The sequence below is a fragment of the Papaver somniferum genome, chromosome 2 (assembly GCF_003573695.1).
Source record: "Papaver somniferum cultivar HN1 chromosome 2, ASM357369v1, whole genome shotgun sequence".
NCBI classification, from domain to species: Eukaryota; Viridiplantae; Streptophyta; class Magnoliopsida; order Ranunculales; family Papaveraceae; genus Papaver; species Papaver somniferum.
In genome coordinates, this window is record NC_039359.1 from 129795567 (window position 1) to 129867655 (window position 72089).

The window sequence follows — 72089 nt, forward strand, 5'->3', positions numbered from 1 at the left end:
GCACTTTGTAACAAACTTGTAACAAACTTTTACCAAAAACTATATTTGGTAAAAAAAATTCAAAGTGCTTTTGGACAGAAGCACTTTCATTTTAGGCCTGCTTTTAAAAGCTACTCAGCACTAGCTTTTAAAAGCTGGAAAAGCAGAAGTTGTGGACCCACATAATTCGATTTAATTGATTCTCTATTTTAACCTTATTAATTTATTATAAAAACAAGTTTTACCCTCAAATATTGTACATTTAACATTATATTTCTAACTTTTATTTTATTTCTCTATTTTTTTTATTTTTTATTTAAAATAATAAATACAATAATAATTAAAAATTATTATTTAAAATAATAAAAAATCTAATAAATATTAAAATAATGATATTTTCTAAGCAAACCATAATCATAATTTTTTATTAAATAATAAAAAATAAAATAAATATTACTTATATTTTATTAAATATGTTAAAATTAGAAATATAATTTATTATAATAAAATTGTATTTAAAACTAATTTTTGAAATATGTCTATTTTCGTCATTAACTACATCACCAGCACTTTTAAATACCAGTTTATCAAACATAATTTACAGTTTGTTAATTGCACAGTGCTTTTTAAATTATAGTTTACCAAACATCATGCCGATTTATTTCCACAGCACAGCAACGCACAGCACAACACAACAAAAAAGCGCTTTTCTAAAATTCACAACAATACCAAACTAGCCTTACGTTTCACCCGTCTTTGAGTTATGCTACCGGCAACATGAAAGTCAATGTAATAATAGGCTTCACAACTATCAAGTTGAAACCAATGTTGCATCAATATATAAAGTCTCAAGCTTACTGAAAAATACTTTTAAATGAGATGATACAAGAAATGTAACGCCCCACTTCGAATTCTAAGTCGGACGCCTAAAATCCCAAGTGTGTCATACTCATGGACTGCTTTATTCACTCAAACTGTCAAGCCAACAAATGGAGATCGGGCCATCGTATGGAACACCTTGACAACAACCCATAAATAAATGAATTTTATTTAGTAAAAATGATAGAAGTTATAAGGTTTCATAAAAATATTGAAAACAAAATTAATCCTCGACACACAGGTCGGTCTCCCAACTAAATGCTAATAATTTATTTAAAGGAAACAAAAGTCTGATCTTTAAAGAAATCAATAAAAAAAGTTAGCTAATTAAACACCTTAAGATAATGATGAAGTAGTTTTTCGAATTAGAAGTGAAATCTATAAGCTACGTTGTTGCACGATCGCGGTTTCTTGAAAAAATAGTAAGTTGGAATCCAAAAAAAGTAGGCTTTCTTAGCCTTACATCCTTTACGAGTAATCCAACAAATCTAAAATTTCTTATAAAAAAAATCGAAAAATAAAAGTAATATATGCACTAATTTTTGAACAGACATAGAACGTCATCAACTTAAAGGTCTAGGGCTCTACCGAAATAATAAGTACAAAATGAAAATAAAACCATCCGTTTAAAGACAAGACAAATCAAAGCTTTCTGCCGACTAATTTTTCGATTCCCTTTCTCTTTACTTCTTATTCGAACCGTACTACAAACTGTGTTAGCCGTATTGTAGTCTACTTAATTTTCCTACCTGCGCTGAAAAACTTAATGACGTCGATCTCATCCAAGATAGTAGATCCATATCTTTTATTAGGCGACCCCTCAGTCATCGCGATAATAATTTATGAGAATCGCGCCAACTACGAACTATTACAAAAATATTGAAATCACCCAAAAATGTGGAAGTAACAAACACCACCGCCTGCGATAACCATTGATTTACGAAAAGATAGCCTCACTATCCTCTTAGACACTTGAATGATTGTAGATAAACTAACTAATAGCATGCAACACTCAGTTTTCCAAATAGTGGATGAATTTCAAATTTATCACGCATTATGATAAGCACATAAGTGTCATTCTATACCCACATTTATTTCATAGGCCTCCACATTTTGGCTAATAATATTATTTTAGAGCCCTTACAAGAATTACAAGGAAATATATTCATCCGAAATAATAATTGGCTAAATAGAAGCAAAATAGTGTTTGTGGCCAAAATTACTAATGTCGCTGCTCACGACGTACAATATGAAAACAAAGAATTGTCTTTCTTTAAGTCAAGCACGTCAATTCCACTGAAACCAAGAGATAAGTGGAGAAAATTGAATAAGTTTCAACGTGGTGAAAGTGGCAAGAGGTAAGGTGTTGGATAAAGAAACTGAAGAGCAGTGACACGTGGCCTTAGACACCACTTTTTGGTAGTGGACCGTGATATTACTGAAAAGACGAGGGTACCCAAATACACCACAATATTTTGAATATCAACATATAAATCCGATATCAAGTGTGATCGTCTATGGACAAAGTCGAGACAATGCAACAACTAGAGTACACACTTTGTGTGATTGTCTGGATACGAGATCGATACAATACAACAACAAAGTGTTCACTTGATAATATGTACGATATAAAACCGAAACACTATAGGATCAGTATCAAGTGACTTAGATGTATGTGTGGAATTCATACAATTGTCTCGATCATGGGATATCATTGAGAAATGAGAATCGGTGTTATCAAAGTCTTTCCTGCGATTATTTCTAGTATGAAATGAGTCAATCATCCACTTTGGTATCTCATTGAATAAAAACTATGATACTGTTCTTCTATTAAACATATTTTGGTATGAACTTAACAATGTCGAGAAATATGCATATCTAAATTATATCGTAATAGATGAGTGGATGGTAAAAACTCTTAGGGAAATTATGGTTCAAATGGGGTTTCTTGTCATCGGATGTTAACACATTATATACAGAATCCGAAGGCATTGCGTATAAAGCTCAAGCACGATGGGGTCAATATTTTTCATCCTTACGTGATACAAAGTGGGACGACTTCGACTTTGGACCATAGCACTATTAGCTCATCATACAATGACTATTGTTCTTACATCGCTAGAACATTTCTTATTAAACCATCTGCTTCACATAGGACGACATACACGGTTCTCTTGGCATCTCAAAAGAAAAGTTATTGAAACTCTCAAGTTAGGAAGATAGTTAAGTGATGCTTACAAAGCAGGACATGATGTAGTTAACACTCGTAAATCTTACCTACTACAAGGTTGTTCCTGTAGCATGACCTTAACTTGGATGCCAAAAATGACAGACTTGTGGAATCTGGGATGGCTTTCAAGGTTATATTTGGGTTTCAACATAAGAATTAGGAACTCCTATAAAAGAAAACCTGACCTGATTTAAAATGCTTGTATCCTAAAGTGATTTTTAAAGAAACACAAATGATTAGTTACATATACTACGCATATTTTGATTCAAATAGGTTTGGAATATTTAAAATTAAAGAGAACAAAACAGTAAGATCTTTGAACCTAGATGAAAATTTGTTTTTGAAATAATAACTTTAACCAAACAAAATTTGTCTTATTGAGTTTTGATGAAGGTACTTTTAGGCTTATAGAAACTACTCAAATCTTGCACAGTTGGGAGATGATGTTACATATGTAATGCTATGTACTCTATCTTTTAATGAGTTTTTCTCTTTTATATTCTATTAATTAAGAAACCTGTTTTGAGGCATACTCAATTTTTTTGAGGCATACTCATTCATTACACCATCTAGGGTGGGTTTATAAGGGGTGTCTAAAGGTAGTTCAATTACCTATATATCCTTAAACAATTTAAATTACTAGAACGCCCTTATCTTCAAAAACCTAAAATCAAAAATCAAAATAAACTTTAAACTTAAACATCTTGGACTCCAATTCAATCAAGAAATTGATTCAAGTAAAGCAAACACGAATCAAAGTGAGCGATATTGAAGTGTGAAATCCAAACCTCAATTGCTCTTAGATGTATTTTAGAATGTATGTGTAACAAACCCATCTTGTTTTTGATTGATTTTATTTTATTTGATCGATAGAATATGATTTCAAAGATGAAATTAGGGTTTTCAGAAGATCAGTTCGGCTGATCTTGGAGTATCAACTTTGAGCCGAACCTAGTGTATGATTTAGAGAAACACTATGTTCGGCTCACGCGACTTTGCTAAATTTTGTTCGAATCAGCCGAACCTAAATTTGTCAGTTTCAGAGTGAAGTTCGGCTGACAACTTTTCAGCCGAACTGTTCATCTGGTCAGTAGATCTGGGTTTTAAAAATTCATTTTTTTTGAAAGATTCAACTTATGAAAAGAAATTAAACCTCGTATAGAAGTCTACCTCTGATTTGAATCACCCATTTTGGTCACTTCTAATCACTAAAATATCAAAATTCAAAACCCAAGTTTTTTTCACTTCTTCTTCCTCTCAAAAATCCCAACTCTCTCACATAAATTTGATTTATCTACTAATTCACCACTAATAATTTTATTTTTAATCAATCCTTAAAATTCCTAGTTAATCAAATCTAATCATAATCATTAACACTAATTATGTAAGGGTAGTTATGCCATTATCAAAAAAAGTGGATAAGGGGTGATGTTGTTTTTTATTTAGTGACCCTATTTTGGAATTATATAGTATGCCTCAAAAAAATTCAATATGCGTCAAAACAGGTTTCTTAATTAAATACATTTTGGTTTAAATAGTGGAGCCCAATTTCTATATGTGGGTAGTATATATACCCAATCAACATGGGAGAGTTCCCCTTTTATATTTTGTTCTATATAACTAAACACATTTTGGTGTAAATAGTAGTATTCGATTTCTATGCATATACATAGTATATATACTCAATCAGTAGGTGGAGAGATTTGATCCTCTGACCTCATCTTCAAAGCCTTAAATCTTTTATCACTGGACAAATCTCTCGTTGATATAAATGTACAAAAGTATTTTTTTAAAACATATTTCCCAATAAGAGTCAAATTTCCGAAAGGCTTCTCGCAGTAGTTCAAGTAAACGTGCTTTCTGTTCACTACCCAAAATGTAAATTTGCATTTTCGTGAACACGAGCGTAGCGTCAGGAAACTCCAACCCAAACAACCAAGCACTGAAGGGCACTGAAGATAGATGACTTTAATGACCCGATGTCTTTATAAAGTGGGGGCGTTTGGAGACGATAAATGTCTGAATCTCTCCAGTAGGTTCTAAAATTAGATTCTCAGTGCTCATAAAGTGTATCCACACAATTGGGAAAATCTGGAACTTCATCGGATTTCATATGTCCACTTACTAACTAGTGTCATCCGTCTTCAGCCTCTTGAGCCATATAGCCACAGAAAATTGCTGAAAATAGCAAAACTTTATGAGTTGACAAGACAGTAAGAAGAAAAAATAATAAGATTGACATTGTATTTTCTTTTATTATTATCATATCTAGTAACCATTCTAGCATAAAAAACCGTCTAATTAATAACTCAACTTACTGAGACCAGTTTTATACTCAACTAAATGAACAAATGAAGTTATTAGATTTGACAGAATACAATCACTACAAGTAATCAAAATAAAAATAAAAATAATTAGAACACTTCAGTGAAACTACTCATTCATACTGTAAAGAAAAAAAAAACAAAAAAAAAACAACAAGAGAAATACATCATTTTACTCAACACCAATCAACCCAAAATATGATTTTCAAAACAAAAACTTGGCAAAATAAAAGGAGGGGGGTTCAACCGTTCTCTGAGTTATATTCTCGACAATAGAACTGTCAGTGTAATAATAGGCTTCATAGTTATCAAGTTAAAACCAACGTTGCACCGATATCTAAAGTATCAAGCTTACCGAAAACTATTTGAAAATGACATGATGAAATAAAAATACGTTGAAAGCCAGATCAATTTATCTTTTATCTTAAAATTGAATGAATACAACATGTACGTACAACTTCACACTTTAAGTTTTTTTAAGTTTTCGAGTGAGACTTACACTCTTTAACAACTATAACACTCTTCGTGATTTAGGACATGAAAAATTATTGAATTAAATCGATCAATATCTAGTTAGACATGATTGATTTTTATCTGCTTCATGACTTGTTGTCAAATAAAAACATATAAACACCCATTCTTTGTCAAATTATGAAAACTTTTGAACAAAAACATGAGCAAACTCAAAATGCTTGTCAATGTCCAAATTGGGAAGCACAATCCAAAAGTGATTTCTAAAGAAACACAAATGCTTAATACAATACTCACATTTTGGTTTGAATAGGTTTGGACTATATGGAATTAAAGAGAATGAAACAGTTAGGGCCTTTGGAGCTGGATCAAGTTCTTCTTCTGAAAGCATAATTTTAACCAAACAAACTGTTGTCTTGCGGAATTGTGTTGAAGGTATTGTTATACTTATAGATACTACTCAAATCTTGCATGATTGGAAATGACCTAACCCATTTAGTGATCCGTCTTTGATAAGATAGAAATGCACAAGAGTTCATAGCAATATCAAGTCGTCAACACCAAAAAGATTACCCTTAAAAAAGAACGATTTTTTGGAGACCATGGTTTTTTTGGGGGGACCATGGTCCTATTAGGACACCTACCCTACAATGTTAATGGATGTCCTAAAATCAGATGAGATTACTAATTTGGCCCTTACCCTAATTAAATTAACCCTAACCTAATAACTACATCTAACTTAATCTAAACAAAAACCTAAACATAATCCTAATCTAACCTAGTCGCACAACAACAAAAAAAAAACAGTTTTGAAGAACTGTTCTCCTCTTCTTCTTATTTCCTCTTCCCCCATTTCAACATCGTCTTCATCGATTAATCATCGATTCATAAAATTTTCATCGTCCATTAATCAATCGACTATAAGAATGGTTCTTCGAAATAAAACCAATAGACTCCCAGGAACAGGTCACCCATCAGGACATCTAGCAAATCAGCCAAGTGATTTTGAGATTCATAAAGAAGTGGAAGAGCCAAGTGAATCCATAATCCAGTATAATAGACGCAGTAAGAAGACTGATTCTGCCATGGGACCGATTCACAGGTATTTTCCAACAAACTCATACTTTTAATTTGATTTTGATTCGTTTAATTGAATAGAAATCATCAAAATAGGGTTTGAATGGAAGTTACAGTGCGATGTTCGGTTAGGACGAATTTCTAGAAAACCCTAGTTTGTTAACCGAACTTCCTGAAAGGAAGAACACGAAGAACAGTTTGGTTTTATAGGATTCAAAACCGGGTCACCGAACTGCCAGTTCGCTTAGTTCGCAAAAAAGCCTAAAAAGTTTTTCAAACCGAACTTCACCAGTTTTGCAACAATTTTTTTTCCACTTGTAACCGAACTGTGCAATTTTGCCCGCTATTTTGAGTTTTTATGTAACCGACTGAGCTATCTTGTTCGGTTGGTTCGCATAATATTCTAAAACTATTTAGTAACCGAACTATGCTATTTTTCCCTATATGTTGAGTTTCAATTTAACCGAACTTGTCCAACTATGTTGTGTTGCATACATGTGGAGTTCGGTTTATTCGCAAAAACCCTTGACAAACCGAACTCTTCACTATTAGTTACCAATGTTGACTTCGGTTTATTTGCAAAAAAACCTTGACAAACCGAACTCTTCAGTATTTGCACACATGTGGAGTTCGGTGTGTTCGCAAAAAACCTATTCAAACCGAACCTTACGCTGAGAACCCTTATGTTGCATCTGATTTAGTCAATCATTTATCGGTTAAGCAAATATATTTTGTTTTCTTGATTAGAGGAAAACAACCTTTACTGGAAGATCTGATAACTCCCACGCCTCGAGGCAAAGTACATTGTGGTGCCGGTAAGCGTGGAACCAAAAATGCTAAGTATGGAGGTGGGTCATTACCGGATGGTGTCATCCAAGATGGTGTCAATAGAGATAATGTTGACAACGTAAGCCAACAAGTTAATGAAGAGATTGTGGAAGAGACGGGCAGTCAAGAACATAATCAAGGTGGAGAAGATGAACCAGCTGAAGGAGGAGGAAATGAGGGTGCCGATGATGAGGGTGAAAAAGATGAGGAAGATGGAGACAAGGATGGAGATAAGGATGATGATGGATCAGAGGAGGACTCGGACGAAGAGGAAGAAGAATAGGAACAAGCAGACATAGTGGTAAAGAGACCTAGAAAGACGCCTAAAAAGCCTTGTGCTAGATATTCATACATTCCTCATAAGGATTTGTGTTTGCCGCCAAAGAATCCAACATATGGTACTCCAAGAGATGGCGAGGAGGTATTGATGGGCTACAAAAACTCATGGGCTGCCAAGATCTTTGCGACAAAGGTATGGTTCAATCTTGACCATCAAGATTTAAATTTCTCAGTCATTTTATTATATTTTGACATATATTGTTCTTTTCAATATATATTAGTATATAAGATATGATGTTGTTTTTTTATGATCATAAAAATTTGTTCGTGTTTTGAAACGTCAAAAGAACAAGGTATGGAATGTAGAAAATGAGTGTGATGAGGTCCGCTTGGCGGTATTTGATTGTGTACTATGGAACGGGATACAACACTAATTTAACTCTTATTTGTACGTAAGTTCGGTTATTTATGGTTAATTGGTTGAGAACCAACCGAACTTTGTACACCAAGTTAGATCTAATTTTTACGTAGAGTTCAGTTTGTTAATTTGTTACGAACCAACCAAACATAACGCTGGTAATCCTAGAAACTTCCATTAACGGTGAGTTCGGTAACCTGCGTGTTTGGACCAAGTAACCGAACTGCACTTTCAGCCGAGTTCGGTTGCTTGTTCATCATGTGATTGAACCGAACTACACATTCAGGAGAGTTCGGTTACATCTTGTTTACAGAAGGTAACCGAACCGTCCCAAATCCAGTTGAAAAATTTAGATTTTTAGGAAAGTTTTGACCAATTCAACATACATTATCCAAGTTTGGAGCATACCTGGATACCCAAATACTCTTCCTCCAGTTGTGGTTGATAAAGTCCATCATATTCATCTTGAGATTGAGTTTGGGGAAGAATAGAATCACCATCTAAGAAATAACCCATATCCGGATCATTCTGAAGATTAACAAATATTCTAGGAGAGGATGGAGATGAAGAATCAGACGAGTCTTCATCACTTGAATACCCAAAATTAGTGAATTGGAATTTTTTTTTTTATTTACCATGTTTTTCTCTTTCATCTTCTCTAACTTTACTCTCTCAATAATTCTACTCATCTAATAAAAAACCCATCTTTTAATTTAATCTCACTAATTAATTTTAACTAAATCATAACCTAAAATTAATTATGAGGATAATTTAGGTATTAATATAAATATCTAGATATGGGGTGACCTAGGTTTACTTCTAATGTCTTTATCCAAAATAAAACCATGGTGCCCAAAAAATCGTTCTTAAAAATGGTTCGCGGTTCACACCCGGTACATGAGATAAAAGTTACTTTGGGTGACTGGAGAACTAAAATCGGTCAAGCAAGTCAGGCGCTCTCTATACAGATGTTAACCTCTGGGCTTCTTTTGGCTATAAGCCCAGTGCCACAAACTGCCCATTAAAGGCTTGGTTGTCGTCTTCTTCTTCATAAACCCCTCGCACTTAACTTGTTGATTTCAGTTTCTGAAACAACTTTTACCCGCAAGTTTTCATCATCTTTTTTTGATTTTTTTGATACTCAAGAAAAAAATATAGACACAAGAAAAACCTAAATCTCAGTTGAAACTTGTGATTACATCTTTTCTTGATTTGGATTTCTATTTCAATGAGGTTGATTCTCACATTATTAGGTTAAAAATTTCTGTGCGAATATCATACCTATTTCTCGATTTTTCGCCTCCGAAATTGGTCTGGTGATTGCGGGAATTCTCTTCTTCACAGGTAAATTTTCAGCTTCTTCATTACTTCTTTTTGGAGTTATTTTTTGTTTTGTTTCAAGTTTAGCTGTAATCTAATTTGGTTTTCTATTAGACAAAGAGACGAATCTATGCTACCCATTTCATCAAAAAGTTAACGTGCATGCAAATGAAAAAAACCAGGGAAGTCTAAGTGCTTAGAGTAGAAACAGTATTTCGTAATTTCAGTAACTACTAAGCCAATTAATGTGAGGAGAATTCAAAATGGAATAAATAATAACGCCATTCAGAAAATGTAAAGAAATTTTGGCTGAATTTGTAGTTTGGAACTGAAACTAACCTGAAGTTGATCTCCAGTTACTTCTTCCCTTGGTTTGAACCTAAAGTAAACTTTACTTTTCTTTTCAACAATTAACAATTGTAAATGCAAATTGTAGGGATAGAGATGGTGAAATTTATCTGAGAAATTTAACGGTGCAAAACTTAGCAGAGGGACCAATTAGTCTCTAGTTTGATTTCATGTATTATGATTTGTTGTTTTGTGGTACTCATCTGATTGGAGATTTGGGTTTTAGTGTTTATCTTGGAAGTCAGAAGCAAGCACACTTAGTGATCTAGATCACTAAAATCTGACTTGTTTCTTGTTATTCGGTAGTTTTTATTTTGCTTACAGGTTGTTGGAAATTTGAATAGAAATTAAGCTAGTTACAACCAATTTGTGAAGGGTTGTGTCTATTCATATAAACCCTTTCAAAGGATATGTCTCTCCACTAAGGGATGTGACTTTTCATGAAAGGATTTCTCCAAAAGTCAGATATAAACCTATATAAACCCCACATATTGTCCATTTCATGTGTGTTTTTTTTAGAGTCATGAAACTAGTACTAGAAATTTAAGAGTTTGCATGTGTCTTCAAGAGTTAAAGAAGAGTTTGTGCTACATCCATTCGCGTTCAATGTTCGGTGTTATCGAAGTGCTGCGAAAAACATTGAGGTATTGTTGAATGTTGGAGACATATGCCTTTAAATATGTAACAGCATTATATATAGGGTATCAAATGTCTTAAGCAAAGAGATTACTCGCCTCAATACACCCAAGTAAGTTTGTTTAAGTTTTGTGATTGATCATCTTCTTCTATCCCTCTTTTCTTGTTTTGTTGTTGGTATTACGAAATGTAATACATAGATGAAAACCGTGTTACAAAGAGTTGTAACGGATCGGTGGATAATACACGAGTTGTATTATTGGAGAATTGGTAACGAAGGTACCATACCCAACAGTCTTAAGACATTTGAATTATCTTTGTTACTGATTATGTATGTGTTTAATCTCTTAAACATTGAACCACGATCTGAATTTCGGTTTTGGTCGAAAGACATAAGAGATATTGTGCCTGATTTTTGAAGTAGTTAAATTTCAATTTATGCATTCAAAAATGGACGCCATCTGTTGGTTCAAAAATGTCTCAAGTGTGAGACATACGTTGCTTAGATGGATTGGGCATTGGCCTAGCTTGTCAGAAGGCAAATCTACCATGTACTCAAGATACAGTATGCAGCATGGGTGGCTGCTGTTTGGAACAACAGAAACTTGCCTAATGTGTTTTCAAGTTCTCCTGTTTATTCCCTCCGCACATGCATCTCTTCGGGTGATGGTTAAGTACATAGGGTTTTTGATCGACGGTTCTAGTCTTTTGAAAAACTGGAAAAGGCATCATTTAGGTATTGGTGTGTACTGTGACTTCGATTGGCCAAGGCTACACAGTTGCACACAAACGATGTATCTTTTCATGTGGCTGATCACGATAACTGCCCATGTGAATTTACGCGTTTAAGCCTTATTGCAATGCTTTTTCATGTCGTCGAGTATACGTGAATATTCAACATTCAGTATAGAAATGGATTTTGGTTTGCCATCCATTAGTAAGCGACTCGACTACAGTGAAACACATTCAGATCACTGTTTAACCACATGAAGTGTTGACAGGGAGGATTTAGGATCATTAAAAGAAGTGTATTCTTAATTCTTATGTATTTTAAGCCGTGGAGGGGATGCTATAAGAATGTGACAGTTGTCCCAACTATAGATCCCTTTTACTCTTGTCTATCAAGAGTTAATTAGTGAATTATCCCAAAATAGTATATTTTGGGTTGGTGTTTAATTCTCTGATCGAGGAAAGCATGATCAATGACGGTTGATTAGACGGACTGATGAAAGCAGTTTATATTTTTGAATTTGAAATGTAAACTTTTTGAATTCAAAAGATGCATGTTTTTGAAAGAGAATTCCACTAGGAAAAGATCTAGTGGCGAAGTGATGGAACCTCTTGGTTGGGATAACCGTCTCAGATAAATTTGAATTGACTTGAAAAGGCGTTATCAGATAGGACGTACGTCTGCTATATGTATGTGACTTTTCAAAACTCAATTAATTTAGAAATTGAATTTTCCTTTTGGCGCCCAAGGTAGGGCGATACTGAGAATGCAAAGAAAGAGAAAATGACGAATCTCTTCATTCCGGTATATCTAAGAATTATGGGGGAGGATGCTGGGTTAACATCCATCCTAGTTGTCTGATACACATGATGACAGCCACTTTGGATGATTAAAATTTTAGTTTAAATTTGAATCAACCTAGGGACAGTCCGTTGCCAAAAAAAAATTGATCAAATGGTTAACGGGTAATGATTGATTGATCATTTTGAGGTGGTTTGTGGAAAGAACGAAAATCTTCCATAAATTCGACACTCATTGGACAGATAACTAAAGGCAACTACGTCTTTGATTTGTAATTGTTTCTGTCTCTTATTACTGATCCATGGGAGAAGATATATTGGTCTTCATGGAATGCAATCAAGTAAATCGTTTTAGAGAAGGACAATGGGTTTGACGTTTCAAACTTAAGTGTGGAGTCTGGAAAACCATAATGCAGCGTGACACTAGTCCTTCGGTTTTGGAAGACAAGTCTTCTTGAAAAGACCTATACAGAATAGTTGGTGTATGGAATTCGATTTACAAATCTGCATGTTTTGTTAATGATTTGACTAAACCGAGCCTTGTTTACAACCACTGGTACTAGACTCATGGGAAAATAATTAATGGACGGAAAGGTTGGGTACTAAACAAGACCGACTGTATGATTTGACTGTACCTAGAGGTTTGGCATCCTCTTTGGTCGTGCATTAACTGTTGGTATTTTAGAATCAGATACCTTGCTGAATATTTGTATCGTTTCCTGTTTTCTCTCATATTTGGGATTTCCGTTCCCTAAAATTCTTGGGAACAAGGGATGTGTCTCTTTGTTTGAACCTAGGCAGTTAGTGGTTATTGTTCATTAATATAAATGAGGAGGATAAACAGAAACCTATATGGCAGAGTTTTGATCAGCGATCAGGTTTCGCAATGCCTGCATCTTACGTTTTAGAAGAATTCAACGAAATGTAGGTGTGCGAAATTAAAGTTTCCATTTCATGATGGGGACATCAATTCCAAAGTATCTGATGATATACTTGGATGTCGTCTCTGTGGTATGCTTTGTTTGGAGAATGGTTTCTCATTACTGGAGAATGGGAAACTTTGCCAATGTTGTATGTTGATCAAACTTAGTTAATTTGGATCAATATGACATGTAGGCTAACCAAGCCTAAATCAGATAGCCTGTCACATTAAGTGGTGCATCCAATAGAATATTTCAAGCCTCCATCCGCATCCATTGGTTGGGAAGTCCATTTAACGAAATATTGATGAGATATTTTTTGGTGCCCTGAATTGTGGGGGCAAGTACGTGAGATAAACAAATAGATCCAAGTTTGTTATTCACGGCGAAGGAAAATCTGCTTTCGGAAGTACAATAAATTTGGTATTTTTGGGACAATCGCCATAGAGGAATCTCCTAAGGGCGGCGTACCTTAGGACTGTGGGGGCCTTTGTACAAAAGAGCTAGTGTACCTAATAGATTGTACTCGTGTCTAGATTAGACATGGTAATATGCAGTAGTTAGTGGTGATTTAAAATCACCTTAAGAACTGTGTGTTTTATTGTAAAATGGATGTGGTAGCAAGGAAGCAATCCGAACAAAGGTTGATGATGAGATCAACTATTGATTCCGGATCTTTGAACGCAAAGTCGGATTAGAAGTAGGACCAACTTTGGAATTTCCTTGAGTATATACTAATGGCCAAAGTCTATGTATGCTAGAAATAGATTGTACTGATCAAACAATTATTTTGGAAGAAACACATAGTTTGAGATTATGGTATGTCTCGATAAATAGATCGACGATATAGTACCATAAAGCAATTGCTCTCAAATGCGCGCATCTAAAAGAAATAGTGTATGTGAATTGTATCAAGCCGGCAAATGATACGAATACTAGAGAGCGCATAATTGCGTCATCGAGGGAAATGAGATAGCCTATACAGAGTAGTATTTATAGCGGACACCCAACCTAGCGATTGGAGATCCCCATGATTATCTAGGTTCAAAAGGGACAACCAAGTTATAAATTTATACTTACCGGAACACTGTGAGAGATTGCTCTCTTTCCCATTTCTATGATGAAACAGTGTTGCTTGTCAAGAGAGAGGTTGAGAATTTTTCTTAGTGATTCCTATAGCTTAGTCTAATTAAGAAAAATATGGCAGGATACTTTCAAATAGGAGATCACCTATATGAGTGTGAAGTGGTGTCGCTTCTATGATAACTACAAGGCGAAGTTAATCTAGAGCACTCATGAAAAACCAACATCGTTCAGGGCTGAAATGAACACAACCGAGAACCGGATATGTAAGGAAATAAACTGTGTGATATCTATTGCATCGGTTTACATCATAAAGTTGGGCGGTTCAAGACATCGCGTTCACCGAACAACTAGTAAACCCAGTAGGTATTCACTACGGAAGATTCAAAGCCAAGCAGTGATGTTCCGCGCACAAACTCTTTTAGATTTGCATGAATTTCAATTCAATGTGGGGGATTGTTGGAAATTTGAATAGAAATTAAGTTAGTTACAACCAATTTGTGAAGGGTTGTGTCTATTCATATAAACCCTTTCAAAGGATATGTCTCTCCACTAAGGGATGTGACTTTTCATGAAAGAACTTCTCCAAAAGTCAGATATAAACCTATACAAACCCCACATATTGTCCATTTCATGTGTGTTTTTTTTAGAGTCATGAAACTAGTACTAGAAATTTAAGAGTTTGCATGTGTCTTCAAGAGTTAAAGAAGAGTTTGTGCTACATCCATTCGCGTTCGCTGTTCGGTGTTATCGAAGTGCTGCGAAAAACATCGAGGTATTGTTGAATGTTGGAGACATATGCTGCTAAATCTGTAACAACATTATATACAGGGCATCAAATGTCTTAAGCAAAGAGATTACTCGCCTCAATACACCCAAGTAAGTTTGTTTAAGTTTTGTGATTGATCATCTTCTTCTATCCCTCTTTTCTTATTTTGTTGTTGGTATTACGAAATGTAATACATAGATGAAAACCGTGTTACAAAGAGTTGTAACGGATCGGTGGATAATACACGAGTTGTATTATTGGAGAATCGGTAACGAAGGTACCATACCCAACACAGGTCAAACTTTTCTCATTCATCTATTTCCTGTACAAACTTCCTTGCTTCTTCCGATTTGTTATTGAGGTGGCTTAAGAGTTATCGTTCTTCTTTAATTGTTCTGTGGGTCTTTCTTATCCGGTTATATTGAGATTGTTAAGAATAAGTTTTGTGCTGTGAGATTTAGGTTTTTGTTATTTTATAGAGTGGAAATATCTTGCTACTGTGCAGAAAAAACTGGTGTTTGTGGTTAAATGCCCTTACGATTTCTTTACTTTCTCATCGGCATTTTTACGGTTAGATATCAAAAGTTTTGCGCTGTTCATACTTGATGATTTTTATAGAAATTTATAGCATTAAATTGACAATATCTCTATTGAATTTATAGCAGCAAGAAACACAACATCCAAGAATAAGCGGTTTCTCATTTACAGTCCACGCAGTTCAGGATTACCTGGTACTGTTACAGCATAGTCTTATCATAAATTACCAACAGAAGTAAAGCCTGAACAAAACAAAAGAAAAGCTTTTATTGCTCTAAAGTAATGTTTAGAGTGGTGGTGATAATGAGGCACAGCTTCAACTTATAATAGTTTAAAATATTAAATCTTAACTCAGACACTCATACATGCATAATGGGTCTGGGAACTGAATATACAACAAAATGCCGAGATATGTAGAAGAAGGCAGCAGACAACAAAATCCGCTTTCAGCTTAGCTAAATTCTTATAGGAATTAGTACAGAATAGTAGTGATGCAACAGACACTGGAAGCTTGTGTTTATGGGAGGAACTTCTAGTTGAGTTCTCCATCTCTAGAGAGTGCAGTCAACCTGGCAATTTACGTCAAGAATGAATGGAATTAGAAGCAGACTGCTCGTATGTATCTGTACGACAATTCTTCTTTTTCTCAGATGTTACTCATTGTACCAAACCAACCTAATTTGTAGCATTGAATTCATGCTTGATTGGGTAAGTATGTACGACTAGTTTAGTTGTTAGTGTTGGTTTAATCCTAATTTATCTACTTGGATTTTCAATTTGATACATAATGTGTGAAAAGTAATGAAACTGATGAAGTTGAATAGACATGGTGAAATTTGTATGAAAATGCATGGGAGATGCCATTTCTCAAAAGACTTATGAGTAGGTCTCAAGAAACACATAAAACCCGAAAGTTATAGTGAAGATGCGACATTTGCATTTTTACTTAAGACTGTTTTAGAGCTTATTACCGTTAAACCAATTCAAAATCAATATTGTGAGCATGAGGATCCAATGAAACATGATATAATTTAAAGTTTCTTATCTATTCTGAATGTGTAATTTTTTCACAAATCACAGGTAAACCAAGCAGTTGCTGATAACTTTTCATGCTGCGATTTTTTCCTGCATGCCAAGCAGGGGCAAAGAAAATGGCAATTTTTCGTGGAAGGACATTGTTTTTGAGAAAATTTTCATCTCTCTCGTCTCATCCTTTACGTGTTTGTATAGTTGGTAGTGGCCCTGCTGGTTTCTATACTGCTGAGAGGGTAAGATTTCATTTCATTGTCTCTCTTATCTGATTGATTTGAACTTGTAGATGGGTGCTTATCAAATCTGAGTTTAGGGTTCAAGTTTTTTGGGCAATTGTTTTGACTATTATTAACGAAGGAGTTGAATAATTTATTAAGGGTACTGATGTGATCTTGGTTATGGCGTTGTTAGTTACTGAAAGCACATCAAAAGGCAGAAGTTGATATTATTGATCGATTACCAACGCCTTTTGGATTAGTTCGCTCTGGAGTAGCACCTGATCATCAAGAAACCAAGGTTAATAAAACCCTAGAATTTCTCCATATTGTGTTTTATTCTTTTTGGTTTAGGGTAGTCAATTTTGCAGATTCTTGAATGCTAGTTAAATTTGCGTATGAAATGTTTTCTATGAATGATTAGTATATATCATTTGTGTAGTCTTTATATTTGAAGATCATGAAAGAAATTCGATATTTTTTGACCGTCTTTAACTCGAGCATGTTTGATAAATGGTCCTTTATCTCTTCAAGCAGTATATTTCTTTAATGATACTAACTATATGTAGCTTTTATATGGAGGAGCATATTGGTGACAATTAATTTTCTTAATAAAGCTTATTTTTACCAGAAATTTGCAACAGGTTGTGATCAATCAGTTTTCACGTGTTGGATTGAATGAAAGGTGCTCATTTTTTGGAAACGTAAATCTCGGGTCTTCGGTTTCTCTCTCTGAACTTCGCGAGATGTATAATGTGGTAAGATAATAGCTACAGGAGAAAAATGCCATAGATAAATTTTATTATCTTTTATTCTTCAATATCCTTTCCAACGGTAGTCCTCTTTCTTAACATCTTGAGGTAAATTGAACAGGTGGTGCTTGCATATGGTGCCGAAAGTGATAGAGATCTGGGTGTTCCTGGAGAAGTATGTCTCACACGCTATAAAGAGTAGTGCTCCGTCTGTAAATTGTATTATAGTCTGAGGATAGTTTGGGTTGTATAATTCTCTCTAAGAACTACGAAGTGTTAGCTTCAGACTGCCGTTGGTATTGATATTGACTGGTCAGTTTTCTTTTTTCCACATATATTTAGGGTTTGGCTGGGATACACTCAGCTAGAGAGTTTGTATGGTGGTATAATGGGCATCCGGACTTCAGCCAGTTAAAGCCTAACTTGAAGAGTGCTGAGACAGCAGTAGTTCTTGGTCAGGTATATTCAATTTTACGTCCTGAAGGTGCTAATCTGCAAATGTAAAGCTTGTATTCTAGTAAAAGTTGTTGTAGACTAACTGCATGGTATAAACATTTATGTATTTCTTTGAGTCTACCTGATCATGTCATATCTCTGCCCTGCTTCTAGAGGAGCATGTTGAATTAACATCACTGTACACTAGCCAAATGACTGTTTGAACAGAGGCACCAATTACAAAATGGTAAAGGTTATTAACATATAAGAGAATATAGGATAGTATAAATCTATATGTATTTTCTCTAAGGAAGAAAAAGATGCTCAAAGTAAGAATTTTTAGGGTAATTAGTTAAAGAGTTTGCGGTTAAAGTTTGATAGGTCGTTTACAAAAAGTTTCATATGTTACATGGCCAAATATATATACTGATTCACATATGGGTTTGTTGAGTTTCAGGGTAATGTTGCTCTTGATGTTGCGCGTATACTTCTAAGGCCAACAGCCGAATTAGCAACAACTGATATTGCAAACCATGCACTAGCCTCTCTGCAGGAAAGCTCTATAAGGTTCGGCTTGCTTGCTTTCGTATTCAATGCAATCATACATATTTTACATAATCCTTGTGACTTGTTTAAAAAGACATGCCTGTTAAATGGTTTACAGAAAAGTGTATTTGGTTGGGAGACGTAGACCAGCACAAGCAGCTTGTACTGCAAAAGAATTGCGTGAACTTCTTGGTAATTGCTGCTCATTTATGAGTAACCTTGTACGTAAACAAATACTTTGTGGATTGTTATTATAGTAGAATGAAAACATTTGATATTTGATGCAATTCTAAGTGTTTGAATATCCTATATTCTTATTATAGATGCTAACTTACAGTTACATAAAGACTTATGTACCTTTTTAAGCACCATAGCATATGTTTATGGTGTACCTTTCCTAGAAAAAGAATTAGGGAAGTACCATATTTGATATTTCACATCACGTTCCAGTTTTATATTAGTATCTTGAGAAAGGGATCCGTATTGTATTAGGGCTTCCTTCTGATTATGCTTATGGTTTTTGCGAGTCTATCTTGTCGCAGGCATTAAAGATCTGTATGTTAACATTCAAGAAGGCGATCTTATTAAATCACCAACTGACGAGGTGTGTATCGTTTTACAAGAAGCATATGCTGTTATACTTAAATTTTGTGTTCAACTTAATGACACATGAACATTCCCACTATGGAACTCTTATACTTCGTTTCTGATAATTTGGTATTGTCACTCTTCAAGGAAGAACTGAAGAACAGCCATATTCAAAGACGAGTTCACGAGTTGCTCTCCAAAGCTGCAATTTCTCAACCTCATCCTGTTCCAGGGCAGAGAGAACTCCATTTTCTGTTTTTCCGAAGACCAGATGAGTTCTTGAGTTCTCATGCTGGAAATGATCAAGTCGCCGGTGTAAATTTTGAGAAAACAGTTCTTAAAGGTTTGTTATATCGAAACAAGGGTCACAACTGTACTCTCCTGTGGTTTATAATGATTCCATAACTTAGATTTATTTGATTTCATTTCTTTTGTAGAAAATGGTGAATCTGGTAAACAGTCTGCTGTGGGTACTGGCCAATTTGAAGAAGTAGAATGCGGGTATTATTATCTAAACAAATTCAGTTTTATGTATCTGCAAGTTGTGATCATCCAATACAGAATTTGTTCACATAAAAACCAACTAGATGTAGTTGTAATACAATAGTTATGTAGGTCATGGAGATTTCATTACGTGTGCTTCGTTTTCATTGTGCAGGATGGTGCTGAAAAGTATTGGCTATAAGTCCGTGCCTGTTGATGGTTTGCCATTTGATCAACGTAAAGGTAAACAGCCATTTTTGAAATTTATGTATGTTTGAAAATAATAGGCAAACAATCTGGGTTAAGAAAATTGAGTTCTGATGGTTTTGTAAATCGAACTGGAATTTGATATAAAACCTTCTTTTCTTCTTTGCTGCCTCTCTTTAGCGACTCTTGTCTCTGACGTAATTCCCTATCTATTCAGTCTATTGAATGCGCAGTTAACACTGCTTATAAGTTTGTGTTAGTACTCTTTCTTACCATCCCCATCAAATGTTTTGTCAGGTATCTTTCCTAACTTTAGAGGCCGAGTTCTAAGCAATGCATCAGTTCTTGATAAAGGGTTGTACGTTGTGGGTTGGTTGAAAAGAGGACCCACTGGGATAATTGGAACAAACCTCTACTGTGCCATAGAAACAGTAAGCAAATCTTTCCTTCTTAGTTTGAAGTTTTCTTGTCAACAGAGTTTATTTTTAGTAGTATATTCATTCATAACATTGAAATGTTAACTTAAACGAGATTTTATCAGGTTGACAGCATATACGAAGACTTGGAACAAGGAGTTTTGACAACACCAACCACGCCAAAGCCTGGCAGAGAAGGGCTTCTTCAGTTACTTGACAGCAAAAATGTTAAGTTTGTGCCACTTAGTGGCTGGGAGAAGATCGATATGAAAGAGAAGCATGAAGGCAGTCAGAAAGGAAAACCAAGAGAAAAGATCACCACATGGAACGAACTATTAGAAGTTGCCCATGCCTAAACCTTGGCCAGGAATGACAATGCTATATCTGACTTCTGAACTACAACTGTGAATCCACTTATTTTTTTGCTGAACCATAACTGGTTACAGAAACAAGTTTTGGACTAAATTTTATACAAATTACAATTTATATCTAGTCATTTGCTGGGTTTTACCTGGTGATTTTAAAGATAACAAGTGAAGAACCAAACTTTGAAATCATCGAATAAAAATCATTTACATTAAACACTACTCAATTTCTCCAATACCCCATCAATAGAAACCCCAAACTGTGCATCAACTTCATCAGCAACATCATTTTCACCCAATCTTCTGAGCCCTTTACTCAAAATCCTAACAACATATTCATCAACACTTACACCAGATCCCCACTCCCCCTCTTTCATCAACCTATAAACCCTAACAACAGATTCCTTCCTACCAGCAGAAATCAAACCCTTAATCAATCTAGAAAGTCCTCTATCATCACCCATCAAAACTTCAAACTCCAACTCAGAAATAACACTATCAATCTCTTGCATCATTCCATACTTACTCAAAGCTGATACAATATCAGCATAAAGAGAAACATTAGTCTTCACATACAAATCTGATTTCACTTCAACAAACACTTTCATAGCTAGCTCACAGTGACCTTGTCTAAGCAATTCACTTAGCGAAGCTAATAAATCATTTTTGATTAAACGAGAGAGATTTTTTGAAATGATTTCATTGATTTTGAGTTCATCTCCTTTTGCCCTTTTAAGTGCTTGAACTGCTTGCATCGCTTCTGTACTTAAACTTCTTCCTTTAACTAATGGACCTCTATTGTTTCTGGGTCCACATCTTACTGTTGTAGAGTTTCTTCTAATGGTGGGTGTGTTTAATTTTGTTTTCAGAGATAATAAGGAAAGATTTGATTGCAGAGATGAAGAAAACATTTCTAGTGAAACTGAGAGAGGAGGCAGAGAAGAGAGATGAGTAATGGATATATTATAAACAGATAAAATTCTTTTCAAGGACTTTACTGCCCTTTATTTCACAGAGATCTCAGGTTCGAGTCATGGAAACATCATCTTGCTTGCAATATTTTTTGTGTACTCTGAACGTTGCCAGGGTGGAGGGAGTTGCTGCTGCATTTACAAGTGACCAAAAGGTGGTTGGTTTGTGATGCTGCTGGATCAAAAATACTCGTGAAATGCTCATATTTGTACATAGTTTTCTGATTGTATGGACATCTAACGTTCGTGGTTATATGTAAAAAAAGGTGTTACATCCAACAATGTGTTTCCAATGCTCATGCATCTGCAAAAATGTATGATGTTCTTTACACGAGCTTATGCTTATAGAGTTGGAAATTGGAACGAGGCTACTAGAGCCTATTAACATGACTAACTGCTGAACTGACCCAACCTTTAATCCTTGAAATCGCGTGTATAACTGAAGGGTCGAGTCTAGATGCAATATTGAGACATGAGCGTATCATGTAGACGAGAATCAACACAAAACCCAATTGGAGATTGGCTTTGAAGGTTTCGAACAAGGTTAGAAGTAAAGAGAATAGCTCATAAACATCGACCAATACGAACAACAAGAGAGTAAGAAAAATGGCAAATACGAGACATAATAGAATTAGGAACATGCATAAAAGAAGGATGCAAGAGATGAAAGAACCATGGATAAAAGCAAGGAGAAGGAGATCCAAATTTGGTATCATGTTTGACAGGAAAAAAAATGAACAGAATATATCATGTGCTATGAATTTTGTGGGAAGTGCCTTTTATAAAATATGAGGTTTGTGGAGTTGAATTCATTTGTAAGATATGCAAGTTCTCTCCTTTTGGATGGTTATATTCTTTGTGTGTTTGCAAATACAAGGACAGCATTTGTTCTGTCCTTTCCTTTGGTAATACTTGTACCAAGTTACTTTTACAGGGACTCAAAAGCTGATACAATATCAGCATAAAGTGAAAGTGTGAAACACTAGTTTTTACATATAAATCTGATTTGACTGCAAAAAAAAATGCTTCCATAGCTAACTCACGATATGCCTGGGACTGACGATGATGGCCTGAAAAATTGCTACATTGTTTACATAAGAAGTCGTGATGGTTATCTCATAATCATCTGATTGCCTGAGACATGTGCAGATACTACTATGATAACAACTTTGTGTGCATAGTCCCAGAAAGACAATCCAGAATTGAATTGATGATTCAATATAATATGCGCAAAAATAAAAGGAGGATTCAAATTGAAATTTCATCTTCTGCTAGTGGTATAGTGATATTCTAATGGTACAAGAGTGAAGTAATGGCTAGATGGTATTAGAAAGCAACACGGGGTGCTTAAAAAATAAGAACGGCCTTCAATAACACCCAGATAAAGCGACTATCAACAAAATCAGTGCTAGACCACTATGTAAAAGCACTCTACCTACATAGGTAAGAAAAACAAACATTGCTGTAAGAAAAATTAAAAAAATTGGGCCCCGACAATTCGAGGCTCTGGGCAATGGCCTAGCTGCCTAGTCTATAAGATGGTTCTGTTCAGGTAAGTGGTGAAATAACATCCAGATTGTTCTTAATCAACCATTGACTGGGGTACATGGACAAAGAAGCTTCTAGAGGGAGATGCCAAACCAGAATTCTCGAGCAATCATCCGGAAAACCTTCCATTTGGGATTCATCTTCAACTAATTGCTCAATAAATGTGCTCACCTGCATAATCAACAAACATAGAATAAATCTAACTTCCATGTCTGGAATGTATTCTGCTATGTGCGTGTGTGTAAGAGAAAGAGCTCACCTGTATGACTTCTTTGACTTTGTGAAGCTGCCTAATAGGTTCCAGCATTGGGCGACGCCATCTCTTGGGGTCCCACAATATTGTACTATTAAAGGCAAGCCCCGAGATAGGAGAATGGAATCTCCGAAGTCTTCGGTTCCTATCAGTTGTGTGCCATCCGGTTATTTGGCTTGCATTGCAAACAGGAGCTACCACCGTGGCTTTACTCTTGCTATTTGTTAACATGGCAACCGGCCATGTGCCGAAACGACTGCAACCACAGGAGATAGGTGAGAACTTTAGAAAGACAAAGTTTAAGAGCATTGCTAGCTGGATGTTGTATCTATAGCCAATGAGTGTAGTAGGCCTCAATAATTTAGTCCAACAGGAGTAATAGGCGCAACAAGCCCCAATTTCCTCTTTAAAAGTACCTATTTCTGTTGTTTTAGAAAACAACCTCAACAGAGAAGAATTTAAAAAAAAAAAAAACTACTTCAACAGCTGGATTTCACACTTTTACTTCCATTTTTTAGGAGTTAGATACCACCAACACTTCCAGAAAAAAGTGTGTTGTTAGAACTCCGTCAGGTAGTCTTCTGAACCCAAAGGGACGCGCATAAATTATAATAACATGATTACTTTTTCCACCATTCTAATCAATAAATCCATAATAAATAAGCAAAAATTTGAATAGACACCAAGCAAATATTAAAATAGACACCAAAAATTGAGCATATCATAAAGTACTATTTATCATATCACTTTCGTCATTCATTTCCAAGTTTTTAGCTAGCTAATATTCACTTAGAAGCTTAGCAATTTAGGAAACTATTAGAGAGCATTATTGAGAAATATTTTGAGGCATGTAGGACAGATCAGCCGCACACTGTTTTGAAAGTTTTACACATTAAATGTGGCAGAAATCCTGATTCATCAGCCCAAACATAACCATATGGAGTATCGAAAAACTTTATAGAGTTCGCATTAATTGCATTTTCAATGTTGAAAGAGAAATTAAAGACAAAACAAACATCGGAGGGGAGGTAAAATAGAGCAACAACATACAGTAAAAGAAGATATACTTCCTGTTCCTCTCTTGTTTCAGTAGATTCGGATATTAGACACGATTAATGTTTGAAATAAATCTTAAGGAATTTGACAAAATTTGCTGTCTTCGAGTTTTAGACGAGTGAAAGGATGCAGTCCATAAACTAGTGGAATAAAGATTCACATTAAAAGAAAGAAAGAAAGAAAAAATCTCCCTGTACCTATGTCTCCTCCCCTATGAACTCCAAAAACTGAAGGAAGTCAATAAAAGCAATAAAAAAGGATATGAGCAGTGGTCATTCCCGGAGATGAAAAAGAAGGTGTTCTGTAACAATCTAAACTTTGAGGACACCTGATCATGACACATGGTTTTCAGGTCTCCAAATCGATTGTGCCATCATGAATCAAGAAGGTATTTTCTATCATATCCATCGTAAACCAAATGAAAGCATGAAAAGTAAATAAACAATAGAAGTTACAAGGAAGACGCATAAAGAGAAAAGTTTAGTACCTGATCTTCCTCATTTGCTCAAAAAGCTCGAGAGTATACACATTATTGTCGTCTGCGAAGTACACGATTCCATCAAGATGATGCGTTTCAATGTGCGACAAAGCCACATTTTTTTGGTGAAGACCTCTGTTCCTTGTAGTGGTTTCATTCTCATTGCACACAAGATGTCTATACATAACCCTAGTTTTCCTTAAGATATCAGCTGTTTCTGGCGACTGTGACGGCATCTCCACCACTATCCACAACAGTGGTGCTTGCACCAGCTTAAGTGTCTGACCCAAACGATTCAGATAGTAGGCTTGAAATGGTCGAGCATATGTAGAAGTAACAATTATCAAAAGCTTCCGGTACACAGAATCTGAATCCTCAATAGTCAGTTTAGTAGAGGAGTTAACACCAGAAATTTCATCTATCATATCCCGCTTATCTGCTAATATCTCTAGGCTAGAGTTTTCCTTCGGTAAAAAATTCCCTAATCCTTGTTTCCTGCTTTTGAAGGTACCATCGTGCTGATTAACATTTCCAGCCACTGGGATGGCATCGAATAAGAACGTTTGATTCTTCGACATAATATTTTCGGAAAAGTTGGAGAAAAGGGGCATGAAACCAAAGAAAATACCAATTGAAAAGAAAATGAAAAATTTGAAAAATGCTCTTCTCCAGAACGACACCTTGGATTTTGACCTCTCCAAAGACCTGGATGATCTCTGTGTGAAAATACCAAGAAGAACAGCTTGAAGTCTATACAAAATTGGATTAGACTCCATCAAACCCAAAATTTTAGTCAATAATCCTACTGATGGAATGTGGTTCTGAGTAGTATTAGAAGACTTGGACAAGGGAGAAGGCACTGAATGAGCCTCCCCATTAGTTGCCCTAGCTTGTGGCACCGGCGACAACGTTCTTCTAATAGTAGACGCCATTTCAATAAACCGCAATCAATTCACTGTTATTTAGTATTCAATCCCACTTTAAGAAACACAAATACATATATCCAAACAAGAATCACTTCATCCAATCCAAACCCCCAAGTTAATCCTTCATTTCCATGTCTTAAATTTAAGATGCCAGTTATCATCCAATCACTGAAATTCTCATAAAGGGTTTCCTTACATTACAACAGAATAACTAATTAAGATTGAGTAACGAGAATTTCTCTATCTATTCCCAAAAATCTATTTATCTGGTGAAAACCCATGTCAGAAATTATCATCCAAATGGACATAAAGGCTGAAACCCAACTAAACCCATCATTTAAACAACCAAATCAGACCCAACTGCTCACTAAAAAACAAGATCTCTAACTGAAAGAGTACAGAAACCTAGTGTTTTCAGAGATATGAGAAAGAAATAAAAAGAAGAACTTTACCAGTAAATGAGTGATGGGTTTTTGTATTAGTTTGGAGTAGTAAGTAATACTGAATCCCCACTAATCACTTGATTCGTGTTCTCTATTGCAGAATCTTCCACTGTTCTGGATCTTGTTGTTTGTAAAGTTCTGAAATTTCTTTTCTGCTTTACCCAATTTATTGGTCTCCAAAGAAGAGAGATGGGGAAGAAAGAGATTTCTGAATCTAGTTTGAGTGTTTTTTTACAGAGTAGGAGACCAATGGAGGAGGAAGAAGAGGAGAGAGTGTTTTTGTCTTCCACTGTTGTTTTTTCTCTTCCTCCCAATCAAAAAACACCGTCGTGTTGGTTTTCCTTTTGTTTGGTTATCTTCAAGGTAGTCCATTTCGGATTTCGGATTGTCTCGGTCGACACCGAGACACTGGTACAACTTTGTTTCGAGGAAATTCCGTTTTAAAATCTCGGTAAAATCTCGGTTTCATATTTTATATCCTCGTATCGATAATCACTTAAAAGAAACATAGTATTAGTAAATCTGGTTATTCACCTTCCTCATCATCAACACCAAATAATAATTTTAGCTCAAAAAATTCAAACACAACAACAAGCAATAATACTAGTGAGTGAATTAATCTTTTTAATTTTTGTACGTGAGATTAGTCCACTCAATTTAAAAAGAAAAAAAAAATCCTGCCAAGACAAATCAATTCCGACCGAAAAACGCGTTTCCGGCCGAAATTTTCGCAAAGATTTCGTCCGACCGAAATTAACAAAATCGTGTATTCTTGAACGAAATCCGGAATTTCGCCGAAATTTCGGCCGAAATGACCGAAATCGACTACATAGGTTATCTTGTGTTCTGGAACTTAAGGAACCATACTTGATTTCATATCCCAGTTCCAGTCAAACAAATTCTTATTAGTTAACTACTCGCGGGCCGCGGCTAACTCCTATAGTTTTCTAATCTAGCATCTTGATTGAGACTAAGTCCTATAGACTAGATTTGGTCTCTAGATTAACACTAGTTCTCTCTCCTAGCAATTGCTCGCATGTGAACCAATAACAAGATAGTTGCGTTGAATGGTTCAGCGCAATCAAAATTACATTTTCGCGGAATGGTTCAGCAGGGAAGAATATTCTAGGGTATCTGCGCTGAACCATTCAGGGCTGAAGGTCTACGCTGAATGGAAGCGCACAACCCCTCTGCGCTGAACCATACAACGCAACCCGAGTTTGACATTTTTTTTCCTACACCTATTTTACACCACCAACGGCTATTTTTTTCAAATTTTGAATTTTGAAATGTTCCATTTTTTCCTACACCTGGTTTACATCACCAACAACTATGCTTTCGATTTTTGAATTGTGAAATGTTTGACAATTTGTTCCAATGGTTGTTTGTTTCAAAATTTGAAAATTTACCAAACTAAGGAATTCTTTCACTACATTGCAAAACAAGGTTATAATGTTTTTTGAAGAAATTAAAAAAGTACATTGAAATTAAAATTCTACTTTTAAATTAACTTCTAATTAAAACTTAAAAATGAACTTCTAAATAACTTAATCTAGGGGATAGGTTCTAAGCGATTACGGACCAAAATCTCGTTCTTCCATATTTTGTAAGGGGATTTCTCCCAATCCTCCACTTTATTCATATTTTGGCGTAGGATCTTCAAGTCAGCTTTTTATTTATTGTGTTTGTGCCAAGATTGTAGAATTTTCCATTGCTTCTTAAGGTATTCTTCCTTTGTTTCATACTTGGCAACCCTTTGTGCTTGCGCTTTTTCAAGAAGTTCGATGAGCTTATCCACTTTGTCATCTGCTCTCTACGATGTTTTAGCCTCACGAGCCCTTCGTTTGGAAGAATCTCTCTCTGCACCTCTAACATCATCTGTTTGTTCGAAATAACGTCCCCTACGTGATAGTCTGAGGTTTCAGAACCAGGAGTAGATGGTGAGCTACCAAACATTGACATATCCGCCAAATTTTCATTCATAGTTACTGGAGCGGAAGTACCAGCTTCAGTGTCTTGAGTAGGTTGAGTGTTTTGAGTAGGTCCATCATCATTATTCACCTCTGGATTGTAGTCTGGTTGATAGGTCTTCAGGAGCTGAAAAACCGATTCATGCCCCAAGGTTTCTTAACTTTTGTTTCATAATTCTGTTTTCCTTCGCGGTACTAGGGAAAAAATGTATTGTCTCGCTCTTTAGAAAAAGGAAAAAAATACATCAAAAATATTTCAGGTCCTTACATAATCGGGTACCGTCTATCCCGTAGGTCTGTTCCGGAAGTAGTGTCTGATGTGCGAAATATGTTTCCTCGCTTATGATCTCAACGTGTTACTGAAAAAGCGGGGGTCTAACAACCTCACCTAATATTTCGCTTAGGAAATATGTATGGACAAACTCCAATATAATTCCAAGAGAATCAACTAGACAGTCAGACTCAATCAATGGAAATATATTCAAGAGAATTATATCTCAATTTCTTAATTCAATCTGCAATCAAACAAATAGGAATTCGCGTGGCTGATTGAATATAAGAAATAACTTGGACGGTATCAAAAACCAATATACAAGTGTCAATCAATATAATCAACAACCAAAGGATGGATTCACAATTGATTGAACTGACGTACAACCTGTGATATTTCAATTATATAAACAAATATAATGTGGAAAAGAAATACACAGACACCAGAAATTTTGTTAACGAGGAAACCGAAAATGCAGAAAAACCCCAGGACCTAGTCCAGATTTGAACACCACATTGTATTAAGCCGCTACAGACACTAGCCTACTCCAAGTTAACTTCGGACTGGAATGTAGTTGAGCCCTAACCAATCTCACACTAATCAAGGTACAGTCGCGTTCCTTACGCCTCTAGAACCACGTCGGATTTTGCGCGCTTGATTCCCTTAGCTGATCTCACCCACAACTAAGAGTTGCTACGACCCAAAGTCGGAGACTTGATAAACCAATTTGTCTCACACAGAAAAGTATATTGAATAGATAAATCTGTCTCCCACAGATATACCTATGAGTTTTGTTCCGTCTTTTGATAAATCAAGGTGAACAGGAACCAATTGATATACCAGACTCATATTCCCGAAGAACAACCTAGAAATATCAACCACCTCACAATAATCTTAATCGTATGGTAGCGAAACAAGAAATTGTGGAATCACAAACGATGAGACGAAGATTTTTGTGACTACTTTTTATCTTGCTTATCGGAGATTAAATCTCGAGCAAATCTTAGAGAAGATAGTACTCAACACGATAGAAAACAGCAAGATCGGAACACACAACTACAGAGAAAATAGTTGGGTCTGGATTCACAATCCCAATGAAGTATTTAAGTCGTTAACCTATAGGGTTTTGGAAAAACCTAAGGTTAAAGGAGAATCGACTTTAGTCGCAACTAGTATCACACAGGAGGTGTGGGGATTAGGTTTCCCAGTTGCTAGAGTTCTCCCTTATATAGTCTTCAAATCAGAGTTTGTAATCAATGTTACCTTGGTAACAAAGCATTCGATATTCACCGTTAGATCAAAACCTAATTAGACTCAAGCTAATATCTTTCAACTGTTAGATCGAACTTAACTTGTTACACACAAATGAAAAGTGACTTCATTTAGATATGAGTAACCGTACCTAAACGTGTACACCTTGTTGGCTCAACAATAGTTAACCGAAGTTAGCCATATGAGCAATTTCATATCAACCATATTCATCTTAACCATAACTAGTTCAAATGACTCAAATGAAACTAGTTCTAAAGTTGTTCAATTGTTTGTATTCTCATAGAAGTATACAAGACACAATCGAAGCAAAATCAATTTTGATTCCCTCGAATCAATTCATGAACATTATAGCCACGGTTTTCAAAAGATTGCATTCCTTAATATATAAATATATTAGTTTATGAATAAACCGATTTTAGAACATAACCTACTCAAGTATGCAAACAGGTACGCATACATAAGTGGTCGGACTAAGTTTGGGTTCGCCAGTATGCGAACGGGTAAGCATACCTTCCAAACTCAGTTGAATTTCCTGAACTTGAAACTCACGCCAGTACGCATGTCGGCATGCAAATACTAATTTCCTAGACTTTCATTAACCAACCAGTACGCATACGGATATGCATACTATGGTTCCCGGACTTGGAATAACTTGCAATAGTTAGCATACAAGTACGCATACTGTGTTATATCCAATCATGGTTATTTGTTCAAAACTCCCATTTCAATCATTGAAACATTCTTAGAAGACGGCAATAGCTGTCTCACACAAACTATTAGCTTCAAAGCAATTTTCAAGTGATCGAATGATCAATACGAAACATTCCGAATCTACATCAAATGAATGTCTCACACAAATCATGTAAGATGTTACAAGGCGATTTTCACATGATCATTTTTTGACTTTCGTCAAGAATATAAGATGAACTTGGTCAAAGCGAAAGCTTACCAACACATATTTCGAGAAATGTGTAAGCGAGTTAAACTCAGCTCGAAATATCAAATATGTATAATCGAACTCTATATAGCTATACGACTTTTGTCTCAAATAGGTGATAGAGTAGATAGACTTTTGAATGATAGATGAGTTCACGTCTCCACATACATTTTGTTGATGAAGTTCCACAAACTCCCCTTAGTAGTTCTTCGTCTTCAATCGATGAATGTCGTGAAGTCTAATGCTCAACTACATTTTCTATCTTAATCCGAGACTTATCTATAAGTAGACTAGAATCAAGACTTGTAGTTTTGGAAACTAAACTTGACAAACAAGCTTGAGATAGCAATGCTTGCGAGTTCGACCGAAAAGTGCTCTAACAATCTCCCCATTTGTCAATTTTAATGACAAGACTATCAATACATATGGATTACAAAATAAATAAACTTTGTAGCTTCTCATCCAAATGCTTGATTTCCTTGGTTCTTCAACATTACTCGAAATATTCGTCACTTCCAAGTACTCCAGTGATTCTGAAGGTGTTCAACTCAGCATCATAGTAGTTGAATATTCGTAGCTATAACAATGAGAAAACAATAGCTCTCAATCATTGTTATACAGTGTCATAGTATTATCACACAACATCAAAGTCCAATTGTATCACAACTTTGACAACAATACTATGGTGATATGTATCACTCCCCCTTAGTCAATACTTCATCTCATATGAAACCCCCCCCCCCCCCCTTACATAATGATTCGTAAATCATATGTATTTGTAGTGTGAACTACACATTAATTGTCCCCCTTTTTGTCAATATAAATTGGAAAATGTACGAAAACTAGTGGGATCATAATGAAATTCTCATAGAGATTCTTCATGACTAAAAGAATACATATCAACTTTGTTTAGATGCAATCATGTAGTCGAAACTAAATGCATTCATCAAGGAGTTCATAAAGATACAAGAAAACTCCTACAATATTCCACAGCCGCACTCCCCACAAAGATTTGACAATTAAACACAAGTGCAATTAAGAACTCCCCCCCATAAAATGTCATTCCCGAAAGAACAACAAGAGCGACCTTACTTTTACAAGAAAAAAAGGATATCTTTGGACATTAACAAATTACATGAAACATGAATTTGTATCCAGAAGACTCAATTAAATTAACCACAAGAGAACTCATGATTAATTTAATCGGAAATGCTCAACATAAGAGAACTTACGGATCCGCACAGTGCTTTCACATAGAAGTGGATCAGGGAAAGATCAATACTGCGGAATATACAAAGATTCATTCTATTTTTCATCAATATTTGCATAAAGACATATAATAGACTTTATCTTTGCGATCAAAAGATCATCCTATCATCCATCAATATTTGCATAATGACATGATAGGCTTAACTTTTGACATATATGGGACAATCATAGTTCACGGACGCAAACACACATATCCCATAACAATTTTTGCAGTATATAAAACCAATAAAGATTAATACTGCAAAATCATCTTCCAAATAAACTTTAGAATTTAAAATAAATAATTCTAAAAACATTGCAAGATGAAAATCGTTGGCAATAGCTATGTGTACTCACAATAATTGATATTTCAAACCCTAGTTATCCTTCTTAAAACACAAGAATAAATTTTCATAAGAAGTTTCCTAGACAAAATAAATTTAAGCAAGAACCAAAAATCATTTCACTTACTTTGAAGACTCTTCTCATATTCCCTATAATCATCAAGTTCATCTTCGATTAAATCAATCCTGAATTCAAGATTATCTATCTTGTCTTCAAGTCTTTTGATGTAGGATTCTAGTTCACTCTTCAACGCACGTACTTGCTCCAAGACAAGATTCATGGTTAATGAGAGTTTATCAAAATGAGAAACAGTAGGGTTTCCATCAGAGGATGAATCACGTTTATCTTGACACATCTCATTATCACAGTCCATACATCATCTTCTTTACTGGAAAGACTTAAAGAGGACATGATAGAGAAGGTAAATGAAATGCTTGCTTGAGGGAAAGGAATCTCTTATTAAAAAGAAGAAGGGATGAGATAAATTTCCAAAAATACCTTTGACAAAAACCCTAACAGAAACTTAAAAAAGATAGGAAAAACATCCAAGTTCAGAAACGGTTCTTAGCTTAATAACCAAAGCTAGAGCAATTTAGGGAGACACATGAACAAGTCAGCAGAAATCTTTTCACATCCCTCTTGGAGATTATTGTTCTTATCCACGGGAAAATAGACAAGAACAATCTTCAAACTTACAATGATTAATTTCTCCCACCTAAAGAAGGATCTTGAGGTTTCACAAGAGAGGAGGATGATTTTGTTAAACCTTGTTTCAGATTCCTCTTCGTGGAATGAGAATCCGAAGAGGATATTTTTCTTCCCTTAATTTTTATGAACAGACTGTTCATCGATTTTTGCATACTATGAATGGTTCTCAAAATCTCTATAGAAAATGACATAGATTCCTTATGAGATTTATTTTTCTTCTTCTGAAAACGTGATTTAGAAGAAGTTTTTTAGGAACCTTTGTGCAATCCGTTTCTGGGTAATCCTGATTTTTATTCAAGGTATACTCACGATATGTTGTGAAGTTAACGATGTCTTTCCCATCTTGAGAGAGATTAGAACATGACACGATTACATGAGTAATATGCTGATTTGATTTGCTAGAACTTATCGAGGAGTATCTATCTTTCTCTTTATCATAACAATTGCGAGAAGTCGCATTTTCTTGTCTTAATGTTTTCAGTTGACATCCAGATTTTCAATCCTTTTAATCCAGACTTCGTTTTCCAGTTGAAATTTTCTCTTAATCAAGTTGAGATGTTTGGTCAAGAGATCGAATTTTTCTTCTAGAGAAGTTTGATTGTTTATCATGGAATAATCAGAGTTGTCGGAAGAACAAGGGTGATTATCAGCAAAATAAGTGAGAAACCTTTCACAGACTTCTTCCTCTGGACAGTATCAAGAGTTTCCATCCATTCTTTGGTTATCTCACTCTTTTCCTTATCAGGAACACCAAAAATGTGATGATCACATTTGTAGCACATGGAATAAGTTCCATTATCATAGTTATTGTGAACTTTCTTATCCATTACATTGATTGAGGAATATTTTTTACGAGACCTTCTTTTTCTTCTCCTAAGAGTTTTCTTTAACTGTTGTACATACAGTGAAAGAGTAGAATTAAAGCAATTCTCATCCCTCAGATCAATCAATTTTGGACACAAAGAACTTACATCAGAAGTAACAACGGAATTGAAACTCATTCGAAGTTTTTCTGTTTTACTAAGTTCAAGATAAAAAAATCTTTAGTTTTCCTACCAGAGAATTTCTGGATAGAGTATCAAGGTTATTTCCTTCAACGATGGCATGTTTCTTAGAATCGTATTTGGCTGGCAACGATCTGAGAATTTTCATAACAATGTCTGTTTTAGAAATAATCTTACACAATGCAAAATATGCATTAACAGTTTCAGACACTTTGTGATTAAACTCATCAGATGAATCTTCATCAGCCATACGATGGTTTTCCCAATCGGAATTTAGGTTTTGAAGCCTAGCTTCCTTTTCAGAGATATTCCCATCGAATACAGTTTCTAAGGTATCCCACACATCTTTAGACCGAGTGCACGTAGTCACATGGTGCTGAATATTTGGGTAATGGTATGTAAGGTAGCATTTAAACCGTCAGAATTTTGCTTTGCAGTGAGAATCTCGTTAGGTTCATATCTACTAATATCCTTTGCAATAGAGATACCGTCTAATATAACCATTGGAGGATTGTAGCCATTAACAACATAAACCCATGATTGAAAATCACGCGCTTGAAGAAATGCATGCATAACAATTTTCCACAATAAGTAATTCGAGCCATCGAAGACTGGCGGTACGTTTATAGAGATAGCACTTATGTCCATAGAGTCAGATCGATACAAACACAGACTTATAAGGTCTTAAACATGTTTGCATGCTCTAATACCAATTGAAAAAGCGGGGATCTAACAACCTCACCCAATATTTCGCTTAGGAACCCCGTATGGACAAACTCCAATATAATTCCAAGAGAATTAACTAGACAATCAGACTCAATCAATGGAAATATATTCAAGAGTTATATATCAATTTCTTAATTCAATCTGCAATCAAACAAATAGGAATTTGCGAGCCCGATTGAATATAAGAAATAACTTGGACGGTATCAAAAATTAATATCCAAGTGTCAATCAATATAATCAACAACCAAAGGTTGGATTCACAATTGATTGAACTTACGCACAACCTGTGAGATTTCAATTATATAAACAAATATAACGCGGAAAAGAAATAACACAAACATAAGATATTTTGTTAACGAGGAAACCGCAAATGCAGAAAAACCCTGAGACCTAGTCCAGATTTGAACACCACACTGTATTAAGCCGCTACAGACACTAACCTACTCCAATTTAACTTCGGACAGTAGTGTAGTTGAGCCCTAACCAATATCACATTGATCAAGGTATAGTCGCGTTCCTTACGCCTTTAGAACCACACTGGATTCTGCGCACTTGATTCCCTTATAGCTGATCTCACCCACAACTAAGAGTTGCTACGACCCAAAGTCGAAGACTTGATAAACCAATTTGTCCCACACAGAAAAGTCTATTGAATAGATAAATTTGTCTCCCACGGGTATACAGTACCTATGAGTTTTGTTCCGTCTTTTGATAACTCAAAGTGAACAGGAACCAATTGATATACCAGACTTATATTCCCGAAAAACAACCTAGAAATATCAATCACCTCACAATAATCTTAATCATATGGTAGGGAAACAAGATATTGTGGAATCACAAACGATGAAACGAAGATGTTTGTGACTACTTTTTATCTTGCCCATCGGTGATTAAATCTCGAGAAAATCTTGGAGAAGATAGTATCAACACGATAGAAAACAGCAAGATCAGAACTCGCAACTACAGAGAAAATAGTTGGGTATGGCTTCACAATCCCGATGAAGTCTTTAAGTCATTAACCTACATGGTTTTGGAAAAACCTAAGGTTAAAGGAGAATCGACTCTAGTCGCAACTAGTATTACACATGAGGTGTGGGGATTAGGTTTCCCAGTTGCTAGAGTTCTCCCTTATATAGTCTTCAAATCAGGGTTTGCAATCAATGTTACCTTGGTAACAAAGTATTCAATATTCACCTTTAGATGAAAACCTGATTAGACTCAAGCTAATATCTTTCAACCGTTAGATCGAACTTAGCTTGTTACATATAAATGAAAAGTGACTTCATTTAGATATGAGTAACCGTACCTAATTAAACGTGTATACCTTGTTGGATCAACAATAGTTAACCAAAGTTAGCCATATAAACACTTTCATATCAACGATATTAATCTTAACCATAACTTGTTCAAATGACTCAAATGAAACTAGTTCTAGAGTTGTTAAATTGTTTATATTCTCATAGAATTATACAAGACACAATCGAAGCAAAATCGATTTTGATTCACTCGAATCAATTCACGAACATGATAGCCACGGTTTACAAAAGAATGCATTTCTTAATATATAATTATATTAGTTCGTGAACAAACCGATTTTAGAACATAACCTACTCAAGTATGCAAATGGGTACGCATACCTAAGTGGCCGGACTAAGTCTGGGTTCGTCAGTATGTGAAAAGGTACGCATACCTTCCAAACTCAGTTGAATTTCCGGAACTTGAAGCTCACGCCAGTACGCATACTGGTATGCAACTAAGTTCCCGGACTTGGAATAACTTGCAACAATGACCATACATTTACGCATACTGAGCTATATCCAATCATGGTTATTTGTTCTAAACTCCCACTTCAATCATTGTGAAAAAGCGGGGGTCTAACAACCTCACCCAATATTTCGCTTAACAATCTGTATGGACTAACTCCAATATACTTTCAAGAGAATCAACTAGACAGTCAGACTCAATCTTAAGAAAAGTATATCAAAGAGTTATATCTCAATCTCTCAATTAAATCCGCAATCAAACAAATAATAATTTGCGATCCCGACTGAATATAAGAGAGATAACTTTAACGGTACCAAAGACCAATGTTCAAGGATCAATCAATTTCAATCAACAACCAAAGGTTGGATTTACCAATTGATCGATTCAACGCGCAACCTGTGATATTTCAATTATATAACAAAATATAATGCGGAAAAGAAATAACACAAACACCAGAAGTTTTGTTAACGAGGAAACCGCAAATGTAGAAAAACCCAGGGACCTAGTCTAGATTGAAAACCACATTGTATTAAGCCGTTACAGACACTAGCCTACTACAAACTAACTTTGGTCTGGACTGTAGTTAAACCTAATCAATCTCACACTGATTCAAGGTACAGTTGCTCTACGACCCAAAATCGAAGACTTGATAAACAAATCTGTCTCACACAGAAAAGTCTATATGAATAGATAAATCTGTCTCCCACAGAAATACCTACGAGTTTTTTGTTCCGTCTTATGATAAATTAAGGTGAACAGGAACCAATTGATATACCGGACTTATATTCCCGAAGAACATCCTAGAAATATCAATCACCTCACAATAACCTTAATCGACTAGCGAAACAAGATATTGTGGAATCACAAACGATGAGACGAAGGTGTTTGTTACTACTTTTCTATCTTGCCTATCGGAGATATAAATCTCAAGCCAATCTTACGATTGTACTCAATCGCGATAGAAACAACAAGATCAGATCACGCAACTACAGAGAAAATAGTTGGGTCTGGCTTCACAATCCCAATGAAGTCTTTAAGTCGTTAACCTACAGGGTTTCGTGAAAAACCTAAGGTTAAAGGAGAATCAACTCTAGCTTATACATCTAGTATCACACAGGAGGTGTGGGGATTAGGTTTCCCAGTTGCTAGAGTTCTCCTTTATATAGATTTCAAATCAGGGTTTGCAATCTAAGTTACCTTGGTAACAAAGCATTCAATATTCACCGTTAGATGAAAACCTGATTAGATTCAAGCTAATATCTTTCAACCGTTAGATCGAACTTAGCTTGTTATACACAAATGAAATATAACTTCATTTAGGTTTGAGTAACCGTACCTAAACGTGTACACTTAGTTGGTTCAACAATAGTTAACCAATGGTTAGCCATATGAGCATTTTCATATCAACCTTATTCATCTTCACCATAACTAGTTCGAATGACTCAAATGAACTAGTTAGAGAGTTGTTCAATTGCTTAGTTCTCATAGAAGTATACAAGACACAATCGAAGCAAATCGATTTTGATTCACTCGAATCGATTCATGAACATTATAGCCACGGTTTGCAAAGATTGCATTCCTTATTATATAATTGTTTTAGTTCATGAACAACCCGATTTTAGAAAGTAACCTACCTAAGTATGCGAACGGGTACACGTACTTAGGTGACGGGATGAGTTTGTTTTTGAATTTTCAAACTCCAGCAGAAATTCACGGACGTGAACTTACCGCCGATATACGTACGGTTACGCATACTCAAACTCCAGAAGAAATTCACGGACGTGAACTTCCGCCAGTATGCGTACAGGTACGCATACTTTGAGTTCCCAGTTTTGGACTTTTACACAAATGTGAGAACACACTATGTTTATATCCAAAGATGGTTACATGTTCTAAACTCTCATTTCAATCATTGAAACTTTCTTAGAGGATGTTATATAGTTGTTATTCACAAACTATTTTTCATCAAAGAGATTTTCAAGTTATTGAAATAATCAACATGACTTTCCTCACGAGTAAAGATGAACTTGGCCAAAGCGAAAGCTTACCAACACATATTTCGAGAAATAGATAAGCGAGATAAACTCGGCTCGAAATAGCAAATGTGTATAATCGAAGTCTATATAGCAATACGACTTTTGCCTCAAAATAGGAGATAGAATAGATATACTTTTGAGTGATAGATAAGTTCAAGTCTCCACATACCTTTTGTCGATGAAGTTCCACAAGTTCCTTGAGTAGTTCTTCGTCTTCGCATGATGAACGTCGTGAATTCTAGAGCTCAACTACACTTATTATCCTATTCCGAGACTTAGATATAAATAGACTAGAAATCAAGACTTATAGTTTTGGCAACTAAACTTGACAAACAACTTGCAATATCGCTTGATGCATGTTAACTGACTCTGAAGGCTTCATTGGCTTCTTCCATTAGCATTACCATTGATTCTCACAAATTCTTCAAGAACTTGTTCCCAAATATTGTTGCGTGTTTGAGACGTCTCCAAAGGATTTGTCTCGCGAATTTTGCAAAAACTTCGCACCAAGTCATTGTCTTCCGCAATAGAGTATCCAACAAATCCAGCCATGCTTGAATTCAGAGTGTAGGAGAAGAAGAAAAGAGTGAAACTTCACAAGTTTGGGGTGGGAATGTTGAGTTCATGTGTTAAGTTTAAATAGAGGTAGGAGAAATGATCGTGATTTTACTAGCCGTTAGAGCTGCACTAAATGGTACAATGCACGACGCCGAACCAAACAGCGTAATGCGCTGAACCATACCGCACAACCCTATCAGCCGTCAGATAAGTAAATAGCTGTTATTTTCAACGGTTGGAAATGATGCGCTATACCATTTAGCGCAGAAGCGCTGAACCATTCATCGTAGGCTAATTTCAGCCATCAGATAAAAAATGACCGTTAATCTCAACGGTTCTGATTTACTGAAATTTTGAAATATCAACAACTATATTTTCAGGCAACCCTATAAATAGAGAACTACTTCTCCTTCATCCATCACACCAAAATCAATTAATTCTCTTCTTCATTGATTTTCTTTTTCTTCTTTACCTGATACAATTTTGTTCATACAAAATATGGCACACTTTTGTACAAAAGAAGATTATGCGCTAATTATGGCTTGGATTATGGCAAGCAACGATTCGACTATAGGAAAAGATCAAAAAGGTGAAGAATTTTGGAAGAGAATTATGGTTGGGTTCGTTAAAAGATATCCTAATAAAGGAGATATAGACAAAAAAGTATTGCAATCAAGGTGTAACTCTTAGAGCACTGCTCAATCGAACTCTCCCCACAAAGATATTAAGTTTAAGCATAAGTTCAATAGAACTCTCCCCCATTTGATGTCATTTCCTAAAGAACAACATGAGCGACCTTTAGTCTAATCACAAGAGAAGGATTTTCTTGGATATTAACAAATTTACTCGCCAGTTACGAACAAAGTAGATTTGTATCCAAATATTTTTCTCTATTCTCGCCAGTTACGAACAAAGAAGTTGAAAATAACGATTTTCATATTAAAGAGGCACTAGATATAAGATTTTCTTAAGAAAAATAATCATCGACAAAAACTGTTCTCTATGCCAGTTACGAACAAGAGAGCAATTAATGCGATATGACTCAACATAATAATTGTAACTTCCCTAGCTAAGTACGGATGTAGAGACTAAAGTTCACCACTTATTCCCTGGCGGTTATGCAATCAAGGAGATAAGCAAATTCCTAGAGAACAACTTACGGAATCCTGTTGCAGTATATTCACAAAAGTGTAATCATGGAGAGATCAATACTGCAATTCTCAAAATAGTTTACTCCTCTTTTGCAAGAGTTAAGAGCTTATCCTATGGGAAAATATGAGATATATGTTCTAATCACCAGAATATGATAGCAAAGAACAAATCTCACAAAATAAGTGATACATACATAATCCATGAAAATTAGGTATTACGAGTCATCTTCCAAAATAAAATTTAATTAAATAAACTCTAAACATACAAGACGATAGTATTTGGAATAGCTAACGTAACATATAAAAATTACTCCAGAATAGTGTTCCTCCTTAAAATAATAAGAATAAATTCCTACAAGGATCTAAGCAGCATCTTCATCTTCACTCCCCGACTCACTCCAAGAAGCTTGAATTGTATTCATCTCATCCTTAATCTCGGAAAAATTTGTACCAAGTAAACACATTATTTCACATAAACATTTTACCTTGTTGACTACCTTTTCAACATTTTTAGAATCTTTTGCAAGATCTCCAAGGATTTGGATCACAAGTACCAATTGAGGATGGAGAAGGACTTTTTTTTTGAGATCATTGTTCCTCATACAATTGAAGGAAGTCTTGAGAATGAGAGCGGGAATTCCAATTGGAGTAATGTCAAAATATTTACAAATTTTATGAACAGGACAAGGAAATTCTAACTTCTTGTCATAGAGTTCACAATGGCCATTTGTTGTATAATCCATTCTGAAAAGGCAGGGGTATAACAACCACACCCAATAATTCGTTCGGCAATCTGTATGGACTAACTCCAAGATAATTCTGAGAGAACCAACTTATAAAGCGAGCTCAATCAAGAAATATACCAAAGAGTTAAACCTAGGTTAAAGGGGAATCGACTCTAGTCGCAACTAGGACACATGAAAGTGCCGGTATTAGGTTTTCCAGTTGCTAGAGTTCTCCCTTATATAGTCTTTCAAATCAGGGTTAGCTTTCAATCAAATCTAAGATAGCTTAGTAACAAAGCATTCAATATTCATCGTTAGATGAAACCTGATTTAAGATTCAAGCTAAGTCTGCTTAAAACCAAAGCAATATCTCCAACCGTTAGATGGTCTTATCTTGTTACACACAAATGAAATATACTTTCATTTAGATATGGGTAACCGTACCTAAACGTGTATATTGAGTTGGCTCAATAATAGCTAACCGAAGTTAGCCATATGAAAACTTTTGTCTTAACCACATTCATCTAACACTACTAGATCAACTATGATAATCAATCAACCATGAAAGATAACCAAATGAATTTAATTGTGTTTCAAATAGAGTTGTTCAATTGTTTACTATTTCACAGAAATATATATGAACCAATTGAATCAAAATCGGATTGATTCATGAGAATCAGTTCATGAACATTAAGCCATGGTTTGCAAAGATTGCATTCCTTAGTTCATAAATGTATTTGTTTATGAGTATGAAAACATACTTAACCGATTTTAGAACTTTAACCACTAAGTTTGCAAACGGGTACGCAAACTATAGCTTCCGGACTTTGGTCTTGTCTAACAGTTTGCAAAACGGTATGCATACTGCTGTACCGGACCTTAACTCAGGTAGAACTGTTCGCATACTGGTATGCAAACTTGATTCCCGGACTTTAACAGTTAAAACCGTTCGCATACTGGTATGCAAACAAGGTTTTTCGGACCTGAATCATACCACAACAGTTTGCATACTGGTATGCAGACTATGTTGTATCCAGATAAAGGTTAATTGTTCTAAACTCCCATTTCAATCATTGAAACATCCTTAGAAGACGAAAATAGCTGTCTCACACAAACTATTAGCTTATAAGTAATTTTCAAATGATCGAATGATTAATACGAAACTTTCCGAGTCGACATCAAATGATTGTCTCATACAAATCATGTAAGATGTTTCAAGGCGATGTTCACATGATCATATTTTGACTTATTGTTTAGTTTCCAACAAATAAATTGTTTTCAACAAAACTCGTCAAGAATATGATGAACGTAGCCAAAGCAAAAAGCTACCAACACGTATTTCGAGAAATAGATAACCGAGTTAAACTCAACTCGAAATATCAAATGTGTATAATATAAAAGTCTATATAGATATACGACTTAGTCTCATTAGGAGATAGAATAGAATAGACTTATGAGTGATAGATAAGTGTTAGTCTCCACTTACCTTTTGTTGATGAAGTTCCTCCAAACTCTCCTCAGTAGATCTTCGTCTTCAATCGATGAACGTCGTGAAGTCTAAAGCTCAATAACACATTCTATCCTAATCCGAGACATAGCTATAAGTAGACTAGAAATCAAGACTTATAGTTTTGGCAACCAAACTTGACAAACAAGCTTGAGATAGCAAGGATTGCGAGTTCGAACGAGCAGTGCTCTAACAGTTACACCTTGATTGCAATGCTTTTTTGTCTATATCTCTTCCATTAGGATATCTTTTAACGAACCCAACCCTAATTCTCTTCCAAAATTCTTTACCTTTTTGATCTTTTGTTCTAATCGGATCATTGCTTGCCATAATCCAAGCCATAATTAGCGCATCATCTTCTTTTGTACAAAAGTGTGCCATATTTTGTATGAACAGAATTGTATCAGGTAAAGAAGAAGAAGAAAATCAATGAAGAAGAGAGTTAATTGATTTTGGTGTGATGGATGAAGGAGAAGTAGTTCTCTATTTATAGGGTTGCCTGAAAATATAGTTGTTGATATTTCAAAAGTTCAGTAAATCAGAACCGTTGAGATTAACAGTCATTTTTTATCTGATGGCTGAAATTAGCCTACGTTGAATGGTTCAGCGCTTCTGCGCGAAATGGTATAGCGCATCATTTCCAACCGTTGAAAATAATGGCTATTTACTTGAAAAAACGGGGGTCTAACAACACCACCCAATATTTCGCTTAGCAATCTGTATGGACTAACTCTGAAATAATTTGCTAGAGAATCAACTAGACAGTCAGACTCAATCTAGATAAAAATATCTCAAGGAGTTAATATCTCTCTCTTGATTTGATTTTTACTCAAGCTAAAATCAATAGCGAGTCTTTATCAAATACAAGGAATAACTTGGACGGTAGCAAAGACCAATGTCCAAGGATCAATCAATATCAATCAACAACCAAAGGTTGGATTTCCAATTGATGATCACGAATGCACAACCTGTATTATTTCAATTATATAAAATATAATGCGGAAAAGAAATAACACAGACACCAATAGTTTTGTTAACGAGGAAACCGCAAATGCAGAAAAACCCCGGGACCTATTTCAGATTGAATACACATTGTATTAAGCCGCTACAGACACTAGCCTACTCCAAGATAACTTCGGACTGGACTATAGTTGAACCCCAATCGGTCTCCCACTAATTCAAGGTACAATTGTACTCCTACGCCTCTGATCCTAGTAGGATACTGCGCACTTGATTCCATTAGTTGATATCACCCACAACTAAGAGTTGCTGCAACCCAAAATCGCAGACTTGATAATAAACAAATCTGTCTCACACAGAAAAGTATATCAAAGAATAAATTTGTCTCCCACAGATAAACCCTAGGTTTTGTTCCGTCTTAAGATATGAAATCAAGGTGAACATGAACCAATTGATAATCCGATCTTATATTCCCGAAGAACATCCTAGATTAATCAATCACCTCTCTACAATCCTTCCTGACTACACAGGAGGTTTGTTGAGGAATCACAAACAGTGAGACGAAGATGTTTGTGACTTCTTTATCTTGCCTATCGGAGAACTCTCACGATATTAAGCCAATCAAAGATTGTACTCGTACGATAGAAGATGCAAGATCAGATCACACAACTATGATAAAAGTAGTATCGCTCTGGCTTCACAATCCCAATGAAGTCTTTAAGTCGTTAACCTGGTTTTAGAGAAGAAGACCTAAGGTTAAAGGAGAATCGACTCTAGCGAGCGCACTAGTATCACACAGACGTGTGGGGATTAGTTTTGCACAATTCTAGATGTCTCCTTTATATAGTCTTCAAATCAGGGTTTTGCCTTAGTTACAAAGCAATCCATATTCATCGTTAGATGAAAACCTGATTTAGATTCAAGCTAATATTTCTCAACTGTTAGATCGAAAACTTAGCTTGTCACAGACACTTGGGTAGACGTTTACTGGGTTTGTGAAAACCATGCCCAAACGTGTACGTGTATGTTGGTTCAACATAGTAACCCAAAAGGTTAACCATATTATCATTTCATATTAACCTTGTTCTTCTTCACCATAACTAGTTCAATTGACTCAAATGAACTAGTTAAAGAGTTGTTCAATTGCTATGAAATCTTATGTAACTACACAAGACACAATTGAAACAAAGATGATTAAATTCGATTCAATCGTCTCATGAACTTAATAGCCACGGTTTGAATAAAGCATTCCTTAGTAATTTAAGTTTCATGTTCAGTGCACATCTTTAGATCATAACCTCTTAAGCTCACTAACAAGTTCGTGGACTGAAGAAAACCGGTGGAGTTTTCCAAACTCAGCAGAAAATCTCGGCAAAGAGACTTTTGCCAGTTCGCAAACTAGGTTCGCGGACTGAGTTCACAGACTTACACGCAAACGAGTTTTTGGAAAATCCCAGAAGAAATTCTCGGTACAAGAACTTCCGTCAGTTCGCGAACTAAGTTCGCGGACTGGGTTCGCGGACTTGGCAAAACCAATTCCTCCGGTTTCTCTCAATCAACAAAGTTCGAAAACTTCGGATTAAGGAATACATGGTTATGTAATCTAAACTCTCATTCCAATCATTGAGACATTCTCAGAGGACGTTATATAGCCGTTATTCACAGACCGTTTCGAGTCAGAGAAATTCTAAAAGTAATTGAAACTTTTCATGACTTTCGTCACTCTGTGAAGATAAACTTGATCAAAGAAAAACGCTTTACCAACACATGATTTCGAGATATAGATAGGTGAGATATACTCGGATCGAAATATCAAATGTGGATGATCCAGTCTATATAGCATACGACTTTTGTCTTATAAGAAGTAGGAGATAGAAGAGATAGACTTTTGAGTGATAGATAAGTTCAAGTCTCTACATACCTTTTTGTTGATGAAGTTTCACGGTTCCTTGAGTAGATCTTCGTCGTTGTATGATGAATCGCCATGAAGTCCTTGAGCTCAACTACACTTTTCTATCCTAGTCCGAGACTTAGCTATGTAGGCTAGAAATCAAGACTTATAGTTTTGATCACTAACATTGACAAACATGCTTGAGATAGCAACCACGCGAGGTCGACCGAGATATGCTCTAACAATCTCCCCCTTTGTCAATTTTAGTGACAAAACTATTAATACATATGGAATACAAAAAAGATAAACTTTAGTGGCTCATATTCCATAGTCTAATCTTCAACGTTCCCTGAAATCTTCGTCCTTCCAAGTACTCCAATGATCCCAAAGGTTGTAAGTTTAGCATCACCGTTGTTGAAGATCCGTAGCTATAACAATGTGAGAAATCGAGATTCTCGATCATTATTATACAGTGTCATAGTATTATTATGTAACATCAAAGTCCAATTGTATCACGACTTTAACAATAACACTATGGTGATATGTATCACTCCCCCTTAGTCAATACTCCATCTCGATCATGGAAACCACTTCCCCTTACACAATGATCCAAAAACCATATGTATTTGTAGTGTGAACTACAATATTTCTCCCCCTTTTTGTCAATAAAATTGGCAAAGGTACAAGAACGGGATCATAATGAAATTTCCACAAGAGACATTTCATAGACTAAAAGAAAAATACATACCGACTTAATTTAGATGTAATCATGAATCCGAAACTAAATGCATTCATCAAGGAGTTTTAAGATACAAGATAACTCCTATAAAATTCCACAGCCGCACACCCCGCAAGATATTACCATTAAGCACAAGTTCAAAAGAACTCTCCCCCATTTGATGTCATTCCCGAAAGAACAACAAGAGCGACCTTAATTTCGAAAGAAAAGAAGGATTTTTAAATTAGACACCAAAAACCAAAAAATGATTTTCTAAATCCAAAACTCAACCAAATTAATCACAAGAAAACCCATGATTAATTTAATTGGAATACGCAACTAAATCAAACCACAAAAGTGACCAATTTAATTGAAGGTGCTCAACATAAGTAAACTTACGGAGCTACGACTAAGATAATCATACACAGACGACTAACTTAATCGTTCACATACTCAACATAAGGAAAAACCTTACGGAATATACGACTACATTAACCAATAAAACATGATTTGTGCCGTTCATATACTCAACACAAGAACTTGTGGAGTATATGAAAACTCAACTAGACTAATTACGAGAGAACTTATAATTAATCTAATTGGAATACAAACAACCAAACTAATCACAAGAGTAATCAATTTTATTGTCAAAGGATTTGCTCGACAAAAGAAGAATTTCGGAGCAACTAACTAAATAACCAACCAAGATGATTAATTTAGTTCATAATGCTCAACATATAGCATCTTATGGAACAACCAACAAAGCCAATAAGAATAATCGACTTAGTTGTATCGTGCTCAACATAAGACACACAATGGAGCCTTCACGGTAAAACATAGCAAAATGGATCAATGAAGATCAATATCGTGGATAACATACAAGGATCTATTCTATTTTCCATCATAACGACATAATAGACTTTATCCTTGTCAAACAAAAGATTTTATCCTATTTTCCATCAAATTCATGACTGCATAGGCATAACTTTTGTAATTTGTCAAAAGTCCATTCGTCCTTTCATTAATACAAATATCAATTCATGAACGACTTTACTTTTGACACAATATGGGACCTTCAAGTTCACGGACGTAAACAATACATATCCCATAATAATATTGCAATACTTCAAAACAGATTAATACTGCAATAATATCATCCTCCAAATATTTTTAGAATTTAAAAACTAATAAACCTAAAAAATAACATAAGAATATGAAAACAAAAATAACTATGTGTAGTCACAATCATCGCTATTCAAAACGCTAGTTATTCTTCCAACTAATTCAAAAGAAGACATACTAGGCAATAATGAACTTTTCCAAAGTTTCTTCAGAGAACTCTTTCTCGTTATTGAAGAGTCCATTGACAAAGGGATCATTCAACTCCTCCAAATCTTTTGAAAACACTGTCAACTTACTAAGTTCCTTTTCTAGTTTTTGTACAGTGTTTGTGGATTGAGACAACATTCGTTCATAGTGAACAATATTTTCTAAGGATGCAGTAATCCGAGACTTTAAGCTGTTTCTTTTGCTGATGAAATCTTTTACCAGGTTCCTGAAGTTTTCATTACTTTGATAAGAAGTCAAGAACCAATTCAAGGAAGAATTTTTACTATTAATTGTAGCCTTCACTTTCTTCAATCTTGAGGAGGGAATTCCAGTACACCGGCGTACGTTAGCTGCCAGAGTTGCATTCCTGCTTGTGCTGCATCTAGTAACAGGTGCCATGGAACAAAACATTCGAGACTCCCGTTTGCGGACGACTAAAACCCTGGATAAACAAAAGCTTTTGTATTTTTATAGATTTATATAGATATAAGCAAAAATAATCAAAAATACACTTCTTGAGCCAAAAAGACGCAAATCCCCATTTTCCCAAGACAAGCATGGGGACGCGAACATCTAGGGTTAAATAGACATGATGGGACCAAAAAGCTCCCTTTGTTTATCCCATAGTGACTTTCTATGAGCAGAGATTCTTCTTCTTTTGTTCCTAGAAGCGCTTGTCACATATGACTTGCTACAATTATAAGTAGGAAGGGATAAAGAGCATTCCTTAGTAACAATCGTTTATTTAGACTCAAATTCTTCAACTTATGAGTGTCCTTGAGGAAAGAGCCTGAGATTATGTCTGAAACTGTCTAAATAATCTCCCTTATTCCTGGAAACACAATTAGAATCAATATTATAGACTTTGGACTTGCACGGAACAAGATTCCCCACAACTTGTCTATGAAGTTGATCTAACTCATCATCCATTATCTTTTTCCAAGAGAGATTGTTTAGAGTTGTATCAACATTTTCTGGTACTAATTGAGAAGAATAACAACAAACCGGAAGTTCTCCTTTTGTTCTGATTGTAGAGTCTACTCCTCTTTTAGAAGCGATAGATGATAAGTGCATATTTCACTTATATTTGGTGTCATTTCCATGCTAGTATTTGTTGGTTTTCTTGCAGATTATTGTATATTACGTTTGTTTTCTTGTATTTGTCTTTCAGTAGGTGAATCATCCGAAAAGAAGTGAATTTGCGCTTAATTGTGCAACAAAAGAAGCTAGCTACAAGTGGAGAAGGGCCAAAGACCAAGTGGAACTCGTTCAAGTACAAGATTTCTACTTTTCATTTTGTAGAGGACGAGAAGACAAAGGCAATGGCGAAAGAAAGGAGTCATTCTGAGTTCGTATGAAGAAGTTATGAGCAAAACAAGAACTCATAAGACTAAAGGTCAAGATGGTCAATTTATAAGGAAAGTGCTATTAGCATCCCACCCGAATGTTAAGGGACACCTTCCTGTTAAGGGGCAGTCAATCTCAAAGCAACTGCTAGAGGCAGTCGGGGTCTTTTACAATAGGGGGCTGCCAAAATACGAATAATACTAAAGGCACCTTATTAATTACTCAGGGCACCTCTTCTTCTTCCTTAATATGAACATGAAGAACATGAGCAGTTCTTAATGGTGGTCATCATGATGATTATGATTTCAATGGATTTCAGAAGAAGGTATTTCGGGCGCTTATAGACATCATTGGGTAATTGAAGGAGAAACAAAACATGGGTTGTTGCTTGATTTCGATTTTTCAACGAGAAACGGTTTCGTTGCTCATGATCAAAATCTTGGTGATTGATGGAGCTGCTGGCATAGAAGAGCATATGAATGAATCGTGGTCCATACAATGATCACGACGTCACCCTGGAGAAACTAGTGATGTTCACAACAACAATGATAATGGAGAGATCGATGAGATATGGGTTTTTGCTGTGACGAGCTCGGGGCGATGATAATGGCAGTGAAGATATGAAGAACTAGAGCAAAAGTACTGCTTCTATTCATTGCCGCAATTGGTTAATGATGCTGGCTAGGAGGATTACTTCCGGCATGATGGAGTTGAGCTTGGCAGTAATGGAGAAGTTCGTGATAATCACGATGGTGTTGTTTGATGAGTGATAGGATCTCGAGAAGGAAGGACTTGAAGAGAATTTAGGATGCTATGATATTACTCAGTAATGGAGTGTGGATGTTAGGGAGAGCACGAGCTGCTGTTTGACGATGAAGGATAGGTTGCTGCCATTAACGGTGATGGTCGTGGTGATTGACAGGGAAGATAGTTTGCTGTTGTTGGTGCTGAGATAAATTGCGGGGCCCATTCAACTTCCAATTTCACGTGGTGCAACAACAGAGAAGATAAGATAAAGTGAAAACTACGACCACACCCATTTTTCAGATTTTGAACACTGTGAAAGCCACCGACAAAAAAGTTCAGGCGCGCACCCATTTCTTCGGTAAAACTTATTCCTAAACCCAGAATTTTTAGAATTTTGTTTCCGTTTTTTTAACAATTCAATATCCTCTTCTCTGTATCTCTCTGTGTCTCTCGAGATCCAAAGCAAGGAAGGAATAAGAAACTAATCAGATGTAAATCAGAAAAGATGTTTTCTCTCATGGCGAACTAAATAGCAGATCTAAAAATTGGTGGAGAAAGATCATGATGATGGTGATTTCCATTGAGTTTTCAACCACCACAGAATTAATCAATTCTGAAAACCCCATCGAGTTTCCAAACAACCATCGAGTTAATCTGAACCCACCACCAAATCCCATCGTCATCCGAAGAGACTACTACCTTATACATCAGTTGCCGAAGTCGATAAGAAGACATCATAAAGAACTCATCCAATTTTTATCCGTAGTCTCCATTATTAGCTCTACTATTTCCATACACAACACAAACCACCACCAAGACTTCAATTAAAGATTTACATACATCACTTGTTTGAACGACATCAAAATCTGGTCTTCGTTTAATATTTCGACACACGATTCCGGCGACGTATGACCCAATTTTTTGCATCGACAACCATCGATCCAGCACCATTTTTCACAAGGCTCTCAAAACCCATGGAAACAACTAGTAAACCCAAATCTCCGATCTCTTGTTGCTGTTGGAGAAGGTCTTCATCTGTGTTCTTCAATCGCCCATATTTCTCACAAATTTGTTACCCGAAGCCGTGTCCTGTACATGAACACCCGAAAATGATGAAGTGAAAATTAAGAAATTTTCTTTTGTGTAGAAACGAGAAATAAGACTTGGTGGGAAGGTGGACACGTTCCACTTATACTCTCAACACCTGGCGCACCATTTGTTTGCCAATCTATATCTACATGTTAATATCCACATCTCAACAGCTGGCCCAGTTATTTTCATTTGGAGATTACCAACACTCCATCACCCTATCGGCACCCGAGGACGCCCACTACAGGGAACTGATGTCACTGCCAAGGATTTCTGAATCTTGAATCTGAGATGCTGAGCTTGGTGTGAGTTGGTTGTGCTGCAGGTGTTATGCATCTAAAAAACATTGTTGCATAATTTGTTATGCAGTCCCGAAAATGGTTGCATAACATGTTTGCAGCTATTATTGTAGGTGGATGACAAGTTATGCAGCCTTTTTTTTTGCATAACTTGTTATGAAGTACAAAGAATGGTTACATAACACGTTACGCAGTTACTTTTTGTTAGTATTGAAACCAACAAAAAAAAAAGCTGCATAACACGTTATGCACCTATAACAATATCTGCATAACATGTTATGCAGTCGAGAAAATGGATGCATATCCGAAAATATGACTGCATAATGCATTATGCATCGAGAAAATTGTTGCACAATCTTTTATGCATCGAGAAAATAGATGCATAACCTGATATGCATCCGTAAATTTGGATGCATACTGCATTATGCATCAATTTTTTTATGAATGCACTAAAATCAACCAAAACAATGGTTACATAACTTTGTTATCCAAATGCATAATGTGTTATGCAGTGGAGAAAATGGTTGCATAATTCGTTATGCGTCTGCAGAATGTGTTATGCATCTTTTTTGATGGCTGCATAATGGTTATGTATCAAGTTTTCGAAAATTTTGCCTAAAATAATGATCACCTCCGATTTTTTCGTGAAAAACAAAAGTTTGATATTCGTGTTTGTACTCGTTGCGTAGCTCCCTTAAAAAGATTTCCAACGATATAACATTTGTAAAATTCCAAGGCACGGATTTTTAGATATGTTATATCCAAATTGCGTTGCCAATTATACCCCTGATGCATAACCTGTCATGCGGATGCATAATCCGTCATGCAGACATTTTTAATAATTTCATATAATTATGGGTGTCATGGAACTAAAAATTAATTGTGGGCTTGATAATGAGAATATTTTGTTTTTTTGAGTCTCCCCGAGTTTCCCCTAAGATAAAGTGGCTGATTTTTTCTCTTCATCTCACTCAAGTGGGTCCGGATATATTTTGATAAGGAAGAAAATGCCCGACGATATATGACGAGAATAGAAAGTTTCTGACGCGTCTTGGGGAAGGTAGTGATCTAATGGAACGCGGCCCATTGAAGTTGAACAGGTGAACGGACTACATGAAGACACGTTGCTCTATACTGGACCCATTGAAGAAGCAGCCAATTGAAGCCGTAGTTTTTTTGTTAAAGATACTTCGCGTTACGCCATAACGAATACTTATTCTCTCATGCAACTGATTCTGCATTTGGCAGACAAATTGGGGGAAGTAAGACGGCGCACGATCAGAGACAGGGCCTGTACTTTTAAACGTCGTGGCATTGTTCCAGTGGACCGCAAAAACCAATTGAAGCAGCTAATGTTTTCATTGGGATATTTTTCTGACCAGCTGGGGTATCCGGACTGCTATAAGTAGGAGCGGAAAGTTACAGAACAGGACACCTCCTCTTTGGAGGATAACCAGAAACACTTCTTCCTTCAATACTTTTTCCTTTACATTTGTTGCGAGAATAGAGAAAGAGAAACAAAGCATTTTCAATTTCATTCTAAGTTTTACTTTAACTCTCTCTCTTTACTAATAGTCTATCTTTTCTTTATTACTACTGTTTAATTATGAATAGCTAAAATTTTTATTGATTAGGGATGATTTTAAAATCCCAAACCATGAAGCATTATTTTTTTTAACCACATTTATTTCAAGTTTTATTTTATTATTGAGTATCTTTATTATTTTTAATGTCTAAAAATATCGAGGAGTTACTTAAAATGATCAATTAAATTAACCAATCAATATTTCTTCTATTAGTTTAGAGTTGTGTGATACGTGTAATTGTCACATCAACTCTTTACACAGTAGTAAATCGCAAGAGCTGATAGAGGAATTTTGTTAAGCAATTGTGTGTAAAGATAACACTAGTAAGCAGACCGAGCCTATGCGTTTGATGCTAGGATCAACCTGATTCACATAGTGTAAAGCATTCGACTAATTTATACCTTGAGAGCTTATTCTTGGTGGGTTGGTTGGATAGAATTTGGTAGTTGAGGACTTCCGTATCCAGTGACAGTAGGAATCCGGGGGGATAGCAGAGCTTATTGCTTTCTACGGTTGGTAACAATATAAATTCAACAAGAAATAAAATTGTATTTAGTTAAGCTTCGGTTCAGTGACGGCGAATGATTCCCTAGTCATCTTTCTCCTTATTGTTTTAAACTAATATTTATTATTATTTACAGCAAAGTATTACTATTTTCTTTTATTAGTTACTTTAATTTAAAATCTAAAAAAAACCCCATTTCGGTTACTTTTAACAACTAGAAACTCCTTGCTCTTCGTGGGAACGAACTCCCTGTCATTATATTACCAGTTAATTGTGTGGAAAGAAGTAATTAATTTGTTGTGTTAACGACGCGCACCCAATAGACAACACACAAAGTGGAGAATCGCCTAGCATATGTAGAAAGAGACCACAACGACTGTCACTACACCATTGAAGGGAAGAGGTAGAACACAGGGCAAGGTTACTCATATTACTAGTATTTTTCTGTTTGGAATTTCCTGTCAGAATTGTATGTCCTTTTTGAATAACACAAGGTTGCAAAGTATTCTTACAAGGATTACTTGCAGCCTCCAGACTCCTTAAAGAAGACATACATGCTTGTTGAGGATGATTTGATGAGCATCCATATGACCCAGACCCTTGACATTTGTCTGATTGGTTCCTAGTCATATCAGTTTTCTCAACAAGCGATCGTTGAACATTATCTGAATGGTGACAATTCATTTGAAAAGAACAACTGGATTCTCTCGGATTCAATGAGAGACTCTTACTGGATATCAAATCCTTAAGAGTTGCAATTTCTGCAACAAGACCAGAATAGATCCGGATTTGTTCTTCCAATCTCTTTTGAAGAGTAACCAGTTTATCAGACCTTTTCTTGCGGTTGTTTTTCAAATCTGGTGAAGCGTTAATTGATACTTTATAGTCCATATAGTCAGATCGCTACAAACACAGACTTTTGAGGTCTTAAACGTGTTTGCCTGCTCTGATACCAATTGAAAAAACGGGGGTCTAACAACACCACCCAATATTTCGCTTAGCAATTTGTATGGACTAACTCCGAAATACTTTGCTAGAGAATCAACTAGACAGTCAGACTCAATCTAGATAAAAGTATCTCAAGCAGTTAATATCTCTCTCTTGATTGATTTTTACGCAAGCTAAAATCAATAGCGAGTCTTTATCAAATATAAGGAATAACTTGGACGGTACCAAAGACCAATGTCCAAGGATCAATCAATACCAATCAACAACCAAAGGTTGGATTTCCAATTGATGATCACGAATGCACAACTTGTATTATTTCAATTATATAAAATATAATGCGGAAAAGAAATAACACAGACACCAGAAGTTTTGTTAACGAGGAAACCGCAAATGCAGAAAAACCTCGGGACCTAGTCCAGATTGAATACACACTGTATTAAGCCGCTACAGACACTAGCCTACTCCAAGCTAACTTCGTACTAGACTATACTTGAACCCCAATCAGTCTCCCACTAATTCAAGGTACAATTATACTCCTACACCTCTGATCCCAGCAAGATACTGCGCACTTGATTCCCTTAGCTGATCTCACCCATAACTAAGATTTGCTGCAACCAAAAATCGCAGACTTGATAATAAACAAATCTGTCTCACACAGAAAAGTCTATCAAAGGATAAATCTGTCTCCCACAGATAAACCCTAGGTTTTGTTCCGTCTTAAGATATGAAATCAAGGTGAACAGGAACCAATTGATAATCCGGTCTTATATTCCCGAAGAACAGCCTAGATTAATCAATCACCTCTCTACAATCCTTCCTGACTACACATGCGGTTTGTCGAGGAATCACAAACAGTGAGACGAAGATGTTTGTGACTTCTTTATCTTGCCTATCGGAGAACTCTCACGATCTCAAGCCAATCAAAGATTGTACTCGTACGATAGAAGATGCAAGATCAGATCACACAACTATGATAAAAGTAGTATCGGTCTGGCTTCACAATACCAATGAAGTCTTTAAATCGTTAACCTGGTTTTAGAGAAGAAAACCTAAGGTTAAAGGAGAATCGACTCTAGCGAGCGCACTAGTATCACACAGACATGTGGGGATTAGTTTTGCACAATGCTAGATGTCTCCTTTATATAATCTTCAAATCAGGGTTTTGCCTTAGTTACAAAGCAATCCATATTCACCGTTAGATGAAAACCTGATTTAGATTCAAGCTAATATTTCTCAACCGTTAGATCGAAAACTTAGCTTGTCACACACACTTGGGTAGGCGTTTACTGGGTTTGTGAAAACCATGCCCAAACGTGTACGTGTATGTTGGTTCAACATAGTAACCCAAAAGGTTAACCATATGAGCATTTCATATTAACCCTGTTCTTCTTCACCATAACTAGTTCTATTGACTAAAATGAACTAGTTAAAGAGTTGTTCAATTGCTATGAAATCTTATGTAACTACACAAGACACAATTGAAACAAAGATGATTCGATTCAATTGAATCGGCTCATGAACTTTATATCCACGGTTTGCATAAAGAATTTCTTAGTAATTTAAGTTTCATATTCAAAGCACATTTTTAGATCATAACCTCTTAAGCTGACAAACAAGTTCGCGGACTTAAGACAACCGGCGGAGTTTTCCAAACTCAACAGAAAGTCTCGGCAAAGAGACTTTCGTCTGTTCACGGACTAGGTTCGCGGACTTACACGCAAACGAGTTTTTGGAAAATCCCAGCAGAAATTATCGGTACAAGAACTTCCGCCAGTTCGCGGACTTGGCAAAGCCAATTCCTCCGGTTTCTCTCAATCAACAAAGTTCAAAAACTTCGGATTAAGGAATACATGGTTATGTAATCTAAACTCTCATTCCAATCATTGAGACATTCTCAGAGGACGTTATATAGCCGTTATTCACAGACCGTTTCGCGTCAGAGAAATTCTCAAAGTAATTGAAACTTTTCATGAATTTCGTCACTAGGTGAAAATAAACTTGATCAAAGAGAAACACTTTACCAACACATGATTTCGAGATATTGATAGGCGAGATATACTCATCTCGAAATATCAAATGTGTATGATCCAGTCTATATAGCATACGACTTTTGTCTCATAAGAAGTAGGAGATAAAAGAGATAGACCTTTGAGTGATAGATAAGTTCAAGTCTCCACATACCTTTTTGTTGATGAAGTTCCACGGTTCCTTGAGTAGATCTTCGTCGTTGTATGATGAATCGCCATGAATTTCTTGAGCTCAACTACACTTTTCTATCCTTGTCCGAGACTTATCCATGTAGGCTAGAAATCAAGACTTATAGTTTTGATCACTAACATTGACAAACATGCTTGAGATAACAATGCATGCGAGGTCGACCGAGCTATGCTCTAACATTACTTATCTGACGGCTGATAGGGATGTGCGCGGAATGGGTCAGCGCATTGCGCTGTTTGGTTCGGCGCCGTGCATTGTACCATTCAGCGCAGCTCTAACGGCTAGTAAAATCACGATCATTTCTCCTACCTCTATCTAAACTCAACACATGAACTCAACAATCCCACCCCAAACTTGTGAAGTTTCACTCTTTTCTTCTTATCCTACACTCTCAATTCAAGCATGGATGGATTTTTTGGATACTCAATTGCCGAAGACAATGACTTTGTGCGAAGTTTTTGCAAAATTCGCGAGACAAATCCTTTGGAGACGTATCAAACATGCAACAATTTTTGGGAACAAGTTATTAAAGAATTTGTGAGAATCAATGGTAATGCTAATAGAAGAAGCCAAGGAAGCCTTCAGAGTCGGTTAGCATGCATCAAGCGATATTGCAAGTTGTTTGTAAAGTTTAGTTGATCAAAACTATAAGTCTTGATTTCTAGTCTACTTATAGCTATGTCTCGGATTAGGATAGAATGTGTAGTTGAGCTTTAGACTTCACGTCGTTCATCTATTGAAGATGAAGATCTACTGAGGAGATCTTGGAGGACTTCATCAACAAAAGGTATATGGAGACTAAAACTTATCTATCACTCAGAAGTTTATTCTATTATATCTCCTAATGAGACTAAGTCATATAGCTATATAGACTTTTATATTATACACATTTGATATTTCGAGCTGAGTTTAACTCGGTTATCAATTTCTCGAAATATGTGTTGGAAGCTTTTTGCTTTAGCTACGTTAATCATATTCTTGACGAGTTTAGTTGGAAACAATTTATTTGTTGGAACTAAATAATAACTGAAAATCGCCTTGAAACATCTTACATGATTTGTGTGAGACAATCATTTGATGTCGACTCGGAAAGTTTCGTATTGATCATTTGATCACTTGAAAATTACTTATAAGCTAATAGTTTGTGTGAGACAGATATTCGTCTTCTAAGGATTTTTCAATGATTGAAATGGGAGTTTAGAACAATTAATCTTTGTCTGGATACATCACAGTATGCATACCGGTATGCAAACTGTTGTGGTATGATTCAGGTCCGGAAACCTTGTTTGCATACCAAAATGCGAACGGTTTTAACTGTTAAAGTCCGGGAACCAAGCTTGCATACCAGTATTGAATAATAACGGTTTTAAGCAGACTTAGCTTGAATCTTAAATTAGGTTTTCATCTAACGGTGAATATTGACTGTTACTAAGCTATCTTAGCTTTGGTTGAAAGCAAACCCTGATTTGAAAGACTATATAAGGAAGAACTCTAGCAACGGGAAAAACCTAATCCCCGCACTTTCCTGTGTCCTAGTTGCGACTAGAGTCGATTCTCCTTTAACCTAGGTTTTTCCAAAACCATTATAGGTTAACAACTTGAAGACTTCATTTGGGATTCGTGAAGCCAGACCCAACTATTTTCTCTGTAGTTGCTTGATATGATCTTACTTGTTTTATCGTATTAATTACTATATTCTCTAAGATTAACTCGAGATTTATCTCCGATAGGTAAGATATAAAAAATAATCACAAAGCTCTTCGTCTCATTCTTTGTTATTCCACAATAACTTCTTATACTACCATATAATTAAGTTATTGTGAGGTGATTGATATTTCTAGGGTGCTCTTCGGGATTCCTGTTCACCTTGATTTATCGAAAGACAGAACAAAAACTTCATAGGTACTTATGTGGGAGACAGATTTATTTATCAGAATAGACTTATCTGTGGGAGATAGATTTGTTTATAAGTCTTTGACTTTGGGTCGTAGAAACTCTTAGTTGTGGGTGATATTATCTAAGGGAATCAAGTGCGCAGAATCCGGCGTGGTTCAAGAGGCGTAAGGAACGCGACTGTACCTTAATCGGTGTGAGACTTGGTTAGGGCTCAACTACATTCCAGTCCGAAGTTAACTTGTAGTAGGCTAGTGTCTGTAGAAGCTTAATACAGTGTGGTGTTCAAATCTGGACTCGGTCCCGAGGTTTTTCTGCATTTGTGGTTTCCTCGTTAACAAAACTTCTGGTGTCTGTGTTATTTCTATTCCGCATTATATTTGTTTATATAATTGAAATATCACAGGTTGTGCGTAGTTCAATCAATTGGAAAATCCGACCTTGTTTGTTGGATAGTAATTGATTGACACTTGGGCATTGGTCTTTGGTACTTTCCAAGTTATTTATCATATAAATCGGGCTCACAGATTTCTGTCTGTTCGATTGCATATTGTATTGAGAAATTGAGATATAACTCTTTGGTATGTTTCTTGATTGAGATCGCTTTATAAGTTGGTATTTTCGGAATTATATTGGAGTTAGCCCATATAGATTGCCGAACGAATTATTGGGTGTGGTTTTTATACCCCCGCTTTTTCAATTGGTATCTGAGCAGACAAACACTATAAACCTAATAAGTTTGTGTTTGTTTAATCCTAAAGTTTGTCCCGATGGGAAATCACTTTGGGAAACTTGTTATGTGCATCTGTAACGCACACCAGAAATTCTCAAAGATTGTTCAAAGTTTATTTTCCTCAAGACGTCTGGTCTTTCAAGATAATCTCGAGTCATCTAAGATATTAGAAATCTTAGATGATCGAAAACAATCTAAAGAATTTTTTTTAAAGGTTCCTTTAAAAAGGTCTGTTGCAGGAAACGTGTGAACAGAAGCTCAAGGATATGGAAACCCACTAGACTTCTTCTCAATCTATTTTATGAATACTATCATGATGGATCAATCGACAAAGATCTATTTAAGGCTTTTGAAAAAGTTTTTAAATCGCTGAAACGACTGATTTTGATTAAGGAAAAGGTTTGTACTGATGAAAATTCCGATCTTGTCAATTCATGTATACATGACGTGTAGTCGGGTTTTGTTAACAATTCTGGTAACATAAAAAGGTTTCTGCTGTTTTTGTTGCAAGTTCCAGAAGTCGGAAAACTCTTTTCCTTAATCCTAAGAAAAAAGAGTCAAAAGGTTCAATTAACCCTGAGTATCATCATTACTATGATTATACTTCTGGTACATTTCACAAATATCAACCGGAGATGGTACATAAGGGATCTTCTGTCCATCTAGCCTCTTGGTAACAAGATTGGATCCACCCCATCTGTATATAACTTGAGATGGGGCAAGTAACGGTTTGATTAACTTTGTGACTTTTATGTATTATGGGTTAGTTTTTGCTTTTGAAATGTAAATTATTTTTTTACAAGAAAAGCTCCTTTTGAAAAAAAAATCTTTCCACCTGAGGTTAAATAATGTCATGTAGTTTTCTATTATTTAAAATTTCCTCAGTGTGCGAACCTCATGGTTCTGGATTTAGAGTTGAAATCATGTTTCCTTTTATGGGTCACGGTTCATGAACGGGTCTAAGCCCACCACCGAGTTTATAAGGGTTTCAGTACGTGTACCCTTCTTCTCCATCTTTTTGTCCGCGTACATGAACAAGGGTGCTTTTAGGGTTCACGTATCAACTCCATCAAAACCATTATTGGAGGTTTAAAAGAGGCAAAGACTTGTCATCATCTTTAAGGAGCATAAAGAAGATGTCAAAAAATCTTGTTTCATCTTCTCTTATAAATATGAACACACCAAGTGACCAAGACTCTATTAGAATTATATTCATCAATAATTCTAGTAGTATGATTTTTGAAAAGATTTCTTCTAGTGTATTCATACTAGAGAACAAATTGGTAGAGGAAAGTGGTCATAAAGAAGATTTGGTGTGTTTTGAGAAGTATATTCTTGGTAACATCTTTAATGGTCTTGGTGAAGGTTTGACACTCTCACTAGAATCTTTTATGCTAACATTCATGATGTTAACCTTGATTCCTTAGAATTCAAAACTATAATAAATAGGAAAAGGATTCTTGTTGATAGAGAGTTGCTTTCAAAGATTACCAAATTTCCATTGGGTAATCTTCTCCTTCCTAAACCAAGTGGAGAAAGACCATCGTGTGAAACCATTTCCAATGGTCATTGTGGCAAGAATGTTGATTGTATAAAAGGGAAATATCCTACCCATGTTCTTAGTCTTGCTTTGATGGTTTTCGGAAAACTTGGCATTCCTAATCTTTGTCCCTCCACAATTAAGAACTCGCGCTGGAGTCGTAAATTTGTGGAGTTGGTCTATTTCCTTGAATTGGGTGCTCAAAGTCTTGATATTTCTGTATTTATCATTCTGTTAGAGCACTGCTCGGTCGAACTCGCATGCGTTGCTATCTCAAGCATGTTTTTCAATGTTAGTGATCAAAACTATAAGTATTGATTTCTATCCTATTTATAGATGTCTCGGATTAGGACATAGTTTGTGTAGTTGAGCTTAGACTTCACGACGCTTATCACTTGAAGACGAAGAACTACTAAGGAGAGATTGTGGAACTTCATCGACAAAAGGTATGTGGAGACTTAAACACATCTATCACTTGGAAAGTCTATTTCTACTCTATCTCCTATATTGAGATATAGTCGTGTTACGATATAATTTTCTCTATACACATTTGATATTTCGAGCTGAGTATATCTCGCTTACATATTTCTCGAAATATGTGTTAGTAAGCTTTCGCTTCGACCAAGTTCATGTTATATCATGAGAAAATTACCGAGTAACATCTTACATGGTTTATGTGATAAAATCATTTGGTGTAAGACTTGGAATGTTTCGATAATGATTATTTCAATATCTTGAAAATTGCTTTGATGCTAATTGTGTGTGAAAACGGCTATTGTCAATTATAGAAGAATGTTTCAATAATTGAAATAAAGAGTTTAGAATCATGTAACCATTTTTGGATATAAGCATAGTGTGTTCGCACATTAGTATATAAGTCCAAAACCGGGAGCCTAAAGTATGCATACTTGTGTGTATACAAAAAGGTTGTAGTAGACTGGGTAAGTATGCATACCCGTACGCATACTGGAGGAAGTTCACGTCCGTGAATTTCTACTGAGTTTGAAAACCAAAACCAAACTCATCCGGTTACCTAAAGTACGCGTACCCGTACGCATACTGGCGGAAAGTTCACGTCCGTGAATTTCTGCTGAGTTTGAAAACTTAAACAAACTCAAATCCGGTTACTTAAGTACGCATACCCGTACGCATACTTAAGTAGGTTACTTTCTAAAATCGGTCGTACATGAACCTAAAACATTTATCAATAAGGAATGTAATCTTTGCAAACCATGGTTATAATGTTCATGTATCGATTCGAGTGAATCAAACCGATTTTGCTTCAATTGTATTCTTGTATAAATCTATGATAATATAGAAATTGAACAACTCTTTAACTAGTTTCATTTGAGTCATTTGAACTAGTTATGGTTAAGATGTAAGGTTGATATGAGAGTAATCATATGGCTAACCTCGGTTAAATATTTGTGAACCAACATGGTGTACACGTTTAGGTACGGTTACATAAACCTAAATGAGGGTACATTTCATTTGTGTGTAACAAGCTAAGTTCGATCTAACGGTTGAAAGATATTAGCTTGGTTGAATCATGTTTTTCATCTAACGGTGATTATTGAACGCTTTGTTACCAAGGTAACTTGGATTGCAAACCCTGATTTGAAAACTATTTAAAGGAGAACTCTAACAACTGGGAAACCTAATCCCCACACCTCATGTGTGTTACTAGTTGCATAACTAGAGTTGATTCTCCTTTAACCTTAGGTTTCTTCTCGAGACCCTGTAGGTTAACGACTTGAAGACTTCATTGGGATTGTAAAGCCAGACCCAACTATTCTCTTTGTAGTTGCGTGATCTGATCTTGCTGTTTCTATCGTGATTGAGTGCAATTGTAAAATTGGCTTGAGATTTATATCTCTGATAGGAAAGATAGAAAAGTAATCACAAACACCTTTGTCTCATCTTTTGTAATTCCACAATAACTTGTTTCGCTAGTCGATTAAGTTTATTGTGAGGTGATTGATAATACTAGTCTGTTCTTCGGGAATATAAGTCCGGTTTATCAATTGGTTCCTGTTCACCTTGATTTATCAAAAGACAGAACAAAAACTCTTGGGTTTTTCTGTGGGAGACAGATTTATTCAATCCTATATATTTTTCTGTGTGAGACAGATTTTTTTATCAAGTCTTCGACTTTGGGTCGTAGCAACTCTTAGTTGTGGGTGAGATCAACTAAGGGAATCAAGTGCGTAGTATCCTGCTGGGATCAGAGACGTAAGGAGTGCAACTGTACCTTGAATCAGTGTGAGATTGATTAGGGTTTAACTACAGTCCAGTCTGAAGTTAATTGGTAGTAGGCTAGTGTATGTAGCGGCTTAATATACAGTGTGGTGTTCAATCTGGACTAGGTCCCGGGGTTTTTCTGCATTTGCGGTTTCCTCGTTAACAAAATTCTGGTGTCTGTGTTATTTCTTTTCCGCATTATATTTTGTTATATAATTGAAATATCACAGGTTATGCGTTAAGATCAATCAATTAGAATATCCAACCTTTGGTTGTTGATTTACATTGATTGACACTTGAACATTGGTCTTTGTTACTGTTCAAGTAATTCCTCTTATATTCAATCGGGCTCGCAGATTTCCATTTGCTGATTGCGGATTGAATTAAGAGTTACAAATATTAAACTCTTTGATATACTTTATTCTAGATTGAGTCTGACTGTCTAGTTGATTCTCTAGAAAGTGTATTAGAGTAAGTCATCTCAGATTGCCAAACGAATTGTTGGGTGTGGTTGTTAGACCCCGGCATTTTCACATTCTTCAAATGGTTTCGATGACATCATCCAATAAGAAGTTAGGCTCTCCATTCTTGATTGGGCAAATATGCAGTGCACATTCCATTGCCCCCATTGGCAACTCTATTGGAACTCCCAAACTTGTTCGTCCTTGTACCTTCAAACGTATGAAGATGAATGTTCACAAAAGACAAAGATTTGATTCTCTTGACGGTCATTGTAATCCTACCACCTTGAGTATTCTTCATCAAATTCGCAAGGGTGTTCGTAAGATCAATTCCAAGGTAAAATGTGTGCAAGAACAATTATGTGTGATTGCTATAAAGCTCCCCGAAATCAAGGAAGAAATGGAAAAATTTCAATCCTCTTGGATGGATTCCGATGATAAAAATGATGATTGATTTCTCTAACTCTTATCTTTCTTATAATGTCTAGGAAACTTCTTATGAGAATTTATTCTTATGTTTAAGAAGTATAACTAGGGTTTGGAATAACAAATATTGTGATTACACATAGCCATTGCCAACGATTGTCATCTTGCAATGTTTTAGATTTATTTATTTAAATTCTAAGTTATTTGGAAGATGATTTTGCAGTATTAATCTTTATTGGTTTTATATATTGCAAAAATATTTTGTGGGATATGTGTGTTTATGTCCGCGAACTATGATTATCTCATATATGTCAAAAGTTAAGTCTATTATGTCTTTATGAAAATATTGATAAAAGATAGAATCAACTTGTGAATATTCCACAGTATTGATCTTTCCCTGATCCACTTCTATGTGAAAGTACTATATGGCTCCGTAAGTTTTCTTATGTTGAGCATTTACGACTAAATTAATTTATGAGGTCTTCTTGTGATTAATTTATTCGAGTTTTCTGGATACAAATTCACGTTTCATGTAATTTGTTAATGTCCAAAGAAATCCTTTTTTTCTTGTTAAAAGTAAGGTCGCTCTTGCTGTTATTTCGGGAATGACATTTTATGGGGGAGAGTTCTTAATTGAACTTGTGATTAATTGCCAAATCTTTGTGGGGAGTGCGGCTGTGGAATATTGTAGGAGTTATCTTGTATCTTTATAAACTCCTTGATGAATAAACTAAGTTTCGATTATGTGAAATCATCGAAACAAAGTTGATATGTTCTCTTTTAGTCATGAATTATCTTTTTGAGAATTTCATTATGATCCCGCAATTTTTCGTACCTTTTCCAATTTATATTGAAAAAAAGGGGGAGAATTATTTGGTAGTTCACAGTATATACATATGGTTTACGGATCATTATGTAAGGGAGAGTGGTTTTTATTGTGAGATGGAACTATTGACTAAGGGGGAGTGATACATATCACAGTAGTATTATTGTCAAAGTTGTGATACAATTGGACTTTGATGTTGTGTAACAATACTATGAAATTGTATAACAATGATTGAGAACAGATGTTTTTCATATGTTTTATTATTGTTATGGCTACGGATCTTAAACAACAATGATGCTGAGTTGAACACGTTCAGAATCCCTGGAGTACTTGGAGTGACAGAGAATTCAAGGAATGTTGAAGAACCAAGGAAATCAAGCACGATGGATGAGAAGCTACAAAGTTTATTTATTTTGTAATCCATATGTATTGATAGTTTTGTCACTAAAATTGACAAATGAGGATATTGATAGAGCATTTCTCGGCCGAACTCGCAAGCGTTGCTATATCAAGCTTGTTTGTCAAGTTTAGTTGATCAAAACTATAAGTCTTGATTTCTAGTCTACTTATAACTATGTCTCGGATTAAGATAGAATGTGTTGTTGAGCTTTAGGCTTCACGGCGTTCATCGATTGAAGACGAATATCTACTGAGGAGAGATTGTAGGAACTTCATCAACAAAAGGTATATGGAGACTAAAACTTATCTATCACTCAGAAGTCTATTCTATTCTATCTCCTAATGAGACTAAGTCGTATAACTATATAGACTTTTATATTATACACATTTGATATTTCGAGCTGAGTTTAACTCGGGTATCTATTTCTCGAAATATGTGTTGGAAGCTTTTTGCTTTAGCTACGTTCATCATATTCTTGACGAGTTTTGTTGGAAACAATTTATTTGTTGGAAACTAAACAATTAAGTCAAAAGACGATCATGTGAAAATCGCCTTGAAACATCTTACATGATTTGTGTGAGACAATCATTTGATGTCGACTCGGAAAGTTTCGTATTGATCATTCAATCATTTGAAAATTACTTATAAAATAATAGTTTGTGTGAGACAGCTATTGTCGTCTTCTAAGGATGTTTCAATGATTGAAATGGGAGTTTAGAACAATTAACCTTTGTCTGGATACAACATAGTATGCATACCAGTATGCAAACTGTTGTGGTATGATTCAGGTCCGGAAACCTTGTTTGCATACCAGTATGCGAACGGTTTTAACTGTTAAAGTCTGGGAATCAAGTTTGCATACCAGTATGCGAACGATTCTACCTGAGTTAAGGTCCGGGATAGCAGTATGCATACCGGTTTGCAAACTGCTTGAAAAGACGAAAATCCGGAAGCCATAGTTTGCGTACCCGTTTGCAAACTTAGTGGTTAAAGTTCTAAAATCGGTTAAGTATGTTTTCATACTCATGAACAAATACATTTATGAATTAAGGAATGCAATCTTTGCAAATCGTGGCTTAATGTTCATGAATTGATTCTCGTGAATCAATCCGATTTTGATTCAATTGGTTCATATATATTTCTGTGAAATAGTAAACAATTGAACAACTCTATTTGAAACAAAATTAAATTCATTTGGTTATCTTTCATGGTTGATTGATTATCATAGTTGATCTAGTAGTGTTAGATGAATGTGGTTAAGACAAAAGTGTTCATATGGCTAACTTCGGTTAACTATTATTAAGCCAACTCAATATACACGTTTAGGTACGGTTACCCATATCTAAATGAAAGTATATTTCATTTGTGTGTAACAAGATAAGACCATCTCACGGTGGAGAGATATTGCTTTGGTTTTAAGCAAACTTAGCTTGAATCTTAATTCAGGTTTCATCTAATGATGGATATTGAATGCTTTGTTACTAAGCTATCTTAGCTTTGATTGAAAGCAAACCCTTATTTGAAAGACTATATAAGGGAGAACTCTAGCAACCGGAAAACCTAATACCAGCACTTTCCTGTGTGTGACTAAGTCGATTCCCCTTTAACCAAGGTTTTTCCAAAACCATTATAGGTTAATAAATTGAATACTTCATTTGGGATTCGTGAAGCCAGACCCAACTATTTTCTCTGTAGTTGCGTAATTTGATCTTACTTGTTCTATCGTATTGAGTACTATCTTCTCTAAGATTACTCGAGATTTATCTCTGATAGGTAAGATATAAAAAGTAATCACAAAGCTCTTCGTCTCATTCTTTGTGATTCCACAATAACTTCTTCTACTATCATATAGTTAAGTTATTGTGAGGTGATTGATATTTCTAGGCTGCTTTTTGGGAGTATAAGACCGGATTATCAACAAAACAAAAACTTCATAGGTACTTATGTGGGAGACAGATTTATCTATCAGAATAGACTTATCTGTGGGAGACATATTTGTTTATAAGTATTCGACTTTGGGTCGTAGCAACTCTTAGTTGTGGGTGAGATTATCTAAGGGAATCAAGTGCGCAGAACCCGGCGTGGTTCAAGAGGCGTAAGGAACGCCACTGTACCTTAATCGGTGTGAGACTTGGTTAGGTCTCAACTACATTACAGTCCGAAGTTAACTTGTAGTAGGCTAGTGTCTGTAGCGGCTTAATACAGTGTAGTGTTCAAATCTGGAATACGTCCCGAGGTCTTTCTGCATTTGCGGTTTCCTCGTTAACAAAACTTCTGGTGTCTGTGTTATTTCTTTTCCGTATTATATTTGTTTATATAATTGAAATATCATAGGTTGTGCGTAGTTCAATCAATTGGAAAATCCGGCCTTGTTTGTTGGATAATAATTGATTGGCACTTGGGCATTGGTCTTTGGTACCGTCCAAGTTATTTCTCAAATCAATGGGGCTCACATATTTCTATCTGTTCGATTGCAGATTGTATTGAGAAATTGAGATTTAACTCTTTGGTATATTTCTTGATTGAGCTCGCTTTATAAGCTGGTGCTCTCATAATTATATTGGAGTTAGTCCATACAGATTTCCGAACGAATTATTGAGTGTGGTTGTTATACCCCCGCCTTTTCAGAATGGATTATACAACAAATGACCACTGTGAACTCTATGACAAGAAGTTAGAATTTCCTTTTCCTTTTCATAAAATTTGTAAATATTTTGACATTACTCCAATTGGAATTCCCACTCCCATTCTCAAGACTTCCTTCAATTGTATGAGGAACAATGATCTCAAAAAAAAAGTCATTCTCCATCCTCAATCGGTACTTGTGATCCAAATCCTTGGAGATCTTGCAAAATATTCTAAAAAATGTTGAAAAGGTAGTCAACAAGGTAAAATGTTTATGTGAAATAATGTGTTTACTTGGTACAAAATTTTCCGAGATTAAGGATGAGATGAATAAACTTCAAGCTTCTTGGAGTGAGTCGGGGAGTGAAGATGAAGATGATGCTTAGATCCTTGTAGGAATTTATTCTTATTATTTTAAGGAGGAACACTATCTTGGATTAGTTTTTAAATGTTACATTATCTATTCCAAATACTACCGTCTTGCATGTTTAGAGTTTATTTAATTAAATTTTATTTTGGAAGATGACTTGTAATACCTAATCTTCATGGATTATATATGTATCGCTTATTTTGTGAGATTTGTTCTTTGCTATCATATTCTGGTGATTAGAACATATATCTCATATTTTCCCATAGGTTAAGCTATTAACTCTTGAAAAAGAGGAGTATACTATTTTGAGAATTGCAGTATTGATCTCTCCATGATTACATATTTGTGAATATACTGCGACAGGATTCTGTAAGATGTTCTCTAGGAATCTGCTTATCTCCTTGATTGCATAACCGTCATGGAATAAATGGTGAACTTTAGCCTCTACGTCCGTACATGGCTAGGGAAGTTATAACTATTATGTAGAGTCATATCGCATTAATTGCTCTCTTGTTCGTAACTGGCATAGAGAACAATTTTTGTCGATGATTGTTTTTCTCACGAAAATCTTATATCTAGTGCCTTTAACATGAAAATCGTTATTTTCAACTTCTTTGTTCGTAACTGGCGAGAATAGAGAAAAATATTTGGATACAAATCTACTTTGTTCGTAACTAGCGAGTAAATTTGTTAATATCCTAGAAAATGCTTCTCTTGTGATTAGACTAAAGGTCGCTCATGTTGTTCTTTCGGAAATGACATCAAATGGGGGAGAATTCTATTGATCTTATGCTTAAACTTAATATCTTTGTGGGGAGAGTGGATGTGGAATTATAGGAGATGCTTGTACCTATATATCTCCTTGATGAAAACACCAAGTCCTCTTGGTGTAATCGTCCAAACTAAAAGCTGGTATATGTTCTCTAGTCCTGACACTCTTTTGTTTAATTCATTCTGATCCCTGTTTTTTGCTTTTGCCAATTTTGTTGACAAAAAGGGGTAAAAGATGTAAGTATTGACCAAGGGGGAGGACATTTCACCGTAGTATTGCTTCAAAGCTGTGGTGCAAATGAACTTTGAGGAAGGTATCAATACTATGTTTTTTATAACAACCAATGGGTTCATTCTAACAGCTCTTTTTGAGTATTCTCAGAAGTTGTTATCGCTATGGATCTTCAACAACAAAGGTGCTGAACGAACACACGCAAAACCATATAAGAACTTGAAGTACAAAAAAATTCAAGATGTTTGTTGAAGAACCAAGGAAGTCAAGCATAATGGATTGTGAGCTGAAAATTTTATTTATTTTGAATTCATATGTATTGAATAGTTTTGTCACTGAAATTGACAAAGGAGGAGATTGTTAGAGCAATGCTCGATTGAACCCACAAGTTTTTCTATCTCAAGTCTGTTGTGAATGTTAGTTGATTAAAACTATATCTTGATTTCTAGTCTACTAAGTCAAGTCTCGGACTAGGTTAGAATTTGGTAGTTGAGTATCAGACATCACCCTCGAAGACTGAAGATCGAAGAAGACATTTGGAGAACTTATTTTATCAGGTCTATGAAGATTGAACCATTCTATTTTACTCATTATCTTACCATTATATATTTTAAGACTATGTCGTATGACTCGTATGACTTCTAGCAGATTTATAAAGAATAAATTTCAAGTCAAGATTGTCTTGTTTAATATCTCGAAATATGATTCAAGCGTAGATGTTCAAAGGTCCTTAGAAATATTAGTTCAAACAATTTATTGTTCGAGAATCAAATCGTGGATCAATTGAAAATTTTCCATGCAAATGATTTTATCATTTGACAATGTTTCAAAGGTCATAAGAGAGAAATTCAGAACTTTTGATATTTCTACTCAGGGTATAGGTTGGCGAAACAGTTTGCAAACCATAGATATCTGAGTTCAGTAATATAGGGAAGGTTGGCGAACTAGTTCGCAAACCGCAAGTTCAGTTAGGGACAATTCACGAACCATGGTGAACTGAATTTTTGATGTTGGTATAAAAGGATTAAGGTTGGCGAACTCAGGTCACGAACTGTGTCCATTTGAGTTCATAAACCGAGTACGATTGGTGAACCCAGTTTGTGAACATTGTACATTTGAGTTCTCGAGCCGAGTAGGGTTGGCGAACCTGATTCACGAATTATAGCACCCTGACTCCTGAACTTTAGCCTTACGATTCACGAACCGTTTCACCAACGGTCCCAGTAGAATTTAGCAGATGCTCAAAAAATTATTTTTTAAATATGTTTAGCATTGCTATGACTCTTTTAAACACTTCTAAAACTTTATTGATCATCAAAACACTTTTGTATGTGCATCATGATTAAACACAGAGTTGTTTGAATGAACATCAATTTTCTTATAGTTTTAAAGGTATATTTGCAAAAACAGAATGGTTGTTACACACGATTCTGTAACCGGGCCACTACGTATATTCTTCTATTGTATTTTCCAAACTAATTCTCACATGCTTATTTGAAACCCTAACTAGAGTTTCATTTAAGTAGAGAAAGTGTTTGCTTGATTCTCAAGTTATCTTAGCTTGAATTCTAAGAAACCCATCTTGAAAAACTATAAATACAGATGCTCTTTCAACTAGGAAATTCCATCCCTGGCACTTTTTCTCCTAGTTGATTGCTAGAGTCGTCCTATATTGACCTAAGTTTCCTCTAAGAAACATAATTAGGTATATGACTGAAAGACTTCTCTTTAAGGATTCATGAAGACAGGTCCGACTATTTTTACCCTCATAGTTCGTGTATCTTGATCTTTCTTTTCTATTATCGAGATCCTCGTAATGTCTTTCAGGTAAGATACATAGAAATTGCAAAGTTTTATTTGTCTCAGACTTTGTGATCCCTAAAAATAAATATCTGAAAACTATTCTTAATTGATAATTGAAAATTGTTCTTGAGAGGTAGTAAAAGATCCAGGATTCTCATCTAAGTGAGTGTAAATATTCCAGATTGTGAGGTTTGCTAGCTTTATCTATTGCAAACAATTTCCAAACCTTGATCTTTGATATAAAGGGATGTAAGGAGCGCGACTGTAACTGAATTTCTTGGAGCCAGTCCCAAGTCTAATATTATGCTAGTGTATTTAGTGGCTTAATACAGTTTGGTGTTCAAATATGGACGAGATCCCGGGGTTTTTCTGCAGTTGCGGTTTCCTCGTTATCAAAACTTATGATGCCTTGTGTTTTTCCTTTTTCGCGTTATATTGTCTATCTTTATAATATGATTTACGTAGGTAATACGTATTCAATCTTAGTAGATACGTCCATCTAATTATGATCAATTATGAGACTTGTTTCTTGTAGAATTCATATCTTGAAAGATGGATAACAAGTTTATTATTTGGAAGAATTCTGATTGGATAATTTGGATACGACTAGATTGATCTTGGATATTGATTTTTGGGATCGTCTAAGTACTCTTCTTAACAACCAGGTTCACGGACTCCTTTGTGTATACATACTGATTGAGAAGAGATAGAGATATAAGCTCCATATACATATATAGTCAAGGATCATTGAGTTGGTCTGCTTGAAATTGTATTGAGTTTTGTCCATACAGGTTGCCGGACGAAAAAGTTTGTGGTTTTCGTGGTACCCTCTCATTTTCAATGATGATAATGGATTTTGAAAATCGCATAAGAATAGAAGTATGATTTTAAACCCCATTTTCAGTTCATGCATGTTAAATACAAAAATATGGTTCATGATATTTCATTTTTTATTTATTTATATGTCTATGAGAAGAGATCTGCTAAGTTGGGTGTGGCAGGTATATCCAAGTCTAGGCTATTAGAAATCAGTGAGAAGCAATTAATCATGTAGTTCGGCAGATCTACTATTAGTGGTGGTATTAATATACTTGATGATAAGCAATCTGATGAGCAATGTGACTTATCCTTTAGTTAGTTTGTTCTCAGAGTTCAAAGGGTAATCATCCTGTTATAACTAGTGTTACTCTAAATTCTGTAACTATTTGAGGTAACATGTGTTTACCCATATTACAAATTTTTAATTTGTTTTTACAGATTAAACTTTTTTTTAATTATTTAGCCACATTTTAAGATATATATATTTTTTTTAATTTAGGATTCGATAAAAAAAAGAATTTGTTTATATATTTACGGATTTTGTCACTTTCAAACTATTGAAGAAAATTGATACGCTTAAATTTTAGTTTATATATACAAAACTTATCATATGATTTTTAATCTTTTCAAGTACGAATATTTCGAAATAGACACATCTTTTTTTGTGTATAAGTATATTCTTTTATGATTTAAAACTCGATATTATAGAAGTATTCATGCATGATAAAACTTAATAATATATTCATATG

General features: G+C 35.4%; 3 protein-coding genes across 4 annotated transcripts; 1 reads left to right on the forward strand and 2 right to left on the reverse strand.

Annotated features, from left to right (window-relative positions):
• Positions 1-9555: 9555 nt before the first annotated feature.
• LOC113349110 (NADPH:adrenodoxin oxidoreductase, mitochondrial-like) lies at positions 9556-20798 on the forward strand. Of its 2 annotated transcripts, none has more exons than XM_026593032.1 (14): positions 9556-9829; positions 16709-16896; positions 17072-17176; positions 17507-17633; positions 17749-17802; positions 17970-18086; positions 18520-18629; positions 18727-18800; positions 19151-19212; positions 19344-19539; positions 19634-19697; positions 19855-19922; positions 20184-20317; positions 20428-20798. In XM_026593032.1, exons 4-14 carry the CDS (start codon positions 17622-17624, stop codon positions 20656-20658), a joined length of 1122 nt encoding a protein of 373 aa, XP_026448817.1. In that variant the 5' UTR covers positions 9556-9829; positions 16709-16896; positions 17072-17176; positions 17507-17621; the 3' UTR covers positions 20659-20798. The 2 variants fall into 2 exon arrangements, with proteins under 2 accessions (XP_026448817.1, XP_026448816.1); XM_026593031.1 differs by having other exon boundaries at positions 17520-17633.
• An 81-nt stretch (positions 20799-20879) lies between these two features.
• Positions 20880-21422, reverse strand: LOC113351947 (protein THYLAKOID ASSEMBLY 8, chloroplastic-like). The gene has a single exon (XM_026595851.1). The coding sequence runs from the start codon at positions 21420-21422 to the stop codon at positions 20880-20882; it is 543 nt and encodes a 180-aa protein (XP_026451636.1).
• Positions 21423-22885: 1463 nt separating this feature from the next.
• On the reverse strand, positions 22886-26655 carry LOC113349112 (probable beta-1,4-xylosyltransferase IRX9H). Its single transcript, XM_026593033.1, has 3 exons — positions 24983-26655; positions 23446-23695; positions 22886-23357 (listed from the first exon to the last, which is right to left on the reverse strand). The coding sequence occupies exons 1-3, from the start codon at positions 25903-25905 to the stop codon at positions 23187-23189; spliced, it is 1344 nt and encodes a 447-aa protein (XP_026448818.1). The 5' UTR covers positions 25906-26655; the 3' UTR covers positions 22886-23186.
• Positions 26656-72089: the final 45434 nt, after the last annotated feature.

Excerpts from the sequence above, each read along its gene's own strand:
- LOC113349110 (XM_026593031.1), top strand. The coding sequence starts at position 16,738 with ATGCTGCGATTTTTTCCTGCATGCCAAGCAGGGGCAAAGAAAATGGCA. Across the intron at positions 17,803-17,969 it reads ATCTGGGTGTTCCTGGAGAA|GGTTTGGCTGGGATACACTC; the intron begins GTATGTCTCACA and ends ACATATATTTAG. Across the intron at positions 19,698-19,854 it reads TTTGAAGAAGTAGAATGCGG|GATGGTGCTGAAAAGTATTG; the intron begins GTATTATTATCT and ends TTCATTGTGCAG.
- LOC113351947 (XM_026595851.1), bottom strand. The coding sequence starts at position 21,422 with ATGCAAGCAGTTCAAGCACTTAAAAGGGCAAAAGGAGATGAACTCAAA.
- LOC113349112 (XM_026593033.1), bottom strand. The coding sequence starts at position 25,905 with ATGGCGTCTACTATTAGAAGAACGTTGTCGCCGGTGCCACAAGCTAGG. Across the intron at positions 23,696-24,982 it reads GAGCAAATGAGGAAGATCAG|TCGTTTCGGCACATGGCCGG; the intron begins GTACTAAACTTT and ends CTGTGGTTGCAG. Across the intron at positions 23,358-23,445 it reads AAGTCAAAGAAGTCATACAG|GTGAGCACATTTATTGAGCA; the intron begins GTGAGCTCTTTC and ends TTGATTATGCAG.